This window comes from Lathyrus oleraceus, chromosome 7 (assembly GCF_024323335.1).
Source record: "Lathyrus oleraceus cultivar Zhongwan6 chromosome 7, CAAS_Psat_ZW6_1.0, whole genome shotgun sequence".
Taxonomy (NCBI): Eukaryota; Viridiplantae; Streptophyta; class Magnoliopsida; order Fabales; family Fabaceae; genus Lathyrus; species Lathyrus oleraceus.
This window is the reverse complement of record NC_066585.1, coordinates 216,340,384-216,412,472: the sequence shown is the minus strand read 5'-3', so window position 1 is coordinate 216,412,472 and position 72,089 is coordinate 216,340,384. Positions and strand designations below refer to the sequence as shown.

The 72,089-nt window shown below is 36.5% G+C and overlaps 1 protein-coding gene and 1 non-coding gene across 2 annotated transcripts; both read right to left on the bottom strand.

The window, feature by feature from the left end:
* Positions 1-22,958: 22,958 nt before the first annotated feature.
* Positions 22,959-23,065, bottom strand: LOC127108847 (small nucleolar RNA R71). Its single transcript, XR_007796353.1, has one exon. It is a non-coding gene; the product is annotated as a small nucleolar RNA R71 (small nucleolar RNA).
* A 19,400-nt stretch (positions 23,066-42,465) lies between these two features.
* On the bottom strand, positions 42,466-44,455 carry LOC127101201 (F-box protein At1g80960). The gene is made up of 4 exons (XM_051038548.1): positions 43,507-44,455; positions 43,288-43,428; positions 42,886-43,187; positions 42,466-42,798 (listed from the first exon to the last, which is right to left on the bottom strand). The coding sequence occupies exons 1-3, from the start codon at positions 44,419-44,421 to the stop codon at positions 42,900-42,902; spliced, it is 1,344 nt and encodes a 447-aa protein (XP_050894505.1). The 5' UTR covers positions 44,422-44,455; the 3' UTR covers positions 42,466-42,798; positions 42,886-42,899.
* Positions 44,456-72,089: the final 27,634 nt, after the last annotated feature.

The window sequence follows — 72,089 nt, the reverse complement described above, 5'->3', positions numbered from 1 at the left end:
TATCAACCATTCCAGCTATAAATAGAGCTTCAATTGCTCAGAAATAAACACACAACCGCGCCAGCTTTGATCCCCCATTTCAAACCCTCAAATCTCAAAGGATAAGCCTGAAAAATTCTCTTGAATTTGAGCTTGAATCTCCACTGTTTTGGAATTCAATTCTCCAGGAATCCATAGCTTTTTAACCTTTCCATCCTTCTCCTGCAAGCAAGTGGAGTGATTCCAAGCACAAGCAAGATCAAGATCCATCGAATCCAGACCTACATTGAAGGTAATTTTCAGAAATTTTAAACTCTTCGATTCTCTCAAATTCTTGCTCAATTTTATTGATTCTTTGGTTGTCTGAAGTCCTACCAATGTAGGCAAGAAGATTGAGTATCTTTGAGGTCAAATCGAAGTAACTCAATTCATGTACCTCAAATTTCAATTCCATATATCTCTCAATATACTTGGAATTGGAGTGATTGGAGGTCTGATTCGAGCTCAGTGCCATTTTTTCTTCAAGATCATGTCCTTGTTTTTCATTATGGTGATGGTTCATGGTGGACCAGTCCGGTGAGGTCCACCGGAGAAGATGACCAGAGCTCTATCTCCGGCGATGAGTTGGCAAGGCTTGAACCACATGATCCGTCCCTCACGTTTTAATCTTGATCGTTGGTTTTAAATACCAATTGTGCAGCGCAGTTGACTGAAGTCCATGTGGAACGCGCGCTAGGAACCATCAGATCTGCCACCTCAATTAATGAGGGAGATCTGATGGTCCACGTATTTTTGATTTTCTGAAATTTTGTTTTATTTGCATTTTCTCCAATAATTTATATTAAATTCAATATTGATCCAAAAAATATGGGACTTTCACCAAAAAATTTCAAATATTTTTCTCTTTCATATTCTGAATTAAAATTATTTTTTGGATCCTTATTAATATTTTTCATGAATTAGTTGATTTTTCATTTGTTTTTAATTGTTTAAAAATATTTTTAAATGTCCAAAAATTATGAAGTTTTTTCTCCAAGGTCCTTTGACCTTGTTTGACCTATGATAAATCTCATGGCCATTTCTTTGGTGTTTTGATGAGATTTTAGGAATTGGACAAAACATATTTGATTTAAATGCATTATTTTATTATTTTTAATTGAATAAATACCAATTAAATTTTGTTGACCATTTGTATTGACTTGTTTGAGTTTGCTTATTGTTGTTGGGCCTTGGCCAAGGTTGATTTGACTTTGTTAAGTTAATATCATTGGATTTAGGGGATTGATGGAATGTACATTCCATCTCCCAAAATGAATGAATGATATTAATTTAATAAAAGTCCTCCTTTGACCAATTTGTGATCTCATTCATCCCCTTCCCACTTCATCTCATTCCTCTTCTTAATTCATTCATAACATTTGGCCTATGACATCTCAAAGTCCTAATGCTAGTTGATTGAAAAATTGACATGAGTATGGATGAGATTAGGCCACACCTTTTGCATATTCTTTTTTGTGTGTGGTATGTTTCATGAGCATAGTCCATTATACTATGTCTCTAACATACATTAACACAAAAATTCTATTGTCCGACCTCAAATAGTTGTGACTTCTACATAAGTCCAATTACGATTGCTTAACATAGCGCTAAATTTGTGACACAAAAGGCACAAGCATTCTAGTTAGTGAGATTGTAAGTCTCCCCTCTTTCATGGTATTGTGTGGAAACTTGGCCTTCTTTCCTTCCTTTGGAAGATGTTTTGGTTCAAGGATCCATGCTTGTGATAAGTGGGTTGAGTGTTGTAGCACCTCAAATTTGCACCTATCATTGTACATACCATCTCATATTAGGTCATAGCATATCATGATACATTGCATAGCATTTGCATTGTCCCCAGTTGCCTCAAGAGCAAGCAAGCAAGAATTAGGTCAAACTGATCAGGAGATCAGTCAACCAATCAAGCAAAGTTGTTTCTCAAGGATCCAAGGTCCTAGGGTTTACCCATCAAGTTCACATGTCTTGGAGTATCATTTGAAGTGTTCAAGTCAAGGGTTGAAGGCTCAGAGGTCATCAGTCAATGCACAGGCAGGCAGAGAACCCTAGACAGTCAACAATCAGTCAAAGCAGTAGATGGTGGCCATTCTTGTGGAATTTGGGCACCATGATCAATCGTCAAGAGTTCATATGTCTTGGGACATCATTTGAAGTCAAAGTCTCAAGGAACTAGGGTTTGGAATTCATCAGAAGTGCACAGTCAAGTCCAAAACCCTAGAAAGTCAAAGTTGGTCAACTGTGGTTGATTCTTTGGATTTGATGGATAAAAATGGTTTGAAGGAGTTTATTCATGTCCTAATAGGCCTCATGTGTCATGGCAATCAACATCATGGAAGAATTTGAAGCAAATCAGAAGATTTCCCAAAATAGAAAGTGGACCTGTAATTTCAACTGCCAAAAATAGAAACTTCTTGATCCTCAACTTGCATCATGATACAAGCTTCAAATGAATTTTTTCCCAACATGAAAGTTGAAGATCTTGTCTTCCCATTTTCAAAAAGTCCAAGAACACCCAAATCCCATGTGTGGTTGTCAAGATATGATCAAATCATTTTCATCAATTTGTGAACTTCAACAAGCCATATCTCCCAAACCATAAGGCCAAATTTGGTGGGGTTTTTTCCTACAAATCACATTTTTCATCCTCTTTCCAAAAATATAAATTTCATGACCTAAAACCTTGCCAATCAAAATGGCATTTTTGGACCTTTTTCACTTAAATTCAAAGTTTGACCAAACTTTGACTTTTTGCTTCTTTGACTTTTTCTTGACTTGACCAATTGAGAAATGTTCTAAACCATGTTTGTGACTTGTCTCAAGCTTAAAAGCATGTTCATAGCACCATTACACTCCATTTTTGAATCAAAATGCAAAGTAGGCCAATGGTGCAAATAGCTATACAAATGCAAGGCAAGTACAGCATTCTAGTACAGAATAAAAACAGCAATTTGAATGTCCTTTTGCAGCCTATGCCCAGCCCACTCGACCAGTTTACACCTCCCTTTGCCCACTTATTTCCAAATTAGCAAAATAGCAAATGGGGCATTTTGAACTAAACCAAGTTACAACATGGATTAAGGACCTAAAACAGACAATATAAGCAATGTTTTCTGTCACTTCAAACCCTAATTTACACAGCCTACCAAACAAAAAAGTTCATTCTCCTCTCTCTTGCATTTTTGCATTTGTGCTCGATTTGGAAGAATCTTCAAAAACCCTCGAGTTGGCTCTGTGTTCTCATCATTTACTAGCAATTTGGAACCGATTTGAAGTCTTATTTCATTGCTGTAACCTTATTCCTCGCTACTGCTACACGAAGCCATGTCCATGGTGAAATCTGATTTGAGCTGGATTTGATGGCTTTAAGCTGAGCTTCTCCAACTACCCTTCACCATCAAGCATTGTGGATCTCTGTTTGAACTGGAAACATCAAATACACCACTGTTTCAACAATTGCTTCAAAACCAAGTTAGTTTTCGATCTTTTCCTTTCTCCACACTATATCATGTTTTTGGTAGGTCCTATCATGCTGAACACATTACATTTTGTTTTACTTGAAATGATGATGTTATGAGGGAGAAATCTGAAAAATAAGTTTGGTGCTCATATGATGTTTGGCTCGATTCCTGGTACACAACATGTTTGGTTGAAAATTGATGTTGGTTTCTCATTCACCTTGCCATGCTGAGCATTGTTATGTGTGTGTTTTTAATTTCTGGAAATATCATTGAAAATTCGAATTGTTGATGATGATGTTCATGTGCTGTTCATGTCTAGACATTACCCTGCCCAGAAATTTCCATTGTTTATGTTTGTTTTGTTGCTGATTGATGCTTCATGATGATGATGTTGCCTGAACATGCTTGTACCAATGCTATGTTTGCTTGCCATGATTTTCGAGTTCAATGGATAATGGTTTGTTTGATGTTGCTGGACATTGTTTGTTGTTGTTTTAAAACCCTAGAAACCTGCCCAGAATGCATGAGCTCGTGTTTCATTTGTATGTTGCATGATGCGTTTCAGTAGCATGTTGATGGTTTGATTGAATTTTGCCTGGCTGATGTGATTACAATTGCCCTGCTTCCAAACCCTAGTTCATGTGCATGAAATCCCCAGAATCGTGTTTGCCTTTGGCTGTTGTTGTTGCCCATTTTGCATTTCAATGTATGCTGTTGTGATTGCTTGGACAAATTAGTTTTGATTATTGTTAATGGACATGAATTCATATGCCAAGCATGCTGTTAAAACCTTAGGGTTTTAGAAACTCAGAGCTTTGAAGCTCATTGGCCATGTTACTGTTCTATTGGCTGGGAGCCAATCAGAACATTTTATTTGCCTTGCCAAAGCTGTGTCGTTTCATTAAGTTGGGCACTTATTTACTGAAATGCCATCGTTGACCCCCATGTTGACCAATTCTTCATGCTATCTTGTTCATTTTTGCTTCAAATATCACTCAACTTCAACAATTAATTTCTAATTCATTTTTCATCCAAAAATTATGATTCTTTTTCCATGATGTTCATGATTGAGTCTATTATTTAATTATGAATTTTAATTAATTTTCCATTGGCTGGATTTTTAATGATAATTATTTTCTTGACATGTATGCCAAAATGATACATTGTGCCATTCCTTTTGTGAAATTGTCATATTGCATCCAATGAGCTTGAAATTTTTTGTGGTAAAACTAGGCACATTGACCTTCATTTCCATATAAAGTTTGTGCATTTATCATTTGTGGATTGAGAGTTATGATTTTTTGAAGTCATGTGTTGCATTTGGTGTCATACCATGATCATGCATTTTCACAATTTTTGTTCACACACTTCCCCACATCCAAATGACTCCAAATTTTGCATGAATGATCCCTTGTATGTCTAATTGATGTATGAATTTTCTTGGAATTAATCTTGCTGTTTTCCATTTATGTGAGAATTTTCTTCCATGCTTGGTCATCTGTTGACTTTTTGTGCTATGCCTTGCCAAATCCTTTGGGAAATTCTCATAACATATCACATGATCATGAAATTTCATGTGTGATAACTAGACTCTTTGAGCTTTGCATTGGTGTTAATCTCATTCATTTCTCTTCTGTTTTCAAATTGATACGATTTTTTGAAGTTGACCTATGCTTGTTGACTTTCACCATGCTTACTTGAATTTGGTTTGACTTCATGATTTTACTTGACTGCCTTCCTCTCATCCAAATGCCATGAAATTTTACATGTATACCATGTTAGATGCTAGGATTGAGTGTGATTTATTTCATGATTTTTGAAAATGTTTGAGTTGACTTTTGATGCAAGTCATTCTGTTGACTTTTGTATGCTTTCTTTGCCTTACTTTGACTTCAAACGTTCATGAAATGATCATAATGCATGATTTGAATGTGGGCCCAATTGTGATTGCTTTCTAATTGGTTGACTTTGACTTTGAGTTGACTTTTCCTTGCTGCCTTGACTTTTTCTTTCATCTTTGACCCTAGGCTAGCCCTAGTGGTCCTTTGGACTTATGTTGAGTTCATCTGTTTCAGGTTGAGCATAGTGCTTCCAAGATCATACCAATTTGATTGATGTTTGTTTGTCTATATTGTGCTAACCTTTTGTTTTGTAGGTGACTCATGTAACTTGAGTTTTGCTTTGCACAGTTGACCTTCTGTGGTTGACTATTTATCCATTCCTTTTGCTTTTAACTGTTTAATTGCATACTGATCTGTTTAGTTTTTCTCAGGTACCCTTTAGTTGCTTTAGTTGCTTGCTTTGCTTTTTAGCAACTTGCTTGAGGTATATTTTCTTTTTCTTCATGTAGTCTGGAGACCCGGCCTGTTATTTGGCCGGGCAAACTGTCTGAAGTCCTCCTTAAGAGGCCATGCTTGTGTGTGTTTAAATTTGTCCCAAGCAGGAAAAGTCCTCATTTGAGGCAATTGGTGGAAGGTAGGGATAAGTAGCCTATCCCCCACTATTCAGTGTGTCCTCTCCTTGCTCCCATCACATGGTTGAAGCATGGAGATAAATACCCAAGATCTAATCGAGTCAATAATGTGGAGAGAGTTCCTACTTTCTGAACTCCCACACTTTCTTACATGCTCTCCCTGATCGGGGATAGAAGCAATGAGGCACACCCCTCATCTCCTATTCATCTGCTTCACCTTAGCCTCTCAATGGCAAGGTTAAGAGCAACACTTACCCTATTCCAGTTGGCCCTAGTGCCTAACCTTTGATGTTTGAGCCCCCTTGTTGGTGTGTTTATTTTATGCTGTATGTGTTTGTGTTTGCTTTGTTTGCCTCTTTAGGTTTTAGTTTTGCCTGCCCTTGTGCAATAGGTTTGCGCTTGATTTGCTTCCTGTGCAAGTCAAGTCTGTGTGGCTTAACCCTTGTGTGAGCCATGTTTAGAACTGTTCGGCCGAACTACGGCAACTCTGATTCTCACGTTCAGATGAGATACGTAGGCACGAGACGCGATGTCTTGCCGAGTTTGACTAACCACTAACATCTAATTCTCTTCTCTCACCCCTGTTGTGATTGAGATATCCCCTTTCTCTTGCCCTAGTTGCAATCGAGACTTTGCTTTTTTCCTGTGTCTGTTCAGGATAGGTTGGCCCTTGTGCCATTTAGCTAGGAACCTTAACTTAGGGTTGACTTTGCATGACAACATCTAGGCTCGAGTCGTAGTCTCCCTAGAGTTGTGTCTCCCTCTGTTATCTGGTTAGGCTAGAACCTTTGTCCCTGCGTAGGGGAACTACATCGCCCTGATCTTCATGCCAGATGAAGTATGTAGGCAGGAGATTGAGCTGATCTCTCCGGGCGCCTTTTCTTTTCTTTTGTGTTTGTTTGACAGTTATAGGCTGAGTCCCCGACTCCCTATATATCTGTTGTGTTGTTTTGGTTTGGATGTCAATGTAAGTCCAGTGATTGGCATTTGGGCTCCACGTTTGCCTCTTTGCGTGTGTTTAGGTTCGGATGCTGACATAAGTCCAGTGATTGGCAGTCGGGCTCTTTGTTTGCCCGTGTTTTGTTTGTCTGTGTGCGTGTCAGCCGAGCTACGAATGCTCTGATTCTTCTCTCGTCCGAGAAGATACGTATGCATAGGATACGATATCCTAGCGAGCATGTGTCGTCTCCCCAGTCCGAACTACTTCGACTCTGATGTCTATGCTTGATAGACTAAGTAGGCCCAGGATGCGACATCCTGCCGAGTCAGTTTCAGTCAGCTTCTTTTGTCTCTTTTCAGCCAGTGTGTGTGTGTGTGAGCAGTGTTTAGCAACCATATTCTTTCCTTTTGCGCGTGGATCCCGTAGAGTACTACGGATGCGTAGGGTGCCTAACACCTTCCCTTCGCATAACCGACTCCCGAACCCATTCTCTTTGGTCGCGAGACCATGTTCTTTCCTAGGTTTACTTCGAGCGTTTCCTTTCCCTCTTTTGGGATAAATAACGCACGGTGGCGGCTCTGTTGTTCTTTCTTTTCCCGCCGGTTTTTCGCGCGATGCGACAGCTGGCGACTCTGCTGGGGAACTAGAGAAGTTGACCTATGCTGGTCCATCTTCCCTGAGCGAGTCTCTCCTAGCGCTCTCTAGGATTAGGGTTTTGGTTGCTTTCTGCTTGTTGTATTTTATTGCATTCGTTGTATATATGTACATTTATTGTTTGCCTTGATTGTGTGCATTAATGTTTGCCTTCATATTCATTATCCATTCTGCCTGGCTGGTTGTCTGTTTTCCTTTGTGAGATGAGTTCTATACCCGAACTCGAGTGCACTCTAGGATAGGAGAATGGCATAGTCTTGTTGACTGGTGTGGAGTATTCCTTAGCCAGTTGACTCGCGAGTCCATTCACTTGGTGGAGGTCATGTTGAACTAATAATGTCACACAAGTTATTTGTGGTTAGGCATTATTCTTTCAATCATGTGCCGCAGAAGCCAAGAACCTTAGTTTACCAAACCCATCTTGGCCTATTTTTAGGACTGTAGTGCGGAGGTCGTTCAGATGTCAGTTCTGATACGATTGTCACGCGATACTACACTCATGAGAGTTTCTCTTGAGAATATTCTTGGAATACGAGTATTCGTTCCTCCGATAATATTCGAAAGATGGAACGATGATTATGGGAACCTCTGATAGAACATGTCTGGCAGGTCTAAACCCTAGTACGCTCCCTTTGGGTGGTTCTTAATCGAGACTCCATGATCGTGACTCTCAACAAACCCATGATTCGTGGTTGAGTCGTTCAAACATTGTTAATATCAATGGATCCCGGATCAGGGGTAAAACCTAAAATCCACCAAAGCGGCTGGTTGATATTAAGGATGTTTGAGTCGGTTCATGTACCGTTAATATCAATGGAACTTGGGTGTCGATAAGGTGAAAACCTAAATCCACCAAAATGGATGATTGATATTAGGGATACAACGAGCTTTCCCACGACCTTTGTTTGGCGTGCTTTGCTTGACCCTTGAGTATGTTTGTTGCATCCATGCATCCATACATTCATCTGCATCCATATCATCAGAAAAAAGAAAATTTTCAAGGAACTCAAAGGAGTTTATTTGCAAAAAATTTCAAAAACATGAAAAAAACCGGGTAAAATTTTTTCACCTGATATATCTGATGGGATATTCTCATATATGATCAAAATGCTTAAATATTTCAAAGTTTGCAAATAAAACCCTCGGGTTCCTTTGATATAAAAACAAGCATATGCATAAACACTTCATGCATCATTTGCATAACAGGTGTTCTTGTGCTGCCTTCTCACTCCGGTTCCTTTGTCAGATAGGATAGCCGATCAGAGGCCACACCGGTATTCAACCAGGCTCAATCAAGCAGAGAGGTATGGATCAGGTTCAGACAGAGCTGGCCGAGATGAGGGCAAACATGGCCCAGTTCATGACAATGATGCAAGGGGTCGTTCAGGGGCAAGAGGAGCTGCGTGCCTTAGCCCAGAGACAGGAAGTTGTGATTCCAACATCAAACCGTGCTTCGCCTGTTGCTGCACCCGCTCATGAGACTATCCATGTTGCCGCTCCCACTAACGACTACGCCGTCGGGGATGAACTTGAGGGTATAAGAATCAATGGACAGCCTCTTGCTGCAGAGGTCAATGTCAGAGCTACCCGGGCTCCGATTCGTCATCCAGCTCCGTTTGTCAACCAACAAGAGGACACGTTTACTCTCCTCAGTGAGGACTATGATGTTGTGAAAACCGAAGAGAGGGACAGAAAAGTGGATGCTCTTGCTGAGAAAATCCGAGCCATGGAATGCCAGAACTCCCTTGGGTTTGATGTGACCGACATGGGTCTGGTGGAAGGGTTAAAGATCCCCTACAAATTCAAGGCACCCTCATTCGACAAGTACAATGGCACTTCCTGTCCTCGCACCCATGTGCAGGCGTACTTCAGGAAGATCTCTGCTTACACTGACGACGAGAAAATGTGGATGTACTTTTTCCAAGATAGTCTATCTGGGGCATCTTTGGACTGGTACATGGGTCTGAAGCGAGAATCAGTCAGAAGCTGGAAAGATTTGGGTGAGGCCTTTCTGAGGCAATACAAGCACAACATGGACATGGCGCCAAGCCGAACTCAGTTACAGAGCTTGTATCAGAAAGACAAGGAGAGTTTCAAAGAGTATGCTCAGAGATGGCGTGAGCTGGCCGCCAGAGTGCAACCTCCGATGCTGGAGAGAGAACTGACTGACATGTTCATTGGAACCCTGCAAGGTGTGTTCATGGATCGTTTGGGAAGTTGCCCGTTCAGTAGCTTTTCAGATGTTGTCGTCTGTGGAGAAAGAACTGAGAGCCTTATCAAAGCAGGGAGGATACAAGATCCTGGCTCTTCAAACTCTTCCAATTCTAAGAAGCTATACTCTGGGGCACCCAAAAGGGGAGAGAATGAAACGAATGCTGTGCACCGTCGAAGGAGTGCAAATAGAGGACCATATCGGCAAGTTGCTGCTGTGACTATTCCAGCAACTCAAACTCAACAACAGCCGAGAAGACCAACTCAGCAGTATCAGACTCCACAACGTCATCCTCAGCAGCAGGCTTACCAGCCTCCCATTGACAATCAAGCTGGTACAAGTAATGAGAGGAAGAAGATCATTTTTGATCCAATCCCCATGTCCTACGCCGAACTGTATCCCACTCTGATAGAGCGGAACTTGATCACTCCTAGAGACCCGCCGCCCATACCCGTCAACCCTCGGTGGTGGTATAGGCCTGAACAGCATTGTGTGTATCACTCGGGTGCTCCTGGTCATGATGTGGACAGTTGCTTTCAGCTGAAGATGAAGGTTCAAGATCTGGTGAGGTCAGGTATTCTTATCCTGGAGGACTTAGGTCCCAGTGCTAATCAAGCTTGAAGGTAACAAGTCCCGGGCTGTCGGTGTTTGTTCTTCTGAGGTTTTCAAGAGGGTTGTTCAAAATCAGAAGCTGCCGATGCAAAAGATATTGACAGTTGTCATCCCTGGTGGGATCTATCGCAATTGGGTCACTGTGGGCGTTCCTACAGTTGTTCATAAGTCTTTGTAATAATCACTTTGTTTAAAAACCCTTCTCCCATGCCAAAAGGAGAAGTGATGACATTGTTGGCAACATTTTGTGCAATGATATTTTCATTCAAATAAATTCATGTTAAAACATTTGTTTTTCCAATTGTTTTCCCTTTTCGCTTTTTGCATGAAATTGGTGATCACAAAAAACCTTAAAAAACAAGAATAAAAGCAATCTTTTCATCCGCATAACGATTGTCTTGTTTGTTTTTCAAAAAGCTTTTCATCTCTAAATCATTATGCAGGTTATTTCTCAAACCCATTGAACATAGTGATCGGACGTCATCTCCCAATTTTGAATTCCTTGTATTCTAAGCGGACGAAGATGATGTTGAAGGGATTCCCGACGAGATTTCCCGACTTCTTGAGCAAGAAAAGAAGATCACTCAGCTGCATCTCGAGAATCAGCAGAACAGCCAACTGGGGCATTTATCAAAAAGAAAGAGAGAAAAAGAAAAAAAAGAAAGAGAAGGGTGCAAAATCAAAAAAAAAGAAATCAATCAAAATCAAAAAAAAAAAAAAAAAATCAAAAGAAAAAAAAAACAAAAAACAAAAGAAAATAGCACCCTCAAAGTCCCAAGTTGGCTGATGCTGAATTCGATCGAAAAGAAGAGATCAACTGCCATGTGTCATGGTCAGTCATATCAGCAGAGAGTGAAAAAGCATTCGACAAGAAGATCAAGCCTCGTGTGTTCCGAGGAACCTTGTGCTCAAGAAAGTCTTGTCTTTCGTGCCCAATTCCAGGGGCAAGTGAACTCCAAGCTAAGAACGTCCATACGTTTTCAAGAGAGCCTCTTCAGGCAATGTTCCGACACTTACAACGATGGATGGAAGTTCACTCGTCCTGTGAACTCCGATGCAGTCAAGAAATACTTCGCCTAAAAGAAAAAAGCAAAACAGCTCGCTAAGTCGAACACCCCAAAGGGTGACTTAGGCAAAAAGGAGCGTCTCGGTGGATTGAAAACCCGAAAGGGCGATCCAGGCAAAAGCTAGAGACATTGAAAAAAGAATTTGCATCCCGCTAGATTGAGCACCTCACACTGGGGCAATCTAGGCAAAAATTAGGGATTTGGCAAGTAACTGCATCTTGACAAGACTGTGCTGTACATCTGTCATCCGTCAGGGATTCTCGATCCGTCGTCGACTGAAGCTTTGAATACATCGAAAATTCATAATGGTAGAGGAAAGGTCATTATGTTCAATGTAGCCCTCTCCAATATACATCACCGATTTCAAACTTGTACAGATCCATGGAGTCTCGCCCTTTGCAGACTACCATCCCATCACATTAATTTGAGCTTTTATCCAATTATTTGCACTCCTTTTTGTTTCAACTCAACAGATGTTTTGCATGTTTTAATTGATAAAGTATCATTGTTTTCAAAATAAACAAATTTTTCAAAAAATTGTTCTTAAACAAAGTGAACATTCACGATGATGGAAGGATACTTAGGAGACCCACAGTGCTCTCCCGGGGGTGGTATGATTACCAACAGGTAAGACAATTGTTCGTATCTCGAGCATGACTGTATCTTTATCTTGCAGAACCTCGTATGGTCTCTCCTCAGTGAATCTGCCCGATGCAGTGTTGTTTGAAGTTGTTTATCTTCATGTTCCCGGCAGTATAACATTCTTCCTCCAAGTCCCTGTTAGCTCTATTGTGGGGCATCCCCAGTAGAGTGCTGTTTGAGCCCTATCGTGGGGCATCCCCAGCAAGTTTGCTGTTTCGGACATTATTGTGGGGCAGCTCCCCTAGCAGAGTGTTTACTGAAGACTTCAACTTTCGCCTCTCCAGCAGGGCAGTCTTTCTCTCCCCCAACATGGGTGTTTCCTTTGCAGATTCAGTATTTGGAGGATCAACATCCCCATAATCCGGCATTCCCTCAGATGGATTCCTCAGTGGAGTTGTTTGCATAAGAAGCTTTATCAACGCTTATCTACTCTCATCAGAGATCTGGTCGCTTCTTGATGTCGCTGATTTTCATCACGAGTTGTGGTGGCCGGTACGCCCGTATGTTGAACTCTTTTCTCCGGTTGTGACTGACAATCCCTCCGGAAGCCTCCGGTGGCCTTCCTCCCCTGCAGGATAGGTGTTCCCTGATATCCCAGTCCCCAGTGGATCTTCTTGACTCTCTGGTGACTTTGGTTCTCTCTCCGGATGATTGATTCCCGGACCTGCGTGTTGAGCATGTCTGTTTGTCAACATTCATCATGCATAATGCATACATGCATAATCATAGCATTTGGATACTCATGTTGCAGCTGTTGCCGTGTATCTGTTGATGGTTATCTCTTGCTATTTGTTGACACGAATCTCTCCAGTAGATTTTCCTCAAGCAAATATGGGCGTGTCTGATCTCTCCATGTAGAGTCTACCCCTTAAGCAGAAAGTGTCTATCCTTTCCTGCCATTTCCCCACTGAGATACATCCTCGGGGATGACGGTTGCTTCCGTTCCCTCCCTACACAGGATGGGTTTTCCCTATTGAGTTCTTTCCTCATTAGGATGAGTCTTGTTTCAGTCTGCCTTTTTGGATCGATCCTAAATGGCTACCCGTTGACTGTCTCTTGTGCTTCCCTGGGGCATAAATGAATAGTCGCTTACTAACCGGCACTCATTCATTTCACCCTCAGCGGAATTTTTGGCCTCTACCTACAAACCGGTAGTTGTAAGTCCTATCTTTGTGGTTTTCTACCCACTAGCCGGTAGTTGTAAAATCCCACTTTTCATCACATATCAGAGTTAACCCTTTGTGCTCATCCCGATGATGACTGGTTACTTTTCCATTGGCTTCTACCTACAAACCGGTAGCTGTAAGTCCTATCTTTGTGGTTTTCTACCCACTAGCTGGTAGTTGTAAAATCCCACATTCTTCCCCTTGTTGGAGTTAACCCTTTGTGCTCATCCCGATGATGACTGGTTACTTTTCCGTGGTTTTCTGCCTACAAACCGGTAGATGTAATCCCCTCTTTGTGGTATTAATGTTCTTTTCCCCTCTGGATACTTGCCTTGATCAAGCAGTATTGTCCCCATTGGGTCTTCACCTTCCTTTTGGATACTTGCTCCGAGTAAGCAACTTTATCCTCTCTTGATTGGCCATCTTTTGCATACCTAGTCTGGTACCCAGATGCCTTTCTTTTCGGTCGTTTATCCATCTAACAACCTACAACCCGGTTATGGATAATCTTCCATGCGAGGTTATTATCTACGTTCTGACGGCTATAGATAATATATCTCATGCGCTCTTTGGTCAATCTTTCGATTGTTATCACCAGCAGAGTAAGATTCGTATTCCTTGTGGAAGCGAATGTTCATCCTTTAACAAGTTTGCCTTTGCTCTCTTCAGGATGTTTTTGGTCGTTTATCCATCTAACAACCTACAACCCGGTTATGGATAATCTTCCATGCGAGGTTATTATCTACGTTCTGACGGCTATAGATAATATATCTCATGCGCTCTTTGGTCAATCTTTCGATTGTTATCACCAGCAGAGTAAGATTCGTATTCCTTGTGGAATCGAATGTTCATCCTTTAACAAGTTTGCCTTTGCTCTCTTCAGGATGTTTTTGGTCGTTTATCCATCTAACAACCTGCAAACCGGTTATGGATAATCTTCCATGCGAGGTTATTATCTACGTTCTGACGGCTATAGATAATATGTCTCATGCGCTCTTGGGTCGAAGTCGTCCTCCCCAGTCGAGTAAGATTCGTATTTTTGGTGAAATCGAATGTCCATCCTTTAACAAGACTGCTTTTCTAGCCCTCTTCAGGATGTTGAGTGTTTTGGAACACCAACCAATTCACGCTTTGGCACTCAGGCCAATTTTCCGGTATTCATACCGAGGTGGCGATCAGGCCAATCTCCGACGTTTCAGATTGACATCAAATCTCTCACACACCGATGCTCAGTATTCAAACTGACTTGCGGCGCTCAAGCCATGGTTATCCCTGTGTTACCATTTATTTTGGTATCCAGGTCGACGTTTTCTGTTTCGGTGTTCAGGCCGATTTCTTTTCCGTTCCGGACGGACTGTTCTTTCAAGACTGTTTCTTTGCCGATCCTGACAGGCATTCCTGTATTATATCCAGTCGGTGCAAATTTCTACGGTTCTTTTGTATTCAATCCCTGTTTACCCTGAAAGTCTGACAGCCATTGCTATCATCCGTTCGGGTTCCCAGCTGATTGAATAGGGGCAGCTGTAGCACCTCAAATTTGCACCTATCATTGTACATACCATCTCATATTAGGTCATAGCATATCATGATACATTGCATAGCATTTGCATTGTCCCCAGTTGCCTCAAGAGCAAGCAAGCAAGAATTAGGTCAAACTGATCAGGAGATCAGTCAACCAATCAAGCAAAGTTGTTTCTCAAGGATCCAAGGTCCTAGGGTTTACCCATCAAGTTCACATGTCTTGGAGTATCATTTGAAGTGTTCAAGTCAAGGGTTGAAGGCTCAGAGGTCATCAGTCAATGCACAGGCAGGCAGAGAACCCTAGACAGTCAACAATCAGTCAAAGCAGTAGATGGTGGCCATTCTTGTGGAATTTGGGCACCATGATCAATCGTCAAGAGTTCATATGTCTTGGGACATCATTTGAAGTCAAAGTCTCAAGGAACTAGGGTTTGGAATTCATCAGAAGTGCACAGTCAAGTCCAAAACCCTAGAAAGTCAAAGTTGGTCAACTGTGGTTGATTCTTTGGATTTGATGGATAAAAATGGTTTGAAGGAGTTTATTCATGTCCTAATAGGCCTCATGTGTCATGGAAATCAACATCATGGAAGAATTTGAAGCAAATCAGAAGATTTCCCAAAATAGAAAGTGGACCTGTAATTTCAACTGCCAAAAATAGAAACTTCTTGATCCTCAACTTGCATCATGATACAAGCTTCAAATGAATTTTTTCCCAACATGAAAGTTGAAGATCTTGTCTTCCCATTTTCAAAAAGTCCAAGAACACCCAAATCCCATGTGTGGTTGTCAAGATATGATCAAATCATTTTCATCAATTTGTGAACTTCAACAAGCCATATCTCCCAAACCATAAGGCCAAATTTGGTGGGGTTTTTTCCTACAAATCACATTTTTCATCCTCTTTCCAAAAATATAAATTTCATGACCTAAAACCTTGCCAATCAAAATGGCATTTTTGGACCTTTTTCACTTAAATTCAAAGTTTGACCAAACTTTGACTTTTTGCTTCTTTGACTTTTTCTTGACTTGACCAATTGAGAAATGTTCTAAACCATGTTTGTGACTTGTCTCAAGCTTAAAAGCATGTTCATAGCACCATTACACTCCATTTTTGAATCAAAATGCAAAGTAGGCCAATGGTGCAAATAGCTATACAAATGCAAGGCAAGTACAGCATTCTAGTACAGAATAAAAACAGCAATTTGAATGTCCTTTTGCAGCCTATGCCCAGCCCACTCGACCAGTTTACACCTCCCTTTGCCCACTTATTTCCAAATTAGCAAAATAGCAAATGGGGCATTTTGAACTAAACCAAGTTACAACATGGATTAAGGACCTAAAACAGACAATATAAGCAATGTTTTCTGTCACTTCAAACCCTAATTTACACAGCCTACCAAACAAAAAAGTTCATTCTCCTCTCTCTTGCATTTTTGCATTTGTGCTCGATTTGGAAGAATCTTCAAAAACCCTCGAGTTGGCTCTGTGTTCTCATCATTTACTAGCAATTTGGAACCGATTTGAAGTCTTATTTCATTGCTGTAACCTTATTCCTCGCTACTGCTACACGAAGCCATGTCCATGGTGAAATCTGATTTGAGCTGGATTTGATGGCTTTAAGCTGAGCTTCTCCAACTACCCTTCACCATCAAGCATTGTGGATCTCTGTTTGAACTGGAAACATCAAATACACCACTGTTTCAACAATTGCTTCAAAACCAAGTTAGTTTTCGATCTTTTCCTTTCTCCACACTATATCATGTTTTTGGTAGGTCCTATCATGCTGAACACATTACATTTTGTTTTACTTGAAATGATGATGTTATGAGGGAGAAATCTGAAAAATAAGTTTGGTGCTCATATGATGTTTGGCTCGATTCCTGGTACACAACATGTTTGGTTGAAAATTGATGTTGGTTTCTCATTCACCTTGCCATGCTGAGCATTGTTATGTGTGTGTTTTTAATTTCTGGAAATATCATTGAAAATTCGAATTGTTGATGATGATGTTCATGTGCTGTTCATGTCTAGACATTACCCTGCCCAGAAATTTCCATTGTTTATGTTTGTTTTGTTGCTGATTGATGCTTCATGATGATGATGTTGCCTGAACATGCTTGTACCAATGCTATGTTTGCTTGCCATGATTTTCGAGTTCAATGGATAATGGTTTGTTTGATGTTGCTGGACATTGTTTGTTGTTGTTTTAAAACCCTAGAAACCTGCCCAGAATGCATGAGCTCGTGTTTCATTTGTATGTTGCATGATGCGTTTCAGTAGCATGTTGATGGTTTGATTGAATTTTGCCTGGCTGATGTGATTACAATTGCCCTGCTTCCAAACCCTAGTTCATGTGCATGAAATCCCCAGAATCGTGTTTGCCTTTGGCTGTTGTTGTTGCCCATTTTGCATTTCAATGTATGCTGTTGTGATTGCTTGGACAAATTAGTTTTGATTATTGTTAATGGACATGAATTCATATGCCAAGCATGCTGTTAAAACCTTAGGGTTTTAGAAACTCAGAGCTTTGAAGCTCATTGGCCATGTTACTGTTCTATTGGCTGGGAGCCAATCAGAACATTTTATTTGCCTTGCCAAAGCTGTGTCGTTTCATTAAGTTGGGCACTTATTTACTGAAATGCCATCGTTGACCCCCATGTTGACCAATTCTTCATGCTATCTTGTTCATTTTTGCTTCAAATATCACTCAACTTCAACAATTAATTTCTAATTCATTTTTCATCCAAAAATTATGATTCTTTTTCCATGATGTTCATGATTGAGTCTATTATTTAATTATGAATTTTAATTAATTTTCCATTGGCTGGATTTTTAATGATAATTATTTTCTTGACATGTATGCCAAAATGATACATTGTGCCATTCCTTTTGTGAAATTGTCATATTGCATCCAATGAGCTTGAAATTTTTTGTGGTAAAACTAGGCACATTGACCTTCATTTCCATATAAAGTTTGTGCATTTATCATTTGTGGATTGAGAGTTATGATTTTTTGAAGTCATGTGTTGCATTTGGTGTCATACCATGATCATGCATTTTCACAATTTTTGTTCACACACTTCCCCACATCCAAATGACTCCAAATTTTGCATGAATGATCCCTTGTATGTCTAATTGATGTATGAATTTTCTTGGAATTAATCTTGCTGTTTTCCATTTATGTGAGAATTTTCTTCCATGCTTGGTCATCTGTTGACTTTTTGTGCTATGCCTTGCCAAATCCTTTGGGAAATTCTCATAACATATCACATGATCATGAAATTTCATGTGTGATAACTAGACTCTTTGAGCTTTGCATTGGTGTTAATCTCATTCATTTCTCTTCTGTTTTCAAATTGATACGATTTTTTGAAGTTGACCTATGCTTGTTGACTTTCACCATGCTTACTTGAATTTGGTTTGACTTCATGATTTTACTTGACTGCCTTCCTCTCATCCAAATGCCATGAAATTTTACATGTATACCATGTTAGATGCTAGGATTGAGTGTGATTTATTTCATGATTTTTGAAAATGTTTGAGTTGACTTTTGATGCAAGTCATTCTGTTGACTTTTGTATGCTTTCTTTGCCTTACTTTGACTTCAAACGTTCATGAAATGATCATAATGCATGATTTGAATGTGGGCCCAATTGTGATTGCTTTCTAATTGGTTGACTTTGACTTTGAGTTGACTTTTCCTTGCTGCCTTGACTTTTTCTTTCATCTTTGACCCTAGGCTAGCCCTAGTGGTCCTTTGGACTTATGTTGAGTTCATCTGTTTCAGGTTGAGCATAGTGCTTCCAAGATCATACCAATTTGATTGATGTTTGTTTGTCTATATTGTGCTAACCTTTTGTTTTGTAGGTGACTCATGTAACTTGAGTTTTGCTTTGCACAGTTGACCTTCTGTGGTTGACTATTTATCCATTCCTTTTGCTTTTAACTGTTTAATTGCATACTGATCTGTTTAGTTTTTCTCAGGTACCCTTTAGTTGCTTTAGTTGCTTGCTTTGCTTTTTAGCAACTTGCTTGAGGTATATTTTCTTTTTCTTCATGTAGTCTGGAGACCCGGCCTGTTATTTGGCCGGGCAAACTGTCTGAAGTCCTCCTTAAGAGGCCATGCTTGTGTGTGTTTAAATTTGTCCCAAGCAGGAAAAGTCCTCATTTGAGGCAATTGGTGGAAGGTAGGGATAAGTAGCCTATCCCCCACTATTCAGTGTGTCCTCTCCTTGCTCCCATCACATGGTTGAAGCATGGAGATAAATACCCAAGATCTAATCGAGTCAATAATGTGGAGAGAGTTCCTACTTTCTGAACTCCCACACTTTCTTACATGCTCTCCCTGATCGGGGATAGAAGCAATGAGGCACACCCCTCATCTCCTATTCATCTGCTTCACCTTAGCCTCTCAATGGCAAGGTTAAGAGCAACACTTACCCTATTCCAGTTGGCCCTAGTGCCTAACCTTTGATGTTTGAGCCCCCTTGTTGGTGTGTTTATTTTATGCTGTATGTGTTTGTGTTTGCTTTGTTTGCCTCTTTAGGTTTTAGTTTTGCCTGCCCTTGTGCAATAGGTTTGCGCTTGATTTGCTTCCTGTGCAAGTCAAGTCTGTGTGGCTTAACCCTTGTGTGAGCCATGTTTAGAACTGTTCGGCCGAACTACGGCAACTCTGATTCTCACGTTCAGATGAGATACGTAGGCACGAGACGCGATGTCTTGCCGAGTTTGACTAACCACTAACATCTAATTCTCTTCTCTCACCCCTGTTGTGATTGAGATATCCCCTTTCTCTTGCCCTAGTTGCAATCGAGACTTTGCTTTTTTCCTGTGTCTGTTCAGGATAGGTTGGCCCTTGTGCCATTTAGCTAGGAACCTTAACTTAGGGTTGACTTTGCATGACAACATCTAGGCTCGAGTCGTAGTCTCCCTAGAGTTGTGTCTCCCTCTGTTATCTGGTTAGGCTAGAACCTTTGTCCCTGCGTAGGGGAACTACATCGCCCTGATCTTCATGCCAGATGAAGTATGTAGGCAGGAGATTGAGCTGATCTCTCCGGGCGCCTTTTCTTTTCTTTTGTGTTTGTTTGACAGTTATAGGCTGAGTCCCCGACTCCCTATATATCTGTTGTGTTGTTTTGGTTTGGATGTCAATGTAAGTCCAGTGATTGGCATTTGGGCTCCACGTTTGCCTCTTTGCGTGTGTTTAGGTTCGGATGCTGACATAAGTCCAGTGATTGGCAGTCGGGCTCTTTGTTTGCCCGTGTTTTGTTTGTCTGTGTGCGTGTCAGCCGAGCTACGAATGCTCTGATTCTTCTCTCGTCCGAGAAGATACGTATGCATAGGATACGATATCCTAGCGAGCATGTGTCGTCTCCCCAGTCCGAACTACTTCGACTCTGATGTCTATGCTTGATAGACTAAGTAGGCCCAGGATGCGACATCCTGCCGAGTCAGTTTCAGTCAGCTTCTTTTGTCTCTTTTCAGCCAGTGTGTGTGTGTGTGTGAGCAGTGTTTAGCAACCATATTCTTTCCTTTTGCGCGTGGATCCCGTAGAGTACTACGGATGCGTAGGGTGCCTAACACCTTCCCTTCGCATAACCGACTCCCGAACCCATTCTCTTTGGTCGCGAGACCATGTTCTTTCCTAGGTTTACTTCGAGCGTTTCCTTTCCCTCTTTTGGGATAAATAACGCACGGTGGCGGCTCTGTTGTTCTTTCTTTTCCCGCCGGTTTTTCGCGCGATGCGACAAGTGTTCTCCAAATAATGTCTTGAAAAGCAAAAGCAAAACAAAACTAACCTCTAACCTACTAACTATTGACTTTTAATTTCAAGCTTTTACTTTAATGCAATTTACTTTTAGCACTTTATTTCATTTGCCATTATACATATCATTCTAATTGTTTATGTTAATGTAATTTTCACTTTGTCCATTTGGATCATATTGTTTGATATATTTTGTTTGTATATACTTTGTTTGTTTGTGTGGTCTTTGACCATTAATGTACATAATAACAACAAAAACACTAAAAAACTTTTGAGTGGATTGTTGGCTTGATCTTGGACAAATGGACTTAGAATCTAGGCAACTTCCCTAAGCTAAAGGACTTGGCCAATGCCAACTTGTTAAAGAACCAAATGCTTGCAATTTGAACTTCATCTGATACATCTTTGAAGACCTCTCTAGGATTCATCTGCAACATGATCATTGTGAAGCTGTTACTTTGAACCCGTGACTTGTGGAATTCATCTATTACGTGGGCAATTTTTTGGAGAAGATCATGGAATGGATAAGCTTGGATGAGGCCATCTTTATTTGATGCCTTGCTCTTCAAGATAATATAATTGTGCATTTGTGTGTTGCTTAATCCTAAAAGTCCAAGGGAATTCTGGGTTTCTATTGACATACTTGTCTATTGGATTGCTACCCATTTGGTCAGATCTTTTCAACTCTAAACTTTTAATTTTTCTGCCTAGGGTAGTGTCTTCATCTTCTCCCCATTTCTTTAATATCAAAATCTCTCCCTCCATTTTTAAAAACCTTCTTTGTGTGAACTACATTTGTTCTAAACTTTGACCACTTTTACAAAAAAGATAGAAACTTTGGCCTTTTGCCATTGCATTTTCAAACTTATTTTCTTAAATCAAACTTGTAAATAGACTTAACTATACTTGACTTAAACTTTCAAAAAAGCCAAAAAGAACTAACTCATTAAAACCATTTTAGGCCTTTGTGCCTTTCAAACTTAAATTTTGTTAAAATCAACACACTCATTTTGAAATTTGTATCACGAACTACGAGGTTTTGATCCCTCATTTTTATGTTGGTACGTAGGCACAAGACCGAAGGTCTTGTCAAACACAAAAATATAATTAATGAATTATTTTCTCATCCCCCCATTCTATTTGTTTGTAAACATCACTTTGTACAAAATACATATGCATACAAAAAGGGCTTCGTAGGAGTACCTAGGACACTTTGGGTGCTAACACCTTCCCTCTGTGTAACCAACCCCCTTACCTGTGATCTCTGACTTTTATTAGTTTTTATTTGAAAACTTCTTACTTCTTGGGTTTTGTTTATACTTTTTCCCTTTTCCCTTGGAAACAATAAAAGCGCGGTGGCGACTCTTGTTATTTGATTTCTAGCTTGTCAATAGCTTGATGATCATGAATTTCCCGCTACAGTGAGATTGAGTCCTTTCTATAAATAATTTCTAATGAAGAATATTTTGACCAATAAGATTACACCAACTATCTATCGAATCCACGAAGTTTGATGTGTTACATACCGATATCCCCTATATTATATATCTTTATGAATATTCTATTTACGTTTTAGCTGTTTCTCTTCATCCCTCCAATCTTAGAACGATCATCAGCCTTAGATTTACATAGTAACATTAGATAACGATATGTTCGATTATTAGTCCTTGTAGGTTCGATAATCTTTAAAACTACACGATAGGACTGTGCACTTGCAGTCACGATTCCCATAGACTTACTAAGTCGCGATCAAGTTTTTGGCGCCATTGCCAGGGACTAATTTAGTCGATATCGTAACTCCAGTGTTGCCCAGTATAGACTAAGGCAAACAATTATTTTTCCCTTTCTACATTTGTCGAGTGTATGCCAAGTACTCGCTCTCAAGGAGAGAAATGAAAGCTACAGTTCGACGAACCTGAGCGTTATCTTAGATTAGAACGCCGAATACGAGACTTGATACGAAAACATCGTATTAAGCTAAATCTTCCTGACCTTAACATCCCTACTTCTGAATCAGTTATTCAACCAGAGATGGCCGAAGGAGTGCAAAACCGTCCTCTTAAGTACTATGCAATCCCTTCGCAGGATGAACCACATAACAACATCGCTGCCCCTGCCATCGAGGCCAATAATTTTGAGCTAAGACCTCCGCTGTTGTCAGCTGTATAGCAAAACCAATTTCCAGGTAGTCCCACGGAGGACCCGAACCTACATTTGTCAGTATTTTTGTAATACGCAGACACAGTGAAAGCGAATGGTGTCAACCCAGAAGCTATAACACTACGTCTTTTCCCATTTTCATTAAGAGATAGAGCTAGAGCTTGGCTCCGGTCTCTACCATCCAATTCTGTCGCTACGTGGAACGAGTTGAAGAAAGTCTTCTTAGCCCGATATTTCCCACCTAGTAAGACGGCTATGCTAAGAGCCCAAATAAACGGGTTTAAACAAAAGGATAATGAATCACTTTTTGAAGCTTGGGAGAGATACAAAGACATGATGGGGCTTTGTCCACATCACGGTCTAGAAGAATGGTTGATCATCCATACCTTTTACAACGGTCTCTTGTACAATACAAGATTGACAATAGACGCCGCCACAGGTGGCGCACTGATGGATAAACCATACAATGAGGCCTATCAACTCATCAAAAGTATGGCCCATAATCATTACCAATGGGGCGGCATCGAAGGGCGGCATGTACGAATTAAGTAGTCTTGACCATGTCAATGCCAAGGTAGATGCTCTTACTCAGAAGATAGACAGCTTGACCATAACACCAGCAGCCACCGTGGCTGCCTAGCACTAAACCGCGAGATATGCGGAGTTCAAGGGCATACTGCCCCAGAATGTCAACTCTTGACAGGAACCTCCACAGACCAGGTAAATTATGCTCAAGGAAACCCTTACTCAAACACCTATAACCCAGGTTGGAAGAACCATCCTAACTTTTCGTACAAAAACAATAACGCATTGTATACACCTAACCAAGCACCTACTGTACCACCAGGATATCATAAAGCTGCCACAAATACTCAAAATGCTCCTAGGAAATCAAACTTAGAAATAATGATGGAAAAATTCATAGCTACCCAAGCCCAAACAAATAAGGATTTCCTAAATCAAAACATACACACTAGTGAGCAAATCAAGCAGTTAGCAAACAAGGTAGACGCATTAGCCACCCACAATAAAATGTTGGAAACACAAATCTCGCAAGTGGCTCAACAACAAGCACCTACTACTGCTCCTGCAGGCACATTTCCTAGACAACCACAACCAAACATGAAAGGTCATGCAAATGCTATTATACTACGAAGTGGGACAGAACTAGACGGACGAACCGACCCTAGAACTAAAAACCCATACATGCATCAAGATCCTGGTAAGGTAACTGAAAAGGAAGACGAACAAGAGGAAGATAAAAACGAAGAGGTCGTAGAGAAAGAAGAACCTTATGTGCCTCCACCACCGTATAAACCCCATATCCCTTATCCTCAAGGACTTGTTAAATCTAAAAGTGTAGGGCAATTTAAAAAATTCGTAGAGCTTCTAAAACAATTGAATATCACAATACCCTTTACAGAAGTCATCACTCAAATGCCCTCATATGCTAAGTTTCTCAAAGAAATCTTATCTAATAAGAAGAAGATAGAGGATAACGAAATAGTTACACTTACTGCTGAGTGTAGCGCCATAATACAAACCAATATGCCTCATAAGCTGAAAGACCCAGGTAGTTTCTCCATACCCTGTGTAATTGGAAAGTTTGTCATCGACAAAGCACTTGCGACTTAGGAGCCAATATTAGTTTAATGCCATTGTCCATATGCGAAAGGCTAAAAATGGGAGAATTAAGACCTACGAGAATGTCTGTACAACTTGCAGATCATTCTGTTAAATTTCCCGTAGGTATGCTAGAAAACATTCTGGTGCGCATAGGACAATTCTATATTCCTACTGGTTTTATAATCATGGATATAAAAGAGGATTCCAACATCCCTATCATATTAGGAAGACCATTCCTAGCTACAGCCGGAGCTATTATAGATGTTAAGAAAGGCAAACTAACCTTTGAAGTTGGTGAGGAAAAAGTCGAATTCATTTTGACACAATTCCTAAAGGCACCAGCTATAGACGATACATGTTGTCTGCTAGATGTCATCGATGAATGCATAAGAGAGATCGAGAATGAACAAACATCATACTCCAAAATACTGAAAATTCCAAGGCCTCCTACTTTTGAAGATGAAAATTTAAGTAAGGAATACCAAGATGACAGCCTAAGCGAATGCCTAGCACTAACGCCCGATCATATGCCTTGCCCAAAGAAACCAGCCCTAGAACTTAAGACGTTACCCAAAAATCTAAGGTACAAATTCCTAGACACTAAACTTGAGCGACCTGTAATAGTGAATGCAGACTTAGGGCAGATAGAGACCGAAAAGCTTCTACACATTTTGAGAAAATACCCCACTACTTTAGGCTACAATATCTCAGATATAAAAGGAATAAGCCCTTCCATATGCATGCATCCATAATGCTAGAAGAATACAGTAAGACCTCTAGAGAACATCAAAGAAGGATAAATCTCATTCTGAGTGATGTAGTAAAGAAAGAAGTGCAAAAACTATTAGAAGCAGGTATTATCTACCCGATATCCGATAGTCAATGGGTCATCCCAGTATATGTCGTACCAAAGAAGGGAGGCGTCACAGTTGTGAATAATGAAAAAGGAGAATCTATAGCACAAAGAATGGTTACTGGAAGTAGAATGTGTATTGATTATAGAAAATTAAGCAAAGCCACTCTGAAGGATCATTTTCCTTTACCGTTTATCGATCAAATGCTTGAAAAATTGGCTAAGCATTCTCACTTCTGCTACCTAGACGATTATTCAGGATTTTTCCAAATTCCTATTCATCCCGACGACTAAGAGAAAATGACCTTCACATGCCCCTATGGTACATTCGCCTACCGACGAATGCCATTTGGACTGTGTAACGCTCCCGCAACATTCCAAAGATTCATGGTGTCAATTTTCGTTGATTTTATAGATGACATCATGGAAGTCTTCATGGATGATTTCTCTGTATGCGGACAAAGCTTTAAAGGTTGCTTATCGAATATTGAAATGGTACTTAAAAGATGCGTAAAAGTGAAACTCGTGCTAAATTGGGAAAAATGTCATTTCATGGTCCGACAAGGAATCGTACTCAGACACATAGTATCCGACAAGGGGATTGAAGTCGACAAGGCTAAAATAGAAGTTATAGAAAACCTCCAGCCTCTGAAAACCGTAAGAGAAATACGAAGCTTCTTAGGACACGCCGGTTTCTACCGGCGATTCATTAAAGATTTCTCAAAAATCACCAAACCACTGACTGGCCTATTGGTGAAAGACGCCGAATTCATCTTTGACGACAAATGCCTAGCGGCGTTTGAACAACTGAAAACAGCTCTTATTACCGTACCTATCATGCAACCGCCCGATTGGAGATTACCCTTTGAAATCATGTGTGACGCTAGTGACTATGCTGTAGACGCAGTCATAGGACAAAGAAGGGATAAGAAACTTCATGCAATATACTATGCAAGTAGAACCCTAGACCCTGCACAGATGAACTACGCCACCACAAAAAAGGAACTTTTAGCTGTAGTGTTCGCTCTGGATAAATTCTGTTCCTACCTAGTAGAAGAAAAGATAATTATCTATACCGATCCTGCTGTAATTAGGTACCTGTTAAACAAAAAGGACGCCAAACCAAGACTCCTAAGGTGGATCTTACTATTAAAAGAGTTTGACCTAGAAATCAAGGATAAAAGGGGCACTAAAAACGTCGTGGCCGATCACTTGTCAAGAATGGAAGGTATTGAACCTGAACGAGTGCCTATAAACGATGATTTTCCGTACGAAAAACTCATAGCCCAACTGGAAAACAATACAACTAAAGATGCGTTAACCCATAAGGATACAAAGCAAACGAGGTAGTGGAAGCAATTTACACCAAAACCACACTACCATGGTACGCTGACTTCGTCAACTACTTGGCAGTTGGGGTGCTTCCATCATACCTAACCTACCAACAAAAGAAAAAATTCCTCCACGATCTTAAACATTACTATTGGGATGAGCCTCTTCTTTTCAAGAGAGGCACCGACGAAATTTTCTGTCGATGTGTCCCAGAAGATGAGGTAGAAAATGTAATCTCCCACTGTCATTCTGCTCCCTATGGAGAACATGCAAGCACCTCGAAGACTTCCGCTAAGATCTTACAAGCCGACCTCTTTTGGCCCACTATGTGGAAATATGTCTAGATCGTGATCATAAATTGCGGCCGGTGTCAACGCACTACCAACATATCTAGACGCGACGAAATGTCGCTTAAAGGAATTTTGGAAGTAGAAGTCTTCGATGTTTGAGGAATCGATTTTATGGGACCTTTCCCATCTTCTTTTGGTAACAAGTATATCCTTGTTGCGGTCAATTACATATCAAAGTGGATTGAGGCCATAGCCTCTCCAACGAATAACACACGAGTGCTAATTAGACTCTTTAAGCATATAATCTTCCCTAGATTCGGAGTGCCGAGACTTGTCATCAGTGATGGTGGCTCCCATTTTATTTCAAGGATTTTTGAAAATCTATTACTGAAATATGGAGTCCGGCACCACGTAGCAACACCCTATCACCCACAGACGAGTGGGCAAGTAGAAGTCTCAAACCGAGAAATTAAACAAATCTTAGAAAAGACGGTTGCCACCTCTAGGAAAGATTGGTCCTCAAAATTACCAGAAGCCATGTGGGCATATAGGACAACTTATAAGACCCCAATAGGAACCACACCTTTTAAGCTAGTTTATGGGAAATCATGTCATTTGCCGGTAGAATTAGAACATAAAGCATATTGGGCCATTAAGACCCTTAATCTCAATTATATTGCCGTAGGCGAAAAAAGAATATTAGATATCCACGAACAAGAAGAACTTAGACTAGATGCGTATGAGAATGCCTGAATCTATAAAGAAAGAACAAAAAAATGGCATGACAATCGCATATCAAGGAAAGAGTTTAAGGAAGGCGACAAAGTACTTCTATTTAACTTCCGCCTCAGACTCTTTCCTAGAAAACTTCGTTCTATATGGTCTGGTCCCTTCGAAATTACCAATATCTTTCCAAATGGAGCAATAGAGATAAAAGGAAAAATGAGCGAACCATTCATAGTAAACGACCAACGTTTGAAACATTACCACAACATTGATAACAATGATTTCATTGCAAATCTAAAGCTTGCAGAGCTTCGCGCTCATTCAAAAGAATAACACCTATCATATTTCTGTCGAGCTTACGACAATAAACAAAGCTCTTGGTGGGAGACAACCCACACTCTGTCTTTAACTATTTAATTTCATTACCCAAACTTATAATTATTACTACTGCTTAATTTTCATTCCTTCTTTCTTTCTTATTTCTCATAAAGTTAATTGGTACCTTTCTTTATTATTGACCATTACTAACTTAATGTTGTTATCTACTTGATTTTATCTAGCTACTGAATATCACAATGCAACAAGTAGATTACATGGATATAGTCTTTAGAGGCAGAGCTCAAAGGAGACGTTTTGAGGCTCTAGCTCAGAGAGAAATGACACTAACCTTATACCCAGATGGACGCACCATGACCAAATTAGGTATAAGAGGCAGTGTTATGTTCCTAACTAACCAACTAGGTTGGGACACCTTTGCTATCAAAGAAAAACTTAGTTCCTACAGTAGGTTGACTTTAGAATTCTTAAGCTCCCTAGTGTACCTGCCAAACCATGGTATGGGATTTAACAAAGGCCTAATCACCTTTAGGTTATTTGATAATGACTACCGCTACACCCATAGAGAAATGGATGAACTCCTAGGATGCCCTAATGGTCCTGATACCTTTACCATTACCTAGGAAGACAGACTTATAGAGCATCAATTAGATCTCTTTTGGGGTAGCATCACAGGAAACGACCATCCCGAGCCAGACCTTATGCATTCAGAGAATATCCATAACCCTGCCATTCGTTACTTTCATAAGATCTAGCTCACACCTTATTTGGAAAGGAGCAAAACAGAACCTTTGTGTCCAAAGACGAACTCTTTATAATGTGTTGTGCATCACAGGCCCGACCTGTTAACGCTGCTACATTCATGATAGCTAATTTGTACCGTATAGCACAGGAAGACTATGGACCAATCTTAGTGGGAGGCTTTGTGACCATGATAGCAAATGCCATCAGATTGAGACAACCACTTACCAGGCTCACCCCTTTAGGTGGAATACGACCAATGAATATTAACTTTTGCTTCAACACCGGGATCATTAGGAACCTAGGTCCAGATGTGTTCGAATTTCTAATTAATCGCGAAGTAGTACACATGTTTACCCTGCCAGACCCTAAGACGAGTGTACATGATAGGAACAACTGGATCTATGATTTGGATGGACCACCAGATGCACCATATTCTCCTCCAGAGACACCCCAAATCTACGATCACTATGACAATTATCTCTCTGACGCTAAATCACACGCCCCAGTTATACCTGCTGCACCTCTCACCAATCATGTTGCTACCATCAAACCTGTTCAGATAGACGTCGCCAACCTGAGAGGCGATCTGAGCACTCTGCGCGTGAAATTCCACGACTTTATGGATGTAGTGACAGAGAACCTGGATCACATTTACCAGCATTTCTACTCGTTTGCTCCTCCTACCTGCAGTCGCCGTAATGGTTTATTTATTGGAGTATTACCGATTTACTGACTTTTATTTTATTTTCTTGTTTGGAATTTTCTTGTTATTTTTTTTATACATTGGGAATTTATTTAATTACTTCATTTCTTTTTATTCCAGTAGACGAATTATATCATCTTTTCCCGTCTACCCCATTCTTTTATTTTTCAATTTTGTGTTTTAATTTCATTTTACCATATCATGCTTATCATTCCTACCTAGTTATTAAACCATTATTCCATGCCGGTAAACTAAAATTCAATTGAAAATTATGGTCAAAGCAACTATAAAGGCACACACATAGGGAATACCACACTGCATGTGGCGCCTGCCACACACAGCTGTGGCGCCCATGTAAGGGTTGTGGCGCCCGCCACAATCCCCTAGTGGCGTCTGCCACAAACATTAAAAGTGGCGTCAGCCACTACACAAGCCTTCACGTGCACGCTGATGTATTACTGTCACATCAAATCACTTAATGGTTTGGTCCCTTGCATGCTTGACAATGACTTAAAGCCTTTTCAACCATTTTCAAAATTCTTTGACCAAGACATTGAATACCGTAAATGCAATTTATTTCATCAATAAATTTCCAACCACCATCACCTCTATATAAACCACCAACATAACCTCAACAAATCACAACTCTCATAAGCATAATTCTCCTCTCTCTTGCTATATTCTTACCATATTACACAAGAAGTGTAAATTCATCATGGCACAGATGAGGGAATACGAAATAATGTTCAGAAACGGCGAGCCAGGTGAATTACAAGAAGAGACGTACACGTCTCTAAGCGCAAGAAAGATCGAATCAACAAGGTACGCCGATGAACCCTGTTTATTTGCCTTAGGAATTCTAGATAGTGTTAACTATATGCTAGACACTTTAAATTTAAATTATTTTCTATCCCTTAAGGACCCTGTCTATGCTCAATTAACACTAGAATTCCTAAGTTCGTTAATTTTTAGTCCCACATCCAACACAAAATGTTCCAGTGGGACTGTCCAGTTTCGTTTATTCAGCGTCGAATACGCCCTTACATTTTCCCAACTAGCGGACCTACTAAATTTCCCCCATGGGGATGGCGTAGTAAGTGAGGTCCCAGATACTGAGGATTGACAACGCGCTTTCCAACCATTTTGGAGGGCAATAACCGGTAGAGTAACCCATAGTTTTGAGGGAAACAGAGCCACTTTAATTCACAATCCGGCTATTCGATATTTCCGCCAAATATTGGCGTCCACCATTTTTGGCCGAGCAAATTCTAACAAGGTGAACGAAAAAGAACTTTTTTATTTGTTCGCCACAATTTTGCCACAAAAGGTGAATACCGTCCCTTTTATGCTTTCTCACATGCAGGCCATTGTCAATGCGAAGCGAGAGCCAATTATTTTTGGAGGTTTAATAACCTCCATAGCCAGAGTCCTAGGACTCGAAGAAAAATTTCCAGGGTAACCCCGCTCCCGCATCATGCCATTGACATAGACATGGCAAGGAGCATGAAATTAATAAAACGAAGGCCAGAAGGAAAATTCAATTTAGTAATTGCAAATAATGTCTTACAAGATTTCGTCCTCCCAAATCCAAATCGCACAGATGTGCGTAACCCGGATAATTATTATTATACAAATGATCTGGTGTCTAACCAAGTCCCCGCGCACATTCCTGAGAATGTAGTTGCTGGCGGGGACACCGACGAGGATCACATTCCAGAGCAAACTGCTCCCGCTACTGACCCACACACCACACACATGTCATTTGAAAATGTTGCAGGTACATCCTCCAGTCAAAGACCCAGAAGAAGGAAAGTGGCACCAACCACTCTTGATGAGATCTATGCTGAATTGCTGCGGCGTAGCGAATTAGATGCTCAACACGACCTACAAATCCAAAACATGGAAGCTCAGCAAACTGAAATGATGCAAATCCTTTGCCAAATGCAGCATGATCAGCACGACTACGCCTTCAGAACCGAATAGAACATGTCTGGCTTGATCAATGAAATGGAAACATTGACAATGCGTGTGGAAGATCTCTAAAACTACACGCCACCTCACCAGCCAGGAAACAGTGGACGTGCATGTACACGTGGCAGAAGGCGCCGGTAGCAGGATACCCAAGTTCTACCTTTCTTTCCTATCTTATGTCGTTGCATTAGGGACAATGCAAGGTTTAAGTATGGGGGAGGAAGCTTTACCGTTTTTATTTATCGCTTTCTAGGTAGATTTAAATTATTTTTATTGTTATTTCCTTTTGTTATTTTTGTTAAAGTGTCAGTCAAGTTAAATATCAATGTGTTGTCTAGTCTTTATGCATGGTTTCCGTTATTTACTAATCCACCCATTTGCTTAAGCCATACAATTTTTTTTCGCAAAATCTAGACTTAGAGATACAGTGCATCTTTTGAAAATTCTAACATATAAATAAAACTGAGGTTGAATTGTGGAGATTTGGAAAAACTTTATAAGATCGGTATCGTTTTAACACCTTAAATCTCCCAAGTAATAAGATCGATTTGAGTACTTGTCATGCCATAGCCTTAAATTATATCCTTTAATATTTCCTTAAGTAGTTTATCTAGCAGTCAGAATCATCCTAAGCACACACTACGCAAGAAGTCGATGCAAATAAGTGCATGATTTCGGGCTTAAAAGAAGAAAAGATTATGAAATGTATGAAAAATGTTGTTCCCTCTAAGTTAGGTAATCCTCACCCGGTCATTTAGCCCAACGGTATAACCATCTTTAACTGTTATTTGAGCCAAAGTGTGAAAAAGAAATAAATAAATAATGATGAGATCATAGTCACTAACATATTATCTTGCTATGAATGTGAAAGGATAACGAACTTAATGTGATTGCGCCAGAATGAAAAAGGATAAAAAGAAGATTTAGTAAGGTAGGCTTAGGCATGACAACATGATTCAGATTGGTTTGTATAGGAGGGAGACTTATGGTTGCAATATTGAGATTATGTGTTCCAACGATACCCTTAGTGTAGAAGTGAGTACCTGTTAATACAATTTTGAACCAAAGTAAAGTTTATAGACTAGAATGAGTATCCGAATGCAATTGCGTCTTCTACGAGTCTTGATAATGTATGCTGCAAATATTTTACAAAACTTTTTTTCATATACGCGGCATTTTCTTGAGGACAAGCAAAGGTTTAAGTATGGGGGAGTTTGATAACGCGAAAACGTATCGTATTTTTGGTTTCATATGCATTGCTTTTTACTTATTTAACACTTATTATTATGCAGTATTTTATGTTTATTGCAGGTATTTACCGAATAAAAGGTTTACAGCAAGGAAAGTGGAAAATATCAAAAAGGAAAGAAAAAGAGAATAAAATGGAGAAAAATAGAGGTAATGGGCCACCATACCAAATGGGCTTGTGGCGCCCATCACCTAGAGGTGTGGCGCCCGCCACATGGACCAAAGGAGTTGGTGGAGCACGCCATCAAGCATGAAGAATTGTGGCGTTCAACCCTATATTGGTGGCGCTGGCCATAGAGTCAAAGACTAGGGTTGTGGAAACCGCCACAACCTGGTCTTCCCTATTATTTCTCCAAGTTTTTAGCCACGAATCCACTCGCCTTTAGCTACAATTTAGGGATGTGGGAAAGATATAAGAAGGGAAATTTTCTACACGCAGGGGGCTCTCTATTCTTCCAGTTTTCAATCTACGGATTATTTTTAGTCAGAATTATTTTCTTTTAGTTTCCTAGGAAGTTTTGCCTACTTTGTAACAATGATAGTTTCTCCACATCGGAAACTATTGCAATTTATTTTACGCATTTGAATTCAATTGTAACGGTTACTCATTGCCAAAGCCTGCCGATATTATTTTAATTGAAGGATCAAGATTCAGTTCCAGTTCTTAATTCGTAATCTAGGTTTTATTTTGATTGCTATTTTATTTATTTATGCCTTATTGCATGTTTGAATTTCCAAATACCATGTTTGTTACCGGATCCATGTCCGGTTAAACCCTTAGGTATCGGTATGTAAAGACCGTCGAAACGACGAGATTCGTAAATAATTGGTGTTAGTTTTTATAAAACTCATTTTTCCGGTTTTTAGTTTCTTGTTTTAATCAAACTGTTTTTCGTACGAGAGTACAAAACAAACTAAGGTTACGGTCAACAAGAACGAGAGTTTGAGATTTTAACCAGATAGCTGAAACTAGGCATTAATCCTGAACACAACGAGAGCGCTTTAGGATTAATTAGACTTTATTTATATTCAAAAATTACTTTTAAATTCAAAATGAGACCGCGAGAGCCAAGCATTCTGGTTTAGGAGTATGGTCAGAGTCAATAAAAACGAGAGTGTGAGACTAAGTCCTTTCTATAAATAATTTCTACTGAAGAATATTTTGACCAATAAGATTACACCAACTATCTATCAAATCCCCGAAGTTTGATGCGTTACATACTGATATCCCCTATATCATATATCTTTATTAATATTCTATTTACATTTTAGTTGTTTCTCTTCATCCCTCCAATCTTAGAACGATCATCAGCCTTAGATTTACATAGTAACATTAGATAATGATACGTTCGATTATTAGTCCTTGTGGGTTCGATAATCTTTAAAACTACGCGATAGGACTGTACACTTGCAGTCACGATTCCCATAGACTTACTAAGTCGCGATCACATACCACGTGCCGACCATCTGCACCATAAAAGTAAATATATTATTTAGAGATAATAATCGGTAAAGCAAGTAATTATAGTCCATTGTTAAGAACTTACTTTTGTGCGTACGGGAATGTGAACGTATTGTGGTTGACGAGTGCTAGGGACGATAGTCTAGACCAACCCCATGCTTGGAGCAAAACAGCACATCCAGAGAATGTAGATATGTCTTTGTGTGCATTTTTACACAAAGAGCTATAAAGATAAGTCAAACAAGCGCACCCGAACTGTAACTTCTTATTCTATCTACATGTCTTACTAAAGGTAAATACATAACATGCATACTAGAACCACTACCTTCGGGAAATAAAAATAAACCAATTAAAAGCATAATATAACACCTAGTTTTTATTATTCGAGCCTCTTCGGTAGAATTTTCATCTAACTGTAAGCTGTTGTAATATGCCTTAAGGCGTGAAAGGAGTATACCTTGACCTCTCGAGTTATCATCTAACAAGTTAGCATCCAAGTGGTCCATGCAAATTGAATTCGCATAGTTGGTTTGACCATTTACCACCTTACCCTTGATAGGCAGTCCCAATAACATGTAGACATCTTCTAACGTCACGGTACATTCACCGGTTGGAAACCAGAATGTGTGTGTCTCGGGACGCCATCTTTTTTTATAAAGCAAGAATAAATTTAGTATCAATCGACCAAGACATTATTTTGCTTACATGACCAAAACCGACGAGTTCAACATAAGGTTGAATCATCGCGTCCATGTGAACAAATTCGTGGACACGAGTTCGAAACCTAGAAACATCCTAAAAAATAAATAACAAAATAAGTTACCGTATAAAAATTATGTTAGAAAAATAATACAAGAAGTAAATACTTACATAAGTTGTTATGTTTGCAATTGTGCCTCTATGCGATTCACCCATAGTGAGCAGAGACATCTTGTCATAGTGTTGTAGATGAAACAATGGTTGTTGCAGATGAAAGAGTGGTTATTGCAGGTGTATAAGTGATTGTTGATGATGAAGAAGTGATTATTGCATGGCTATTTATAATGAGAGACATGCATAAATACAGTGTACCTAGAAGGAAGTTCCAATTCTATCCTCTAACAGATCTAATTCTTCCTATAAAAAGAGGTCAAAGGATTTGTAGAAAAAACTGATGATGATGGATGGCCAATAAAGAAAAAGGTTCCTGAGCTGAAACTTCATGATGAAGAAGAATATCCATTAAAGAAAATCTTCATCAAGAAAGAAAAGATTGAAGAAACACTGAGTTTTATTTCAAATATTCTCAAGTGTATAAATTGAATTACCTTGTGTGTAATCTGCTTGTTAAGAAGCACTCTTGTAAACACAATCAATTTCATTAACATTTGTTAATATCCTTGAGACACTAAGTTTAGTCAGAATTATCAACAAGTCATTGACTGTTATTCTTTGAGATTGTTTTTCTGAGAGACTAGGGTATAGTCAAAATTTCTCAATAAGTCTTAGACAGTTGGTCTTTGAGTTTTATAATCAATTTAATTATTGAATTTAGTCCTTATTGAGAAGGAAAAATCACTCAGGCGGGTGGACTGGGCGTAGCTTCATTAACAACAAACCACGATAAAAATACTTGTGTTTTTATCTTTATCGTTATCTTATATGTTTGATATACTATATTGCAGAAGTTTTTTAATCCAGAAGTCCAATTCAAACTCCCCATTCTTGTATTTCTTGCACCTTCAATTGGTATTAGAGCCCCGATTCACGTATTGACTCGTTGTGTCAAACACTTAACCGTGTGAAAAAAAGATCCATTTTCTTGAAACACTAAATGGCTCGGAAAACTTTAGGACAACCATGAACAACCAAGACCACAACTCACATATCTTTCACACGAAACAACCATTCCCAACTAATTATTTCCCTCATTTCAGAAACACCGAATCGAATTTCCACATCGATACATCTACAATGCCTAACACAAATTAACTCACATGGAAATTCAAAATTTTCACAAATAGGACACTTAGAGGTCAACCATCAACTCCCCAGACCATAATTCACACGTCTTTCACAAGAAATGGTCATTCCTAACTGATTATTTCCTTCACTAGAGAAACATTGAATCAAATTTTCTGCATCGGATTGTCCATAACTCCTAACATAGACTACCTCACATGGAAATTCAAAATTTTCACTAATCGGACACCCGAAGGTCAACGATCAACTACTGATACCATAATTCACATATCTTCCACATGAAATGGTCTTTCCCAACTGACTATTTTCCTCATTGGTGGTACGGATTATGCTCTTGGTATTGTGGTTGGGTGTTTGGCATGTTAGGGTCGTAGGTTTGTGTGTTTGTGGATCGGAAATTTTGATGGATAGGGGGTTGTGAGTAACCGGTCTGACAATGTTGTTAGGGGTTAGATGTTGAACCTTCTTGTGTGTAAGTTACCTGACGTGGGTCTGTTGTACCCTAAAAATTTTCCCTCCCACTCTTCTCATTATATCGTTCAAACCACCTCGTTTAAGGACCATTATACACGTCTCATGCTCCATACACATGCATAGGTCATTCATGGTGGATTCAAGATTGTCGACTTGTAAAGTTAAGGTTTTTGAGTTGATTGACCCTAGGGGGGTTGACTTTCCGATTTGACCTTTGAAGTCATGATTACAACAGGGACCCATCATGGTGTTTGTTTTGTTCCAAATTTATGTGGATAATTCTAACTCCAATTGATTCATGGTTTGACTAAATTCGGGATGATCTTAGAATCAATTTCAGTTCAATTTCATCGGGATTTTAAAAGCAGTTGAATGATTGGAGTTGATGTTAAGTTTCGAAATTGCTCTTACTTGATTTTAATTCCCATTAAATGTTGGAGTTTTAGTTAATTCCATTCAATTTTTGAAATGATTGAACCTTGAATTGGAGTTTAAATGCGAGAATCGATATTGATTAATTTTAATTCCCAATTCATTTATGGAGTTTATTTTAATCAGTTTCGATTGAATTGTAAAATCGGTTCGACTTTGAAGTTGATGTTAATTTCAATTAATTTTTGAAATTGGATTGATATTGAAGTTAAATCATTTTAACTTTAGAATTTGTTTTAAATAAGTGTTGTAGTCCATTTTTGTGAGAACTTCAAAATTGATCGAGGCCCATTACCAACCATTAACCCATAAGCCCATTGAATCATTACTACATCCATTCAAAAAAAAACGATCCATATTGCAAAGCCCAGTATCACGTGAGACAAACTGAAATGGAAATTGTGGTATTCAATACATTACAATTGCAGAAACGTAAATACGGTACAACAGTATTACGGAAACGTAAACACCATACACGAAACACACATCTAAACGACAAAACAAAAACACCGTAAAGCTCGGTGTTATATTATGATTTTATTTGGTAATTTTTTATTTCCAGAAAGTACTGGTAATACGATACATATTATGTATTTACCGTTATTACGCAACATTAATAAGATAAGCACATATAGTTAGGGTTCAACTGTATTGGCCCATTTATATAGTGCAATGTGTAAAAATGCCAAAAAAATACTTGTACTGTTTATTCATGTGCGTATTTGCTACAAGCATGGGGTTGGTCAAGAATGCTGTCACTCGCCCCGGTAAACGAGAACCCATTCATATTCCCGTTTGCAACAAAGTAAGTTTAACACTTTACCACTTTATATTACAATTAACTGTAAATAATATTTTTCAATTGTTTATAATCTAGGCGGTCAGTTAGAGGGATGAACTACAATAGGTGTCTGAAATATGCTATAGTAGTCTATCACAATCTATTGGACCACATTGGATCGTACGATGTAATACTCCTACATAACTCTATTTTAATTTAAAAATACTTATCAAATTATTTATCATATAATCGTGTCGTATTGTTGTACAGTTTATCTGGAGGCCATATCTGGGCCTTGATCATCAGGTTAACCATGATGATGCTGCAATTTGGACAGCAGAGACACCAATTATTCAGTCCACTACTGTGGAGATGCACCAGAGTGACCGGGTAAAACTGCAGTTCGACATTCAGCAACATATTCCAAAACCTCCGACGTGTTTGGGAGATTGGCATCAAAAAAGAGTTGATGCCCAATGGGATTATTCCGACTGGAGAGACTTCGCAAAAGAGATGTGTCATCATTGGAGGAATCAACGAAAACACGTCTTAAATGAACCGGTCATCCATGGTGCTAGACCAACTCAACAATATATGGCATGGTTTATGTCGATAACAACGCAACAATTTCTGTCTGGGCCACAATATTTGATTGATCCACGCCAACTAGCTTCGTCATCATACGGCCAACAAAAAGGCCCCGTCCAACACCAATGTCAAACCACCCAAACCCAACAACCAACCTCACACCATCAACCTACCACATACACCCAACAACCAAACACCCAACTTCGCAATCCATTCATGCCACCCACCCAACAACCAAACATCCAACCTCGCAATCCACTCATGTCACCCACCTAACCACAAAACCAAGAATCAAACCCTATCCACCAACAACCATATGCATCAACCACAATCGTCTATAGCCCATATGATTCATATGGGTCACTTCATCGTAGCCCCCCACCAATGACCACCCAAACATCCCATCACCAAAACATCCAACCATTGTTTAACTATAGTACACCCCAGGAACCATTGTTTCGTTTCCAAAATGATTTAATGTCCTAATTCGGGCAACAATACCGTCCACAATCCACTCAACCACATCGACCTAACTACGATAACATGGGCACCGAACTCCATTACGGAAGCGTCGTTGGCCAGAGCCTCCCCGGCTATTTGGAACAAATGATGACACATCTATCAAATACCACTGGAACTTTTGCTGGGCCTCCACACCAGCCATCATTGGATCAGGTCAGCACGCAAAGACCCTAAACACCTTAGGAAAATCGTGGGAGACCTCAAAGACAAACTAACGCACCTGGATGTGGAACAGGAGGACGTTTCGATCAGGCCGGACATTAAATTTTTGTCAATCCCATGTAACTTTTATTATATCATGAATAAAATTTTCTTTTAATATTATATTTCATTATTTATTAAAAAAAAATATAGAAAAAAATAATACAAAGGTGTATGCGTCAAATGAATTGGCGCATACACCAAAGGCCAAGCATAGGTGCCAGCTCCCTTGGCGCCATCATGCAATGCTTCAAAAGCATGCGTCAGTGGTGCTGACGCCTCATCTTGTTTCAAAATGGATACGTCAGTTCATCTGACGCACCTGTTTTGAAAGATGGTTATTTTGGAAAAAAAATGAAATATTGATTATTTTGGATTTTTTTTAAATAGTGGTTATTTTAAATAAAAAAAATCACCAAACAATTGCAATCATCCATGAAGAAAGATTTATATATATAAGATGTATAATCCTTTATTTGAAAGAACATAAAACAACATGCGTACATATGAATTTATTTATATGGAAGAATTTAAACCATATAAATCGTTTCAAAACAAATATACACATAATCATAAATTTCGTACTATCACAATGATTTAACAAAATAAAAAAAACATCCTCAAATATTATCATTAAAAAAATCATATCTTGAAAAACAAAATTCACACAATCATGAAATTGAAATATATGCTTCATAAATTTCAAATATATGTTTCATAATCGCATATCCACACAAAAAAAATTGAAGTTTAATGGACAAATCTCAATAAAATTAACATATATACCTCCTCTGATACCACTGGTTGGAATTAAATCAATAACAATTAATCACATATATATGTTATATATATTATATCATATACTCTAGTCTATAATAGAATAAATAATACAAACATGTATGTAATTACATGATCTACGACATGTTAGTATATGAGAGAAGAGATTGTATGAATACCTGGATCTATTGAAAAAAAATCATTGGCGGTAATCCTGAAAGCTAGAAGACAAACAACAAAAATTTGTGGCTGGTATGTTTCTTCATCAACCGTACTCCTAATGCCTTGAATACTCTTCGGATGAGGAGAAGAGATAAATTGCTTGCGTACGGTATATTGGGGACCAGAGCCTTAGATGATGACCAATTAAGGTTCCCATTATTCCAAAATGGGGTATCCTGACATCCACTCATATTTGAATCTATATTCAATTAATTAATTAATTAATTACTAAATAGAAATCTAAATAGTCTTTTAAATTTATTTGACCACTTAATCAATTAAGGCTCTTAATTTGATAAATAACTAATATATATATATATATATATATATATATATATTATATATATATATATATATAATTATATATATATATATATAGATATATATATATATATATATCTATATATATATATATATATATATATATATATAATATATATATATTATATATAAGGCAAACATTAAAGACAAAGAATATATTTGACCATTAATCTTTTAAAAAGTTTAATTTATGTCTTTAATTGAAATTTTTATATAAGTTAAGTTAGAAACGAATAAGATAGAAAATATAAAAAAAAATATTTATCTTTATAATAATAATTTTAAAATATAAAAATTAAATAAAAATCAATAAAAAAGTTTAAAAAGTCAAAAATTATAAGTTAAATTAAAATTCAACTATAGAATATTTTAAAATATATAAATATTAATTATTGAATATTTTAAAATAAAATATATAAAAATTTAATTATAGAATATTTTAAAATATATAAATATTAATTAAAATTTTAAAAAGTCAAAAAATATAAGTAAAAATAATTTATTTTATCATCCCATTTATGTAATATTGTTAATAAATTAATTTAATTTTAACACTTTAACATTTTATATTTATTATTTATTACTATTAAAACAATATATTATTAACAATAACATATAGGCTAAAGTACAATTTTAGTTTTAGTCCTCTGATTTTGTTTGATTCTCAAAACTAATCCTCCATTTTTTTATTTCAAACACTTTTGGTTCACTTATTTTAAATTCAAACAATTTTAATCATATTTTAAATTCAAATACTTTTTCATAGAAAATCAATAAGATTTTTTTTCGTTTTTTTAACTTATATTTTTATTTACAAAATTTAATAATAGATTTATATACGATGATTGATCATATTTTACAAGTAATTTATTATTTAAAAAATGAAAATATTGTTAATTTTAAAAGCAAAAATATTTGAGAATGATCAAAACTGTTTAAATTTAAAATATAGACCAAAATTATTTAAATTTAAAATAAATGAATCAACTTTGTAAATTAAATAAAATAGCATAACCAAACTGAAATTAAAACTAAAAAATATGTTACAATTATCTTAAAATTTGATTATACTATAAATGTTGTGTTAATTTTATTAAAGAATAATGTTTAAGGAGTATATAATAAAATTATATAACTTTTATTTTACAGTGGATATGGTAGCTCAATTAATAAGTATTAGTAAAAGTTGTTTATTCAAAATTTCGATCATTGATGATATTTATTTATATATATATAATTAAATCAACAACTTTTTTAAAAAAAATATATAACTTCTATACCATGATTTATATATTTTATAATGATGTGGCTTGCTCTTATTATTTCCTTACATATCTCAACAAATTTTTATGTGAAAAAGTATATTGAATAACTTTATAAAATGTTTTTTACACTAATTTTTTTTGCAAGATAATTTTTTTATATTATTCGTGCATACTTATTCAATTCTATTTATTAATAAAATTACTTTAAATATTTATTAAAACATAGTCATATTTAAAGGTAAAATTTTGACTGCTAGACTACTAAATAAAAACAAATAGTTGAAATATTTTTTCTCTATCCTTTATATTTTATTGATTTTTAAAAAAATTTAAAAGTAAATAATAATGAGTAATTTATATATATATATATATATATATATATATATATATATATATATTATATATATATATATATATATATATTATATATATATATATATATATATTCTCAATGAGATCTTTTATTTGTTCGATCATTTGACGGATAGTACCTCCCACGAAAGCATCAAATAACATGTGAGTTTGACTCTTGAGATCTTTGATAAAATTTTGCATCTGCTCCATATTATTCATGTTGTGATTAGGACATCTACACAATAAAAACTTAAATATTTCTCAAGTGTCATAAAATGACTCAATTTTCTGATGCTTAAAATTAACAATTTCTGCTCTGCACTCGGTGAACTGAGTAGTATTAAAAATCTTTCAAGTAATTTATCCTCCAATTCCTTTCAAATTCGAATTGTTCCATTCGGAAGCTAAAGCAATCCGTCTTTCACCCTTTTTACTAGTTTCAGCTGCCATGACCCACCAATGTAAGTATGTCAATATAAGCACGGTTAGACGATGTATAGAACGTTAATCACATGATCATGATTTATTCTGAAGCCTCCATTATTTCTTGATTTCAAAGAGAATACAGCATGTTTAATAAACACATTCATAAACTCTACTATTTTATTTTTCGCAAGATTAAGAAAATCACGATACATAACTTCATAAATAAACTGGATCCATAAATTTTAATACAAATGTTTTCAAAATAAAGTATCATAATGTATCTCTTTTAAAAGCTGAATAAATCAAAGACAATACAACAAATATCATAACCCCATCGTCGCAAGATTATATCCATAACCATATAAACCAACATACATACCACCTCAAAAGAAATAAAATAACATCAACTTATAAGTTTATACTCCATCCTCAAGATCCAAGACTCAACAATCAGTCATCAGCATCTTGCTAATAAACACCTGCAAACAAAAAACATACAACAAGAACACACATAAAAACACAGTATAAGATTCAAACCTTCAATGTGTAATAAATATGAAAGTTACCTTTCCAAATTGAATCAGGTTTTAGACTTCACAATGATTGACAGATGATGCGAAGCTCTTGGTAGTGATAATAGATCATTGGCCTCATCAACAAATCTTGAATCACAAATCACATTAATCTTTTCCATAACACATGCTCTTGTAATTAAATGTTTCAAAAACTTCACTTCTTGCACTTTGCCAGTAAATCCCCTCACTGTTACAAATTTTAACTTGTGATTGATACAGTTGTATATCTGTTGCCTCTCCCAAAAAATCGACTTAGGATACGGTAGTTCACAATCTTCAAAAGCTTCAACTATCTATAAAAACACAACTTCATTTCAAACATTACACGTTATATAAAATAGATTCACTATTCAATCTATACATATGGTTAATATAAGGTTAATAATCACTTACCGGTATAGTAATTTCAAGAGTTTTAAGATGGATACATGACCTTAGTATGTATGAAAGAGGCAAAACTTCTCTCAAATTATTCATATTCAATTGAATTGACAAAGTCATTAGAAATTGAAAAATGTTGGTCGTTTGAGGTTCCTGCATCATAATGATATCACAAAATTAATTAACCATAATTTATAACTAATATGAAATATAAGAAGGGAGGGAACTTACAAGAAGATCACTGCAATTTTCAAGAATTTCATGAGTTTTCAGACTCATGTGTGCCTTTTGGTCATACGAAGAAGAAAAATTCCTAAGATTTTGAGAATAAATTTTAAGAAATTTTGTTGGGCAAAATATTGAATCAATTATAACAACTTGAAGGTCCTCGGCGTAAACTTCTATCTGATCGAACCTCAACTTCTTGAGCTCCAAAAACCTAAGATAAGGGCTTTTGATTTTGAGCGTTTCTAATCCCATTGAATCAATAAGACTAAACTCCTCCAAACCCGGACATTTTTTCAAAATTGCGTCGATTATTTCATTCTTCATTGTCGTCTTCTTCAATTTCAATATCTTCAGATTTTCACAACTTTCAAAGGCAGATAAAACTGAACTCTGTAGAACATAGTTCGTTAGCTCCAATGAAGACAATACCGAAAATATCTTAGATTGAAAATTAGGGTTCATATATTGTGTGTTACCACCACAACTTGAACTTCGGCATTCTAGACTCAAATGAGTCAGGCTTTTGTTTTTCTCCATCACATAGTCCATCCATTCTGTGACATCTCCAAAGGCAAGATTGCTAGGGAAATGAATAAATCGACAGCTACTCAAATCACCAAGATGATGATGCAATATGGAATCAACAAGCTTACCATATTCTCGGGAAGCTTTTTCTGTCGCATGAAGAGATGGTTTCACCATGCGTGTGCCATCAAAGTCAAGGTGTGAAGCATGCTTCCACAAAGGTGTCCATCTCTTTGAAAGGATGCTGCTTCTCGCAGCTTCATCGATGGAGAGAGAAGAGATAATGGAAGATAGAACGTCATCTGGTAGTGTACTTATGAAATCTGGTTTTTCTTGGTTTCTGTTTACTCTTTCATTCACGCACACCTTCTTCCTTGTAATTGGTCTCATCATTTTTTTGGAATCAAAATTCTCAACAGATATCACTCTCACTGAAATACTTACTAGTATGTGAGAGAGGTTGTCAACTAGTACTTCAATATATATAGAAAATGGGTTATGCACCAACCAATGTTTAAAATAATTTTCCATTTTCAACCAATAACTAATGTATCTTGTAATTTTTAATTTAGAGAAAATGAATGTATTCACAGTGTAAATTCAAATATATATTTAAAAAAATTTGGTCTGTTATTTTATATTTATTTATGTTTTGCATTAATAATGTTTTGATATTTTTTTTGTTTTTTTTTTTAAATAGGTCTTTATAATCACCAAATATTTGTAATACTGACAAAAAAACATAGGGAAATACAGTATTGAGTCAAAATATAAAAGATCAGTTTGATGTGTTAAAGAACCTATTTAAAATTTTAAAAATAAAAAAATAAATATATTGTTAAGGCAAAACATTAAAGAAAAGAATATATTTGACCATTATTCTTTAAAAAAGTTTAATTTATGTCTTTAATTGAAATTTTTATATAAGTTAAGTTAGAAATCAATAAGATAGAAAAATAAAAAAATTAAAAAATAAAAAATAAATATTTATCTTTAAAATAATAATTTTAAAATATAAAATTTAATTAAAAATCAATAAAAAAGTTTAAAAAGTCAAAATTATAAGTTAAAATAAAATTTAATTATAGAATGTTTTAAAATATATAAATAAAAATTACTAATATTTTAAAATAAAATATATAAATTTTAATTATAGAAAATTTAAAATAGATAAATATTAATTAAAACTTTAAAAAAGTCAAAAACTATAAGTTAAAATAATTTATTTTTATCATCCCATTTATTTAATATTCTTAATGAATTAATTTAACTTTAAACATTTTAACATTTTATATTTATTATTTATTACTGTTAAAACAATCTATTATTAACAATAACATATAGGCTAAATTTAAGTTTTGGTTTTCTTCCCCCTATTTTGTTTGACTCACAAAACTAATCTCTCTATTTTAAATTGGAACAGTTTTGATCCATTTATTTTAAATTTAAATAATTTTGGTCATTTTTAAATTCAAACATTTTTTTAATAGAAAATCGATGAGATTTTTTTCGTCTTTTAACTTATATTTTTATCTACAAAGTTTAATAATAAATTTATATACGATGATTTGTCATGCTTTACAAATAACTTTCATTTAAAAAATGATAATATCGTCAATTTTAAATGCAAAAGTATGAGAGGAGAATCAAACCTGTTTAAATTTAAAATAAGGATCAAAACTATTTAAATTTATAATAGATGAATCAAATTTAAGAGTTAAATAAAATAGGAGAACCAAACCTATAATATATATATATATATATATATAGATATATATATATATATATATATATATATATATATATATATATAGTATATATATATATCTATATATATATATATATATATTATATCTATATATATATATATATATATATATATATATATATATATATATATATAATATATTATATATATATATATATATATATATATATATCTATATTTACAATTCTCTTAAAATTGATTATACTATAAATGTTGCGTTAATTTTATTAAGGAATAATGTTTAATGAGTATACACTAAAATGATATAACTTTAATATTATAGTGGATATGGTAGTTCAATTGATAAATATTAGTTGATTTAAATAAATGTAAGTTGTTTATACAAAATTCGATCACTGTCGACAATAAATTTATTTATATTTATGTAATTAAATCAATAACTTGTTTTTTAAATATATAATATATATATATATCTATATATATATATAATATATATATATATATATATATATATATAATTTGTCATATTCAAAATTTTGATCATCATTCTCCTAATCTAAGATTTAGATCACTAACAAGTCCAGAGCTCGTATAAGTCATTTGATCGATCTCAATGACCTAAAAAATCAAAGGAAACCATTTTAACTTTTTAAAGTCTCTGATTCCATTTTGATTAATAACTAATTTAGTACCGTCCAGGTTTAGTTTAACATAATGTTTTGTTTTTAAAGTCTTTTGTTATTAAAATTAATTAGGTTAATATTATTAAATTAGTTAGATATTTATTAATTTATATTATTAATAAAACTAATTGGATTTTTATTAATTTATAATTAAATTAATAGAATATAGATTAATTTATATTGTTAATTAAATTAATTATATTTTTTATTATTTTATAATTAGTTAGATTAATTAGTTAATTAGTCTAATTTTAATATTAAGTTAATTAGATATTATTTTAATTAGTCAGATTTATTTAAATTGGTGATGACATTGTTATTTTGTTAGAGGTTGGTCAAGGGTTGACCGAACAAGCCCAAACCTAGTTCGTTTGGGTCAAATGCATGACTTAAGTCCATAACCCAATTGGGTTAGGCAAGACCCAAGTCCATCACTGAATCGGGTCAAGTTCATGACTCAGATTCATCCTCAATGCCCCAATTCATTCCCAGAAACTCTAATTGGCGCGCAATGGAAAACAGAGTTAGCAAAAGCCTGCAATTCAAATTCAATAAAAAAAATCCAATTTTATTCATGGATACATTACATAGTACATATTACAAGTAAAATCGGACTAGATACATCACAACAAACTGTTACATTTATAATCAAAACCCTAAATCAAATCAAATCACAATATTATAAGTTGCCTAAAACAACCAATCTAATTAAATTTTCTAAACATAATTCTAACCTATAAATAACTAAACTAAAACAGGATTAAGGAAAAAAATAGAAAATAAAAAAACCTAAGTGTTAATTGCTTCTTCAACAACCCTGAAACCTTCACTAAAAGTTCATTCCACGTAGTAATTAGGGTTTCACATTGAAACCCAATTCCTATGAGCTAGACCTTCATCATAAACCATAGAAACCTGCAAGAAAAAGGAAAAGAAAAGGAGATTGGAGATGAGAAATAGAGGAACCAGAGCACGAAAAAAGAAAGGAAAATGACGCAGCCTAGAACGGACACGACTAAAAAGGTAGGTGTTTCTCTTTAAAACCATTGAGTATGTGATGTATTTGGTTGATTTCTATTTAGGATAAGGTTTAAGGTTTTGACTTTTCGATTATTTGGTTTGTTGTTTTTTATGCTTGATTATGGATCAAAGGGTTACGGTCTTTAGTTTGGGGTTTGTTTGAAGTGATTCTTGATAGGTTTAGGGTATTTATGGTTTTGGGATTAGGGTTAGGGTTAGGGTTCTTAGGGTTTATTTGGGGAACCATAGGATTCTTAAGATTCATATAGAACCTATGTTAGGGTTTATTGAAAGACAGTGTTTAAGTGTCGGGTTTTTGTTATCGTATCCACAGAGATTGTAAGATATCACTGCCGTTCAATGGTTGAATTAATCTTAACTTAAAGTAACACTAGGGTTTTGGGTTTTAATCAAGTTATATTGCATACAAAGTAATTAATTGCGGTAAAAGTTACGTTTTGATTAATATGAGAAATATTGTCAAAGTTAGGTTTCAATGATTACATTTGCTTTGCATGTTTTTGCACGGTCAACAATATTATAAACTCCTTTAGATGATAAATAATTTCACAAAGTCCTCTCAATGCGTTTCTCTCGAACACCCATTGTGAGTTTTGTCATTTTGATCCATTGTTTCTCTCGAACACAATCTATCAAAAAGACAACGTTTTGGTTCAACCTTATGGTGAACAAAATCATTCGTTACTATCTCTAGCTAACAAACAAGTTTGGATGAAAACCTAGGTCAAGAATCGGTAAACATCTCTCGATCAAATACCAACACAAAGAGTTTTAAATAGAAACAAAGTTTTCATCATATATTTACCGTTAAAGAGTTTACATATGAGGATCCTTACATTTACACACAAAGCTTGGAAATCACCTACATCTAACCTTGACAAATGGAGACTTAGCTACTCATTTTCATGGTAGCTTGGTCGGCAAGTAAGAAAAGAGGGTTGATCAACATCCAAGTCGAATGATCGAAGTTGGATGGGAATCCACCTTCTTTTTGTGGAAGATGGTTGCTAGATGAAGAGAAATGAAATTAGGGCATAAAATCCCCCACAAAGCAATGCTGTAAAATATCTAAGAGAAAGTACAAAAAATGGAAAAGTTGGTAAAAAGTGGTATCAAGTGGTCTCTAGTGGTATGGGCACAAAAGGTGGCACCTGCTACTTATAGACAAGTGCAGAACTGTCACGTTCGCTAGGCGAGCAGAATGGCTCGCCTAGCGAAGGCCAAAAATGGGCACAAAATGCCCCTGCGCCCAGAGAAAACTGGGCCTGTGAACTGTCATGTTCGCCTAGCGAACAGACCTTCGCCTAGCGAAGAACTCGCTTCAACCTTCGCCCCAGCGAGGTTGAGAGGTTTTGCTACTGGAATGCTCGCTGGGGACTCGCTAGAGCCTCGCCTAGCGAGCTAGTGCTGGCTGCTCATTTCACCAAAACAGACTGAATTCGCTGCCACTTCGCCTTCAGTTCGCCTAGCGAATTAATTAACCAATTTACTGGAGCCTTTCGCCAGGAGCTCGCCTAGCGAAGGTTTTGCTTCGCCACATCCTCGCCTAGCGAGCTGGCAGATGAAATGCTCCTTTGCTTTGGTTCCTTTGCCAATTTTGTTGTGTCTTCCTTATCAATTAATTCATGCCTTTCCTGCACAATAACACACACATCAAAGGCACCAAGCTTGTTTATCAATGTAATGCATTCCATGTAAAATGAATGTGGTTTTGACCACATTAGCAAGGTATAAGAGTGAAAGATGCCCACATATGATAGCTTGAAAAAGGACTTTTGGGCATCTAACAACTCTCCCCAACTAGATTCTTGCTTGTCCTCAAGCAAAGTATGCCTCTTGAAAGACAAGAGGATTTGCAAAAAGAAACAGTTTCTCCGAAGTTGGATAAACGGCTCAAACACAAGCGAAATCCGCAAATACACGTTTCCAACGGTTTTGAATAAAATAATACATAAGAACTAAAACTTAAATAGCAATGCAAAATATTTATCTATCTACAACAATGCTATTCTGAATGAATCATCCTATCTCTCCTCTTCGAATAAGGAATGAAGATTTTGCGCGTTTGCAACCGCGGGAATAATCTCACTCTCTAACAAATAATGAAGAAATCAAACAGATTCATACAATGTCTAATAATTATAAGTTGTACTGTGGAAACAAAAAGATCACTAAGGGCTTTTCGGTTGAAGCTTGGTCGGGTTAACAAACAAGGGTCATTTCTAAGGCCATTGAAACGAAAGTGCCGATGCAAAAGAGACATTCACAGTAATATTCACACTACTCGACTCTGTTTCCCTTTTTTTTTTTTTTCTTATTTGTAACCTTCACAACACATATTCCACAACTCAATTCTTATTTTGCACTACTATTTTTTTCTTCCAAGCAAGCATTCATTTTTTTTTTTTTTTTTTTATTCTTTCTATTTTTGTTCTTTTCTTTCACATCAAATATACAAAACAGATGTTTATTTTCTACATTTTCTATACATATATTTTTCTATGCTTGCTCGGTTTTTCTTTTCATTTTCAAAAGCTGTGGTACTTACCAATTCTTTTTCGTTCTCCCCAACTTATTTCTTCCACACCCTAAGTGAATGCTCTTAACTTTTTACGGCAAAAGAACAATAATCAAGATTTTTCGGGTTGTAAAAAAAAACATTTTTGAGATCTCGCTTTATTTCAAGCCGAGATTCAACTGTTCAGGCTCAAAGGGTTAACAAATACTCTCTCTGCTCACAGGTAAGTTGTTTTTGGATGTAGTTGTGCTCGAAAGAAAACAAGTGCCTTGATCATTTCTAATTGCTTCCACAATTTCACAATAATAACAGACAAATAATGAATCAAATGAATCAACAAAACTTATTAGACTCCAGCATTTAAGTGTACAATGGAGGTTTCCTCACCATATATGGTTCTAAGTTCTAGATGAAACATTCATTCAATTATGTTGCAAAAAGACAATATTCTATTTACCAAAAAGAGTAAAGTTCCTAATGCATTCTAAAATTCTAGCCGACGGTAACCATGTACCTTAGCTTCATTCACTTGTTATTCTTATCATTGCCATCCAAGCTCGGATGCACCTTCATTGGGTACTTCTTGAGGAGCAACCAATCTAGAAGGGTTTGCCACTCATTCAACCAAAAATTTATTAAACACACAAAATTAACAACAAACATAAATAATATTAACTGAAAAATAAAATTTTGTTCGTGGGGGACAAAACACCCCAATAGTACAACCCATTGGTCAAAATACAAAATGCCATAATTAAAAACTGAAATACAAAAACAAAAACTTAACCCACAAAGGGCTCAAGACTCCTCCTCACTACCGGCCTCAGAACCGGTCGCCTCATCATCATCCTCATCATCATCATCAGCTCCCACCCCCTCAGAATAGACTGGCACGTCCACGGGCCAATTTGCATTCGTCAGAAACTGCTCCCGTGTCATCAAAGCATGTGCACCACTACCCTGCAGCTGCAACATTTTGTTGAAAGACAGTTTTTATAAGGGACTGGTTTGCTCACTGCTGCTTCGCCTAGCGAAGTGGCAGCGAATGCTCGCCCCAGGTTCGCCTAGCGAGTGCTAGCGAACCTTGAGGTAAACGGATTTGGAAAGGAGAAGTGGGAAGTGTTTGCAATTGACCGACACACAAATGTTGTTGATATGGATGCACGGTAGAGAATTTGAGAAGGGAAATCGCACACTTCAGCAGAGCAGTTTAGAAGAATTTTTAGGGTAAGGGCAAAACTGCCCTGCTGAACTGTTTAAATAGAAAACAGTACTGCAGCGCTCGCTGCTGCCTCGCCTAGCGAGCAGGTAGCGAGCGCGCTCGCTGCAGCCTCGCCTAGCGAGCTGCTAGCGAGCATGACAGCAAGTGCTTTTGCAAATGCAGCACTTGCATGTCATCCAATACTCATACAACATCAAACATAAAACAGGAAATACTTACAATGTTGGGGTGCCTCCCAACTAGCGCTTGTTTAACGTCGGCTAAGCTCGACGGTGCGATGCTCACAGAGGAGCATCGAGCGGCTGAGCACAACTCTCGCGATCCACATGACCGCCGAGATACACTTTCAATCGTTGGCCGTTCACGGTCCAACTGTCTTTCTCGTCCATGTCTTCAATGATAACGGCCCCGTACTCTTTTACTTCTTTCACCCGAAATGGCCCGGACCATTTCGATTTCAACTTCCCGGGAAACAACTTCAACCGGGAGTTGAACAATAAGACCAATTGTCCGGGCACAAATTCTTTGGTACGGATCTTCTTGTCATGATATTTCTTGGCTTTTTCCTTGTACAACCAACTTGAGTGGTATGCGGCATTGCGCATCTCCTCCAACTCAAGTAGTTGTACTTTCCTTTTTTCACCGGCCGACTCATTCTCAAAATTTAAAATTTGAGGGCCCACAAGGCCTTGTGCTCCAATTCAACCGGCAAATGGCAAGTTTTACCAAATACCAATTGAAACGGAGTTAGGCCAATTGGAGCTTTAAAGGCCGTACGGTAGGCCCATAATGCTTCGTCCAATTTTTGGGACCACTCCTTTTTCGAGTTAGACACGGTTTTCTCGAGGATTCTCTTAATCTCACGATTAGAGACCTCGGCTTGCCCGTTAGCCTGAGGGTGGTACGGAGTTGTCACCCTATGCGACACACCATAATGTTTTAGAATTGTTTCCAAAGGTGCATTGCAAAAGTGTGACCCTCCGTCACTTATCAACACTCGGGGTGTTCCAAAACGAGAAAAGATGTTTTTCTTTAAAAAATTTATCACCGTTTTGGCATCCGCCCGAGGTGAGGCAATCGCCTCAACCCACTTAGAGACATAATCAACAGCTACAAGCATGTACTCATTCCCGTAAGAGGGTGGGAAAGGTCCAACAAAATCTATGCCCCAACAATCGAACACTTCCACTTCTTGGATATTTTGGAGAGGCATCTCATCTCTCTTACCTATCCCACCACTTCTTTGGCAACTGTCACAACTTTGCGCATGGGTATGTGCGTCTTTAAAATAGTTGGCCAATAAAATCCCGATTGAAGAATTTTAGTGGCCGTTCTAACCCCATTATAATGACCGCCATAAGGCGAGTTGTGACAATGCCAAAGGATGCTCTGGGCTTCATCACCAGTTACGCATCTCCTTAACAGGTTATCGCTACCCAACTTAAACAAGTATGGGTCATCCCAAACATAATACTTCGCATCCGAAAGGAACTTCCTCTTTTGGTTCGAAGTTAGATCGGCCGGCACACAACCACTAGCCTTGTGGTTTGCAAAGTCTGCAAACCACGGCCTAACTTGAACCTTAAACAATTTTTCATCAGGAAATTCTTCCCGGATTTCCTTTTCAGATGCGGTAACCTCGACATTCACCAAGCGGGATAAATGATCCGCTACCAAGTTTTCCGACCCCTTCTTGTCTTTAATTTCGACATCGAATTCTTGTAACAAGAGGATCCAACGGATGAGCCTTTGCTTCGAATCCGGCTTGGTCAGCAGATATTTAATCGCCGCGTGGTCGGTGTACACCACGACTTTAGACCCTATAAGATAGGACCTAAACTTTTCTAGCGCATACACTATTGCGAGTAGTTCTTTTTCCGTTGTGGCATAATTTATTTGAGCCTCGTTAAGAACCTTACTCGCATAATGGATAGCATGAAAAGTTTTGTCCTTTCTTTGGCCAAGTACCGCTCCAACGGCATAGTCACTTGCGTCACACATTAATTCAAAATTTTCATTCCAATCGGGAGCGACTATTATTGGAGCGGTAACCAATTTTTCTTTTAAAACCTCGAAAGCTTGCAAACAATCGTCGGTGAAGAGAAATACCTGATCTTTGGCGAGTAAATTGCTCAAAGGTTTAGCTACCTTTGAGAAGTCCTTGATGAAGCGCCGGTAGAACCCCGCGTGCCCCAAAAAACTACGGATGCCCTTCACATTGACCGGAGGGGGTAATTTTTCAATTACATCAACCTTAGCTCTATCCACTTCAAGCCCCCTTTTAGAGACTTTGTGGCCTAGCACAATCCCCTCGGTCACCATAAAGTGACACTTTTCCCAATTTAGCACCAAATTAGTCTTCACACACCTTTCCAACACCGTCTTCAAATTTGCCAAGCATAGACTAAACGTCCCACCAAACACCGAGAAGTCATCCATGAAGACTTCCATTGTTTTCTCTATTAGATCGGCAAAAATAGCTTGGACACATCGTTGGAATGTCGCCGGCGCATTGCAAAGCCCAAAAGGCATTTTTCTGTATGCGAACACCCAAACGGACACGTGAAAGCCGTCTTCTCATGATCAACCGGGTCAACCGCAATTTGGTTGTACCCGGAGTAGCCGTCTAAAAAACAGTAGTATTGTTGGCCCGATAGTCTTTCAAGCATTTGATCCATAAATGGGAGTGGAAAATGGTCCTTACGAGTCGCGGTATTCAACCGTCTATAATCTATACACATTCTCCATCCCGTGGCAACTTTAGTCGGGATCAATTCGTCTTTGTCATTACGGATTACGGTCATTCCACCCTTCTTCGGAACCACGTGCACGGGACTAACCCACGGACTATCCGAGATCGGGTAAATCATTCCCGCATCCAAAAGCTTCACCACTTCCTTTCTTACAACCTCTTTCATCGTAGGATTTAAGCGGCGTTGTGGTTGAGCCACCGGCTTGAAATCCTCCTCCATCAAAATCTTGTGCATACAATAGGATGGACTAATTCCTTTAAGATCGGAAAGAGTCCAACCCATAGCTTCTTGATTGGTTTTGAGCACAATGATTAGACGGGCTTCTTCTTCAATTGTCAAAAGGTTGCTTATGATAACCGGCTTGTCCTCGGTATCATCAAGGAATACATATTTCAACGTCGAAGGTAACTCTTTTAATTCAATTGACGCTTTCTCGTCAATTACCTCCTTCTTCAAATTTTCTTCCTCTACTTCCCACGGTTGTAGGTCTTCCAAGCTATCAAGTTCCTTCAAGCATTCCTCAAGAGCTAGCTCCTCTTCAACAGTGAAAACCTCCAATGAGTCGTCGAGAGCTAACTCCATAGGAGATATCTCGTGAATATGCTTTGAAACTTCCATAATAGCGTCTTCGATCACATCGATTCGAAAGCTATCATGTCTATCCTTGGAATGCTTCATCGCCTCGAATAGATCAAAGGTGACCTCCTCATTTTGAACACGCACCTTCATTAAACCGTCGTCAACATCAATCATCATTCTTGCGGTCTTCATGAATGGTCGGCCCAATATGAGCGGAGCATCATCATCTTCCTCCATATCAATTACAATGAAATCCACCGGGAAGAAGAATTTGTCGACCTTCACCAACACATCTTGGGCTACGCCATGAGGATGGGTCGTCGACTTATCCGCCAATTGTAATGTCATTCGGATGGACTTAATCTCGATGTTGCCAAGCCTCTTGATAATTGACAAAGGTATAAGATTTATGCTCGACCCCAAGTCAATAAGTCCCTTTCCGACATACACATCACCAATTTTAACCGGCAATGTAACTCTTCCCGGATCAACCTCTTTCTTAGGAAGCGTCCTTTGAATGATGGCACTACAGCTCGCATCAAGGACGATGGTCTCCGGTTCCGTATACCTCCGCTTTTTGGTTAGTATGTCCTTCATGAACTTGGCATACTTTGGCATTTGTTCCAAAGCTTCAGCAAACGGAATGTTTATTTGTAATTGCTTAAAAATATCCATGAACCGGGCGTAATGCCGTTCATTTTCCCTCTTTGAAGGAGCATGAGGGTAAGGAAGATTTTGGACCGGAGTAGCGCTCACTACCTCCTTTCCCTTTGCAATTCTCGCACTTTTCCATCGAGGCTTCTTCACTACCTCCCTTACTACCTCATCATTTTTATTTTCCTCAATCTCCACACCTTTTTCTTTTTCAACTTCACCATTCTTTTTATTATTTTCAACTACTTCCTCATCACTCCACACTCCTACTTCACCATCAACATTTTCTTCCACCATCTCCTCCTCAATCTCCTTCTCTTTCTCTCTTTTTTCACTCGCCATTCTTTTTTCGTTTTCACTACCCAACTCCCTTCCACTTCTCGTCACAATCGCCTTACAATGCTCCTTCGGATTTGTTTGCGTATTGGCCGAGAAAGAAGGACCGGTTTGTTGTTCAGCTAGTTGCTTGGCAAGTTGCCCCACTTGAGTTTCAAGATTTTTTATGGCCGCGTCATTACTCTTTTGATTGGCCATTGACATTTGCATGAATTGCGTCAATGTCTCTTCCAATTTAGAATTGACTACCGGCGGTTGTTGAGATTGATACGGATTTTGGGGAGGATTTTGACGGCTAGAAGAACCACCTCCATAACCTTGGTTATGATAATAGTTGCTTCTAGGTTGGAACCCTTGGTTCCCTTGGAATTGTTGTTGTTGTTGTTGTTGAGGGTGCGGTTGATAAGGTTGTTGTTGTCTTGGTTGATAGTCCCGTTGATTGGCCATATAGTTCACTTCGTCAAAGCCGGGAGGTGGACAAAATCCGGTGTCATGTTCACCTTTACAAAGTTCACAACAAGCTATTTGTTTAGCTTTTGACGGTTCTCTTAACTCTTTGATTTGTTGCGTTAAAAGTTCCACTTGTTGTGAGATGAGCTTGTTTTGGGCAAGTATGGCATCATTCGTCCCTAACTCAAGCACTCCCGCCTTCTTCAAAGAATTTCCACGACTTTGACTTTGAAGATCATTCAAAGCCATACGGTTGATAATGTTGGTGGCTTCTTCGGCACTCTTTGACATCAACGAGCCACCCGAGGTGGCATCCAACAACGTCTTACAGTTTGGTTGAAGTCCATTTCGGAAGATATGGATTTGAGTTAATTCATCAAATCCATGCCCTTTACATTTCCTTAGCATGGACTTGAATCTCTCCCACGCTTCATTCAACGATTCACTGGTTCCTTGAGAAAACACCGAGATGGCCGTCTTTGATTCCATGAATCGGTTATGAGAGAAAAATCTTTCAATGAATTTCTCCTCTAACACATTCCAATCTGTCATTACGGCAGGTGTTTGATCAAGATACCAATCCTTTGCTTTACCGAGCAAAGCGTGAGGAAATAAACGTCTGAACAACGGAAGCTCCTGAGCCTGATCCACTCCGGCAGCCAATGCTATCTCATAGAATTTTGTGAGAAAAGCAAATGGGTCTTCATGGTCCATTCCGGTGAATGGACTCCCATACAATAAATTCAGAGTTCCCGTCTTCATCTCAGCTTGCCTTCCTGTGTGGTTAGCAAACTGAGCGGTGTTCCTTGGACTGTTAATACATGGAGTAGAAATCGGTGGTGGTGGTTGTGGCTCCATGTTTGGTACGAATGGGTGTGGATTTGTGGTTGAAGAACTTTCTCCTTGCTCTTGGCGTTGCCTAGCCTGTTGCCTCCTACGTCTTGTTTTGCTATTGAGCCTCCTTGCGGTCCTCTCGATCTCAGGATCAAAAAGAAGTTCGTCCACAGGGATTTTCCCTCGCATAAAACGTAAGCTGCACACTAAACCAAACGAATTACAAGCACAAGTCAAAAATTCACAAGCTAAAACTTAAACAACCAATGCGATGCTCGCAATATCAATTTACAATCCCCGGCAACGGCGCCATTTTGTTGAAAGACAGTGTTTAAGTGTCGGGTTTTTGTTATCGTATCCACAGAGATTGTAAGATATCACTGCCGTTCAATGGTTGAATTAATCTTAACTTAAAGTAACACTAGGGTTTTGGGTTTTAATCAAGTTATATTGCATACAAAGTAATTAATTGCGGTAAAAGTTACGTTTTGATTAATATGAGAAATATTGTCAAAGTTAGGTTTCAATGATTACATTTGCTTTGCATGTTTTTGCACGGTCAACAATATTATAAACTCCTTTAGATGATAAATAATTTCACAAAGTCCTCTCAATGCGTTTCTCTCGAACACCCATTGTGAGTTTTGTCATTTTGATCCATTGTTTCTCTCGAACACAATCTATCAAAAAGACAACGTTTTGGTTCAACCTTATGGTGAACAAAATCATTCGTTACTATCTCTAGCTAACAAACAAGTTTGGATGAAAACCTAGGTCAAGAATCGGTAAACATCTCTCGATCAAATACCAACACAAAGAGTTTTAAATAGAAACAAAGTTTTCATCATATATTTACCGTTAAAGAGTTTACATATGAGGATCCTTACATTTACACACAAAGCTTGGAAATCACCTACATCTAACCTTGACAAATGGAGACTTAGCTACTCATTTTCATGGTAGCTTGGTCGGCAAGTAAGAAAAGAGGGTTGATCAACATCCAAGTCGAATGATCGAAGTTGGATGGGAATCCACCTTCTTTTTGTGGAAGATGGTTGCTAGATGAAGAGAAATGAAATTAGGGCATAAAATCCCCACAAAGCAATGCTGTAAAATATCTAAGAGAAAGTACAAAAAATGGAAAAGTTGGTAAAAAGTGGTATCAAGTGGTCTCTAGTGGTATGGGCACAAAAGGTGGCACCTGCTACTTATAGACAAGTGCAGAACTGTCACGTTCGCTAGGCGAGCAGAATGGCTCGCCTAGCGAAGGCCAAAAATGGGCACAAAATGCCCCTGCGCCCAGAGAAAACTGGGCCTGTGAACTGTCATGTTCGCCTAGCGAACAGACCTTCGCCTAGCGAAGAACTCGCTTCAACCTTCGCCCCAGCGAGGTTGAGAGGTTTTGCTACTGGAATGCTCGCTGGGGACTCGCTAGAGCCTCGCCTAGCGAGCTAGTGCTGGCTGCTCATTTCACCAAAACAGACTGAATTCGCTGCCACTTCGCCTTCAGTTCGCCTAGCGAATTAATTAACCAATTTACTGGAGCCTTTCGCCAGGAGCTCGCCTAGCGAAGGTTTTGCTTCGCCACATCCTCGCCTAGCGAGCTGGCAGATGAAATGCTCCTTTGCTTTGGTTCCTTTGCCAATTTTGTTGTGTCTTCCTTATCAATTAATTCATGCCTTTCCTGCACAATAACACACACATCAAAGGCACCAAGCTTGTTTATCAATGTAATGCATTCCATGTAAAATGAATGTGGTTTTGACCACATTAGCAAGGTATAAGAGTGAAAGATGCCCACATATGATAGCTTGAAAAAGGACTTTTGGGCATCTAACAGGGTTCATCACTGGTTAAGTTTCTGGGTAAGGGTCGTGATTTGGGAAAATCTTGGGTTGAGGGCTTGAATGTTTGAAGATCCTGGTTGAACTTCAACTGGAGATCTGGGTTAGACGGCGGTTGGGATGTTTAGGGAAGGTGGTGATCGATTTCTGGGTTGGGTGTTCTTCATGTTCATGATGAACATGAAGAACATGGTTAAGGACGGTGGTTCAGGGGGTGGTTTCTAGGCTAGATGGTCCTACAAACTTTGACTAGTAATCAATATCAAAGGTCATGATTTCACACCACACGATCCTTCTGATCCTGATCAAGAGGCCCAAAGAGAGTCAATTATTGACTCTCTCCCTCTGTAAACCCTCCCTCAGTGTGGACTTCAAACCAAAATGGGTTTAGATCCCTTTCTTTTCACACTCCCTAGTCAGAGGCCCATTGATAGTTTAGGTATATATACACCCCCTGTGTTTTTTTATTTGTTTATTTAATTTTTTGGGTTTATTTTCTTAATATATGATTAGGGTAATTAATTTAGGATTAATATTAGTAATTTCAATTAAATAGGTGATCAATGAATTTTGATGCATATTCTTCTATTATTCTACTTAGGCAACTCTATAGTTTATTATATTATTTTTACTATTTTAGTGTGTTTTTATATTTAAATTTATTTTTGGTTTTATTTTATTTTCAGCATAAGTAGTTATTTGATACTTTGTTACTATACAGATCATAACTTGAGCTATAATAATTGGATTGATGCATTCTAATATGCATTGGAAAGCTGAGAGGATAAGCTAAAAGTTTCATGTTGAAGTCGGAAGATGATTCGGAGTGAAGAATAGTCGAATAATTCGTTTTATTTCTAGACTTAAGAAAATACTTAGTTTTTGGGCCGATTTTGTATTTTTTTCGGGTTGATTGCTATTATGCCCAAATTCCCTTGCTCTATTTAAACAACTTAGTAGTTTTAGGATTGGGGGGATTGAGAATTCATGAAATAGAGAATAGGGCATATGAATATCATGGAGAGCTAATTCACAAAGAGTTGATCTGCTGTATTCGAATTCCACTTTGAGGTTTTTTATTAATTTCAGTTTAATTTCGATTTCTTTTCAATTCTTCTGATAAAATCGTTTGCTTAATTCGATTACTTTCATTTTCTTAATTCGATTGTTTCTTATAGGATATAGTTGATTAAATTTGATAATTTGTATGATCCTTAACTATAATCACGTTAGCGTAGCTTTTTCGTTATCGTGTTTGATTAAGTCGCGTTGGCTTAATTCGCGTCTACTTAAATCCGTTTGCTTAATTTGGAAATTAGGAACATACATCATATAATACCAATTGTGTTTGTGAGTGAGTATTGCAATCGAATGGGATTGAATCCACTAGGGAATTGAAATTATAAGAATCGATGATAAGTCGGAAATCAATATAATAGATTAGCTTATTTATCAATTTTGCTTTTACCTTTAATCATCTTAGATTTAAGTTTTGAATATTAAAAAACCTCTTCTTTTCATTTGTTTGGTTATAACATTCAAGAGTCCTTGTGATACGACATTCGAGTGTCGCTTCCGTTTTACTACACTTTTAAACTTGTTTTTGACCCGTGTGCGACAGCGGATCAAACTGGCGCCGCTGCCAGAGACTATTGTAGATTTTAACCATTATTATAGTCTAACCATTATTATAGTCAAAGGTGTTGTATTTTATCATTTTTTTGTCCTAACTTTCTTACGTTCAGGTCTTTTTGCGTTTTAGGATATAAAAAAATCTATTTTTTTAAGAAAATTGTCTCAAATTATTCCTATTATTTGTCGATTAACTAGGAAAAAATCAAGGATCAAAAGCCTCTATTTAGGAACTAAATAATGGAAGTCGTCCTAAAAACCCGAAATTCCATATTATTCTATTTTTTATGATTTTTTTTCTGTTTTGATAGTTTCAGAAAATTCTCAAAAAATTTAATTGACGTTATTATATTAAATTTTGTGTTTTTGTAATTTTTTTTCCTTTTATTTTAATAGTTTTTTTTTGCGTATTTCAATTGTTTTTTCTTAATAGTGTTTTGATAGTATTTCAAATTTTTTTCCTCGTCAATGATTTCTTAATACTTTTTGCATATTTCAATTGTCCTCACCACCAGATTTCTGAACAATTGCTAAAATATTTTTATGAGGGATTGCTACCAATGGAAAGAAACATTTTAGATGCTGCTAGTGGTGGAGCACTTGTTGATAAGACTCCAGCTGCTGCCAAATCCTTGATTGAGAACATGTCACTTAACTCACAATAGTTCACAACAAGGGATAGTTTTGTGGTCCAAGCAAAAGGTATGAATGAGATTTAGGTTTCTTCTTTCAACAAGGCTCTAGAAACCAGAATTGATGAACTTACCTCTTTAGTGAAACAGATGATGCTACCCCTTCCATCACCACCACCATATAGCCCTCCGCAAGTAACCACCTTTATACCTTCCGGACCTTCACTTGAGGATCTTGTCAAGCAAATGGTTGTAAATAATCTTCAGTTTCAACAATGAACAGATTCTAGTATTCAGACTTTGCAAACACAAATTGGACAGCTTACCACATCACTGAATGTCATGCAGCAAGCTCGAGGATCGAACCAACTACCTCCCCAAACAGTAGTGAATCCAAAATGCCTCAATGTGAGTGCAATTTACTTGAGATCTGAAAAAGTTACAGAACCAGCCCTACAAAAAAATAAAAAAAATTGTTAGCGTAAATAATTTACTAAGGATTCATATTATTCATCAAAGCTTCAACTTAAGCAGAAACATAAGAAGAGAATTGGATGGACCTTGGATGACACTCATGATATTAGCCCATCCATATGTATGCATATGATCTCACTTAAAGATGAAACAAAAGTAGTGGGGCAACCCCGTAATTCTTTGATTCTTGATGTTGTGAAAAAGGAGATCACTTTCACTTGCCCATTCAACACTTTTACTTATCAAAGATTCTTCTTTGATCCTGAAATACAAGGCAAACACACTAATCAAAATTTCAAGGTCAATGGACACTGCCCAAAGCTACTCCATGAGAACCCGACTTTGGAAGAATAGACTTTAGAAGAGCTCTCTTTAGAAAAGGTTGCTTATGCAATCATTTATCCGCCTTGACTCATCAAATGTGTTCTTTCCTTTCTCTCACTCTTATTTTATATTTATGTTCTTTCATTTTGGACAATGCATGTTTTAAGTGTAGGGGAGATAACCATTTATTTGTTTTGTTTTCAGTTTTTCTCAGTTTTGTTTTTTGTTTGCTTTCTTAAAAAAAATTGCATGCTTTTTCCTTTGGTTTTTGAGTTACAATTATGAGTATTTTTCTTAGCTCTCTTGACTAAAGTCTTATGGTGTGATGTGAAAAATTTGCTATACATTTTTAGTATGATAGGTAAGACTAAACTCTAAATTATTTGTGGTAGATCAATTAACCTTGTGAGATTTTGAGCCTTATATGGATAACAGACAAAAATCCATCTATTTCTTTCTTGTGTGATTCACTCATATTTATTAGTCTCTAGAACTTGAGTTGACTCTTGTTGATATTGTTGTTTACTTGTGCACACTGATATGATAAATGCAGTTTTTTTTCTTTTTTTAACCAGTTAGCCAAAAAGATAACTCTGAAATAATACCATCCCTTATTTGAAACCCCATTGAGCCTATTATCTTTTTTTTGTTTAAAACTCATTACAAACCGAGAAGTGAAAAACAATGTTATCACCCTATTTAAAGGGTTGAAAGAGTCTTGTTTGAAGTTGTGTGGGGGTTGAATAATTATGTTTGTAATATTTTAGAAGTTGGTAGAAAAAGAAAAGAAAAATAGAAAAGAAAAAAAAATGAATGAAAAAAATAGAAGGATGTATACATGTCAATACATACTCCTTATGAAAAAGAAAGAAAAAAAGAAATAAAAAGAGAAAGGAGAAAAAAAATATGAATGAAAACAGTTACTATAGAGTTGTTGAAGTGAATGAAATATTTTGTAAATTCAACTCTCGCAGTTTCTTTCAAGTCTCTTTTGTCTCTTTGAATTTTAGCCTAGTACCCCTTAGGATTTATCTCACCCTTACCTTGGTCATGTTACAACCAAATAAAAGTTCTTTTGATCTTTGTGTGCATGTATTTCAATTGTGGATGTTAGAGTCTTTTCAAGCTTATAGTAGTACTGACTTTCATGTTGTGCTTTGAGTGTAAACAGTTAATCTAAACACTTGACAGTTAAGTGAATAATATCATATGAGGATCTTACTGTTGTTGATGTACTCTTTGGTAACATGTTTTTCTATCTGCTTTGAATATCATAAAAAGTTGCTTACTAACACCATATTCTTGAAACTTAGACTTAGAATTTTGCTTGCACCTTGTATCTTGATAAACTTTGGAATTGCATGTTTTATTTGTTCTTGTTTTTTTTTTCTGTTTTAAATTTTGAATTTATAATTTTGCTCGGAGTGCAAAAGTTCAAGTTTGGGGGAATTTGATTAGTGCATTTTGATGCATATTCTTCTACTATTCTACTTAGGCAACTCTATAGTTTATTATATTATTTTTACTATTTTAGTGTGTTTTTATATTTAAATTTATTTTTGGTTTTATTTTATTTTCGTATTTTATTTTCAGCATAAATAGTTATTTGATACCTTGTTGCTATGCATATCATAATTTGAGCTACGATGATCGGTTTGATGCGTTCTAGTATGCGTTGGAAAGCTGAGAGGATAAGATAAACGTTTCATGTTAAAGTCAGAAGTTGATTCAGAGTGAAGAAAAGTCGAATAATTCGTTTTATTTCTAGACTTAAGAAAATACTTAGTTTTTGGGCCGATTTTGAATTTTTTTCAGGTTGATTGCTATTAGACCCAAATTCCCTTGCTCTATTTAAATAACTTAGTAGTTTTAGGATTGGAAGGATTGAGAATTCATGAAATAGAGAATAGGGCATACGAATACCATGGAGAGCTAATTCCCAAAGAGTTGATCTGCTGTATTCGAATTCCACTTTGAGGTTTTTATTAATTTCAGTTTAATTTCGATTTCTTTTCAATTCTTCATATAAACTTGTTTGCTTAATTCGATTACTTTCGTTTGTTTTATTTGATTGTTTCTTATAGGGTAGAGTTGATTAAATTTGATTATTTGTATGATCTTTAACTATAATCACGTTAGCGTAGCTTTTTCGTTATCGTGTTTGATTTAGTCACGTTTGCTTAATTCGTGTCTGCTTAAATTTGTTTGCTTAATTCGAAAATTAGGAACATATATCATATAATACCAATTGCGTTTGTCAGTGAGTATTGTAATCGAATGGGATTGAATCCGCTAGGGAATTGAAATTATAAGAATCGGTGATAAGTCGTAAATCAATACAATAGATTAGTTTATTTATCAATTTTGCTTTTATCTTTAATCATCTTCGATTTAAGTTTTGAACCTTAAAAGTCCTCTTCTTTTCATTCGTTTGGTTATAACATTCAAGAGTCCTTGTGATACGACATCCGAGTGTCGCTTCCGTTTTACTACACTTTTAAACTCGTTTTTGACTCGTGTGCGACAACGGATCAATAGGTTAATGACAAATGTTTATTAATTAAAGTTTTATTTTATTATAAACCAATAGATAAAAAATACAAAAAAAATATATATATTTTATGATTAGGGTTTTAGATTAATTATTAGGACTAATATTTATATTATTATTAGGGTTAAGATAATGAAAATTAGGATTAATTAAAATATTAATATTTTTTTACTAATTAGTTATGTTTAATATTTTTACTATTAAAAATAATTAGGTATATATGACACTTAATCTAAATTTTTAAATCAAATTAACTATAACATCTTTGCAATTAACAAATTAACTAAAATCAATTTCACGCATTCAAATCTCAAGTCCTTTGCCTTGTTGATTGAGACATTTTCAAATCAAACACTTTCTCCGCCCCCGATGCGTTGAGAACCTCTTCTAAATCTAAAATCAAACAAATAAATATTTTTTAGAAGAACTACGGTGCTCTGATCATTCAATAAATTTGAATGTACGTAGGCATTGAGTCGTAGCACTCTAACAAGGACAATAACCAAAAACATTTTTATGTGTCCTTCTTTATTAATCAAACTTTTTTTCTCTGAATAATAACTTAATCCCTTGTAAATAAAGCAGATAACAAATAACATAAACATTTCCTTAGAAACACACTAACCTTAGAAATAGAGAAAGATCTCATTGAGTATAATGAAGATGAGGGGTGTCTAATACCTTCCCATTAGTTAACCGACTCCCGAACTCTAGTCTCTCCCCTTAACTTATAGGTTTTATCATTATTTTCATGTTTCTTAGGAATAAATAAAGAATGATTGCGACTTTGTAATTTTCCAGCCGCGACAACTAGCGACTTTGTAGTTTTATTGCATTTAAAAAATAAAACTATAAAAATTGGGGATGTAAATATTTATTTTATGTGTATAATTTTTTTAGTACATATTTTGTTTGTGTATAAAACAACAAAAATATTTAAGGAGTTTATTGTGAAGCCTAAAGTTGGTACTGCTATAGCAGCTTGCCCTTGTTAGACCATGTCTAGAATTGCATACATAAATATATTTAAGTTAAGATATATGTTTGAGTTACACGATAAAAGATAAGGTATAATAAATTTATTATATCTTGTTTTAATTTAGTGTTAGAAGAGATAGTTGGATATATAAATTAATATTGGTCAAATATATATATTTTTTTAATTTGGTCTGTTATTTTATATTTATTTATGTTTTGCATTAATAATGTTTTGGTATTATTATTATTTTTTAATTTTAAACAGATCATTATAGTCACCAAATATTTGTAATATTGACAAAAAAAACACATAGGCAAAAACAGTATTGAGTCAAAATATAAAAGATCACAGTTTGATGTGTTAAAGGACCAATATAAAATTTTGAAAATAAAAAAACAAAAATATTATTAAAGCAAAACATTAAAAACAAAGAATACATTTGACCATTAATCTTTAAAAAAGTTTAATTTATGTCTTTAATTGAAATTTTTATATAATTTAAGTTTGAAACCAATAAGATAGAAACATAAAAAAATATTTATAATAATAATTTTAAAATATAAAATTCAATTAAAAATCAATAGAAAAAGTGTAAAAAGTCAAATTATAATTTAAAATAAAATTTAATTATAGAATATTTTAAAATATATAAATAATAATAATTGAATATTTTAAAATAAAATATATAAAAAATTTAATTATACAATATTTTAAAATAGATAAATATTAATTAAAATTTTAAAAAGTCAAAAACTATAAGTTAAAATAATTTATTTTTGTCATCCCATTTATTTAAGGGTAATGTTAACTTGTGCCCTAGGGGCACATGTTAAGAACTAATTGTAGAAATATTTTATTCGAACTTGTGTATGGTCTTTATCAAAATTCTATAATTAATGTTTTCATTATTTTTTTTCCAATTTAAAATTACTATTTATGAATTTCTTAACATGGGACACAAGTTAGCATTATCCTTTATTTAATATTGTTAATGAATTAGTTTAATTTTAAAATTTTGTATTTATTATTTATTACTATTAAAACAATCTATTATTAACAATAACATATAGGCTAGATTTTTAACCCTCTATTTTGTTTGATTTATAAAATTAATCTCTCTATTTTAAATTCAAACAGTTTTGATCCCCTTATTTTAAATTCAAATAATTTTAGTCATATTTTAAATTTTAATATTTTTTTATAGAAAGTCGGTGAGATTTTTTTCGTTTTTTAACTTATATTTTCATCTTCAAAGTTTAATAATAGATTTATATACCATGATTTGTCATGGTTTACAAATGATTTTCATTTAAAAATGATAATATCGTCAATTTTAAATGAAAAAGTATGAGAGGAGGATCAAACCTGTTTAAATTTAAAATAAGGACCAAAACTATTTAAATTTAAAATAGAGGAGCCAGGTTCATAATTAAATAAAATAGAAGAATCAAAATTATAATTAAACATAAAATAAAAATATGTTACAATTATCTTAAAATTTGATTATAGTATAAATGTTGCATTAATTTTATTAAAGAATAATGTTTAAGAAGTATACTCTAAAATTATATAACTTTAATATTATAGTGGATATGGTAGTTCAATCGATAAATATTAGTTGAGTTAAAAAAATGTAAGTTGTTTATCCAAAATTCGATCATTGACGACAATAAAATTTATTAATATTTATGTAATCAAATCAACAACTTAAAAAATATTTTATATATATATATATATATATATATATATATATATATATATATATATATATATATATATATATATATATATATATATATATATATATTAAATGCAATGCTAAAATATTAAATAAAAATGACTTTTTTAATTATTATTTTTTTGAAAAACTTGAAAAAGAAAAAATTATTTATATTATTATTAATACTAGTTGTTAGTGCGTGAGACACTTTTAGTGAGGAGATAAAGGAAGAGAGAACGGAAATAAGGATTCATATTGAATTATGATTGTACAAATCGAATTATAAAATATGTCTATTTATATACAACTAATACTAAGTAACAAACTATAAACACTAATTAACTTTGGGTCTGAGCTACACAACTTGGATTATATTATAACATATCTCTATGATGCAAATTGTCGAGCATACACTAATCATAGTGGATATGAATTATTCCTAATTTCTTTCTCAAATTCAGGAATATGTCGATCTTCAATCCTTTCGTGAAAATATTGGCCAATTGTGCTTCACTTAAGTAATGTCTTACTTGAAGTTCACCTTGATTTACCTTCTCCCTTAAGAAGTGAAATCTAACTTCAATGTGCTTACTCCTTTCATGCAAAACTGGATTCTTCACAATATTTATGGTTGATTTATTATCGATTTGCAGCACCAGAGGTTTCTTCACTTCGGCCTCAATCTCTTACAGCACATATCTGATCCAGATTGCTTGACATACAACATAATATCCTGCTATATATTCAGCCTCACACTATGACGATGTCACCACAAGTTGCTTTCTCGAGCACCATGATATTGGGGCACCAAAGAAATAACCAGTTATGCTTCTTCGATCTTCCTTATCTCCACACCAATCATCATCTAAATAGCAACCATAACTTCTTTTCTTTCAAAATCTCGTCGAAATAGAATTCCATAGTTTATCGATCATTTTAAGTATCTTAGGGTTCTTCTTGCAGCCTTCATGTATGACACCATTGGTTCACTCATGTATCTGCTCATTAATCCGACTGAGAAACCTATATCAGGTTGACTGTTGCACACATATCTCAGAGATTCGACAATTTGTTTGAACAAAGTTGCACCGACTTTGTCTTCCTCTCCATGCTTCTCCAACTTCAAATTTGGTTCAACAAGCAAAGATGCAGGAGTCAAATCATCCATCCTGAATCTCTTGAGTATCTCTTTGATATACTTTCTTTGATATAGCACCATACCTTGCTTTGACATTTGAAATTCCCTGCCTAGGAATAAGACAAGTTTCCCAGATCCGACCTTTCAAATTCCCTCATCATCGGCTCTTTGAACTTCGACAAGTTCTACAAGCTATTTCCACTTGCCAACAAGTCATCGACAAATAAACAGATGATTGTTATATATTGTGCCACAACCTGAACATAGAAACCATACTCAGATTTGCATTTGATGAATCCTAATTCGACCAAGTTTTAGTCGATCTTCTTCCATGCCCTAGGTGCCTGCTTGAGGCCATAGAGCTCTTTGTGCAACTTATACACTTTCCTTACTTCCTCCTTGTCATACCCCAAAGTTTACCCTACCCTTCACAATGATCATCTAGGGCAATAACCCTAATCATGTGCATATCTTCATGATCAGTCATTTCATTTGCATAAGAATCGGTTCAATACAAAAGGACATGTATCTTAGATTCAGAGCATTGTTGCCTGTACCTGGTGGAAGCTAGGGTTTCCTAAAAACTAGAGGTTACTCAATCAATCAAAACCCTAATTGATGGCACCTTTGGTCCTTGTGTGTGTGCTTGGTGTTGATGATTCATCTGTGGCTTCTTGGTGAAGTAAAACCCTAAGTTTTTGTTACACTTTCTTGTGGATACTTCTAACACTAATTTCATCTGGGGCATAACCATTCATTTGTGCATGGTGCATTGGTTTGTTCAAGTTCTATTCAAGGCTTTTTGTCTTAGGTTCATCTGGATATTTCATTGGTTGGATTGGGTCCATTTCAAGTCTCATCATTCCATCTATTCATTTCATCTAATCATTGTCACTCTTGATGGTTCATCCATTGGTCTTTGGTCCATTCAAGTTCATTCAATCATGATGTGCATATCATTTATTTCCATGGTCAAGGTCTTGGGTGTGGTTCATTGGATAGTCAATCAAGTCTTCAGTTCAACTACATTCATGTCCTTTTCAATCCACTCAATACCTCATTTCTTTCATAACCTATCATTTCCATCACTAGAGTCCATGTTCATTACAAAGGTTACATTGTTTAGCCAAATTTGGTTACATTTGACTTTTGGTCAACCAGTTGACCAAAGTCAACTCATCACTTTTGATCCCCTAATACTTGTCTCTATGCACTGCATCAGGTTTCATCATAAGATCATTGGTTCATTGGGTTTTTGCTTGGTTTTGAGGTTCGTCCATTTCTTGGCCTGACCAACTTTTGGACCAAGGGACTTGCCAAAAACTTGATCGAAAAAATAGCAAGTGTACTATTTTGCCTATTATAGTAATAACGGGGAAATTCCCTGAATGTCGATCTCAAGGACTGCACGTCAATATCGAGTTTAAATTATCATTCAATTAAACAAAAAGTGTGATTTGTGTTTTTAGATTCAAAATTATAAAATAAAAGCAAAGGCAAATAATAATAAAAATAAGGGTTTGCAAGGTAAGAGGAACAATGTCAGGGAAGGTGTATGATTTATCCATGTAACAACTCTGAGTCACTATTGCATCAACAAATATCAATTAATATCAGTTCTCAAGGGTATTTTCTCCCATGTCCTTGGTGAGAAAACCTTTAATCGATCTACCCCCTAGTCCTAGGTGATATCTACTGCAGAGTAACCTTATGAAAACCTTATCAATGGCGGTCCAACCTAGTTGATAACCACAAAACAATCTCGATTGGTCCGAAAGAGAAAGCATTAAACATATCAAAAGGGTATTCTTACAGTAGTTAACAAAAGGATATAATCCTTAACTAACTTTGCTCTTGAATCATTAACAAAACTTAACAGAGAATCAAATCAAAGACAATATAAATTCAAACTCACCTCATTCAGCAGATTCTTCAATCATTTTTTCCAGAAACACTTTGCATCACTAACTTCACTCTGAGAGCATTCATCACTCTACACCATCTTCAACCATTCACACTACACTTTAAGAGATTGCATCTTCTTCAATCCATCTCACCCTCCATTTCCAGTTTCAGTTTTATCATTACCTCCAACTATCTACCACCTACATGGAAGCTTGATTCACATTCTTCTCCTTCGAATCATCCATAATTAGCATCATCATGCATCATCAAGCCATCACCTTGGCACAAAGGTTCAACAACTCATAAATAGAATATCGAAGAGAAGTTAGAAGTAGGTCGGGAGTAGAAGAAAAAGGAGAAGCAGAAAACACAGAAGAAGAGAGAACGAAGGATCAAGAGTGTACTTGGATCGAGATCGTTGTCGTTTCCATCTCCGTCATTTTCTCTGGAGAGGTAGGTCTTTAGTTCTTCCTCACTTCACCTCATTGTACTTACCAGTATGTATAATCGTGCCTAGGGAATCAAAGCCCTCTTGATTGAGGCTCTTATTCCCCTTATTTATCATTTAATTTCAAGAAATTAAGTTAGTGTTCGTTCTTTCCCTGATTTGATTTGGCCATGTGTTTAGGAATTAGGTTATGTGGTTATGAGATTTGGAATATGGAGGTTGAGAGCAAGAGATTGACGGTTGCAATTTGGATTTTGGGGTGGCTCCTCCGCCGAAGTGAGCCTCCGACACGACGGAGGGTGAACTGAGGATAGAGGGAGGGATAAACGCGTGAGGTTGAGGTATCCTAATGTGATGCTTCTTGTTTGAATCCTTCCGCATTTCCATCTGTAACGGTTGGGCCAGGCCCATCCAAACATGTTATTCAAACCCCAATTTTGCTTCCTGCACCTCCCAACAATGAAAGAAATAGTCCATTGGGCCTTATGTGATGGGCCATACGCCAAGATTGCTTAGCCATACCAATGTTTTCAGTGGTGCACCCCCTTCCCTCTTATTCTTTTTATTCTTTTACTTTTTTCATTTTTAGCATTTTTAATTTCTTTTTTCCAAGTCATTTCATATTTAATTTCTTTTAAACTCTTGATTTTTCACTTATATTGCATTTTGATTGAACTTTTAATATCATTTTATTTTTCTTGCAATTTATTTCATTTTATCATGAATATTTGCTTTATGATTTGATTATCATTTTCTGGTCTTCCTGCAATTTTGACTGATCATAACTTTAACTATTAATCTCTAACATCCAATTCAATTTTACTCATTAGTTCATAAAATTACTCAAGAACATATCTACAAGGTAATAGTCATATTTCTTACTCATAACTCACCGAAAGGGTAATAACTACTCAACATAGTTCATAAAGTAACTCTAAATAGCTCAACAACAATCTCTACAACTCTAAAATAACTATATAGCACTCTAAAATACTCTAAAGTACTCAAAGGGAAACTCTCTAATATAAAGATAACTTTTATGAACTCTATTGGTTGTCAGCCTGACTCAAATTAATATTAAACAACTATAAGGTCACAACTGACACTCAAACTTATCAAAAGGGTCGCGAAGGGTCATTGAACTCAAAACTACTCGAAATTCACCAAATTGGACCATGAAACGTCGAATGCTCGCCGCCCGAAGCGTTGTGGCTACCCCATGGCACCCCTTCCACCCTTGCCTTTTTCTTTCGCGACCCAATTTGTTTTTAACCGGACACTGACATCGTCGACGCGTCCCTTCATCTGATTTTCGATTTTCTGCCCTTTATCTCGATTTTCATGATTTTCTCAAAAAAAAATTACTTTTTTGCCATTTTAAAGATTTTTCAAAAAATATTTGATATTAAGGATTTTCATGAAAAAAAATAGAATTTAGGACAATGGATATCAATCGATTAAAAGAAAACATCAGTTATACAGCAAAAATAATAAAATTCTTCAAAAGAAGCAAGATCACAGTAATATCATCGTATACTCAAGACAACTCAACTCAATGTAATATCATCAAATTGTTAACCCAAAAGGGTTTGGGATCAACCCTATTGGTCACAAA

Bases quoted from the DNA above. Each gene is read 5' to 3' on its own strand.
- LOC127101201 (XM_051038548.1), bottom strand. From the start codon at position 44,421: ATGATGAGACCAATTACAAGGAAGAAGGTGTGCGTGAATGAAAGAGTA. The intron at 43,429-43,506 runs GTAAGTTCCCTC...ATTATGATGCAG, and splicing joins AAAATTGCAGTGATCTTCTT to GAACCTCAAACGACCAACAT. The intron at 43,188-43,287 runs GTAAGTGATTAT...GTGTTTTTATAG, and splicing joins CTCTTGAAATTACTATACCG to ATAGTTGAAGCTTTTGAAGA.